Below are 72,089 nucleotides of genomic sequence, written 5' to 3'. Positions count from 1 at the left end.
GCGAAAAATCCAATTTCGATTTTCTTTGGAGAAAGAATTTCGCATTTTTGAGATATAAGGAATACGAAAAATAGTATTCATTTAAATATATATATATATATATATATATATATATATAGGCCTATGTATACAATTTTGTGTCTCGAAAATCTCCAAAACTACTACTATAATTTCATTGAGATTTAGATATGCTCTAGTAATGTATTTGAGTTGAGGTTGTGCACGTGAAAATCTAATGAAGAGTCGTTGAGTTGTTCTTGTGTTACGCTCAATATAAGGTCCAAAAGATTTGAGGTTATGTTGACTGTGTAGCGGTGTATTCTTCATACGCGGTTATGCAGTGAGTCACTGAGATGAGTAAATTGACACTTGATGCTTGCGTGTAGGATGTACTGGTATGCGTTGTACTGGAGATGTCGTAGGTATGCGTTGTAATCAGAAAATCAGTGCGTTTCTCGCTGCGAAATAATGAGGGCTTCGGAAACGTAAAGTCGTACTTCTTGCGAACAACTGCGCAAGCGTTTTTTGAGGCGTTAGATAGAATTTGTTAGTTTAACCTACGTATGAATATTTTTAGAAAACGTTTCCTCAAAATTTATTTCCCATCTCTAAAAAATATATATTCTGTTATTTGGTTTTAACATTTTTCAGTTTTATTACGAATAACGAAAGAAGTCATCTAACACTTGGCAGCTTTTTTTACTATTATTAAAATTGATGGGATTTTTCCAGATTTATTTTAACAAGAAAGATGAAATGAATAAAATTACTTAAGTTATAAACGTTATTTTTAAAATTAACTTTATTAAATTTTTTTTTCAATTTTTACTCTTTGAAGTCGGTGGAAAAATCTATTATAGGTAACACTTTTAAAGTACTGATTTTAATTAATCAAGATTAAATGAAATAAAAGAGTTTTATATACATTTTTTTGTTCAAAAACGTTTTTAAAGTTTTTATTACTATTAAAATTACTATCAAGAAATGGCTACAATTTTTAAAATTATAGACCCAGGACCTAAAATGCAGAAAAGTGTTTTTGGAAAAAAGTTACAGACTTTTCGAAAAAAGTTCGGTATTATTTTCTGTCGCATGGTGGAAGGGGTGGGGTGAAAATGAATTTTCTTTACGTTTTGAGGTAAGAGGATACGAAAATAATATTCACTTAAATTGGGATAATATTTAGAGCAGTTTTTTTTTTATTATGGTTTCATTTATTTTTATTCTTTTATGTAACTTTATTTAAAATTTAGTCCTTTTTTTATTTAACATATTATAAGTCTATAAAAATGGTATCCATATTTAAAATAAACTCTTTTGTAAGAAAGGAAAAAAACAACGGATTTATAAAAATAAAAATGGTTTAGTGAAGCTGCTCGTCAGCGTAATCCTAAGATTTGTGGAATTAGGAAATATATATTATTTTAAACCTTAAGTTTATAACTACTTGTATTTTTTTTAAATTTGTAGTAAAATATATATCTGAAAATCAGAACGTCATTCCTATTCGGTACCAAGCGCTATTGATGAAGAAAAGTACAAAATATTTTTGGATTATTTATGACCAAAAAGGACTCGATTAAAGCTATCTAAAATATCGTCCACCGAGTGATTTTACGGGTGTACAATTAAAACAGGATGTAGATACCGTAAGGAATGATTCTTAATGTACTGCAGTATTTACAAGTAGGAAAACGTAAATAGAAATTTACCTGATGTGTAGTATACTTATTAAATTTTCAACTATTCTATTTTAAGGTGAATGAAATTTTCTCACGAGATAATATTACCATTGAAATATACAATACATTTTTGGCTTTCTAAGAAAGCTATAACTTGTGTTTACTAATTCATTTACCCCATCTATAGGAATACTAAATCGTACGCAATAAAATCATTATCTTGCCAAAAGTATAATTGAATAGAGTTCTTAATTATTATTTTATGGGAATTTCCGGACTATAGCTTTCTCACGAATTACAATTTTTTTTTAAATCCAAATTTAACAACAAAGTTTTAGGTTCGTTCAGTGTAAAAAAATAAAAAGATAATTATAAAAAAAATGCCTTTAAAAAATGAAAGAGATATTGTTAAGAGTCTTTTGAATTATATTTCATTTAAACTAGTTCGTTATCGACTGAAATTTATTTGTATGTATCATAATATGTAATGAAATATTTTTCATATAAAGTATGCCGATTGAAAAGAGATTCCGTAAAAGAATATTATTACTTTCCAAAATAATTATCAATAAAAACGAAGTTATCAATAAAACTTCTAGGACCACCGTTAGTTAGCTTTTACTTCAGAGGATGAAATTAATGACAATTTTTGTAGCGTGTGAAAATGCCATGTCTGACCGGGATAAAAAAGGTTGCTTGATTTCCATTATTTGAAGCCGGCATTAAATAATTAAAAACTAAAATACAAACTTAAAAATTAATTCTTAACTGGAACTGATAATAAATATTCGAAGAGAAATGTAGTACAATTCTTTTTTTTTAAATTTTAAGTATAACTTCATAAATAGGTTTTCTAAAATAAAATTAGATTTATTTTAAGTGCGGAAAGGGGTATACCAAAACCCGTTCGTTGCTCGTATGAAAATATTTACAAATTTAAAACATATTCATATACAGCAAAATGAAAAAAGGTGTATGAAAATAAGGTACAGAAAAATAGGCAGAGGAACCGCATAAGTAACTACTACCGAACGTGAAATAAGGTTTAGGGAATGCGGGAATATGTAATGTTTTTTAACCTCAATTTCTCCAAATGATTTTCTTAAAGATTTGTTGGAAAATACTTTGAATATTACAGTAACTTTTGGCACATATGTACGTATTACAATAGCCCAATAACGATATCGATAAACAATAAATATTTTCAAACCGTCTATGCGACTGTGTAATTTTTCCTTAAAAGTTCTTCCTATATGGAAAAACTTACAGGTGAATGAAATCGACCTTACAGGTCAATATTACAAATATGACAGATGGAAAAACAATATTTTTCCATTATATTTTTTCATAGTTCATTTTAGATGTCGTATAATTTACTCGTAACTCAAAAAGTTGCCCGAAGAAATTTATTTATCATATTTAAAAAAATCTTCATTACGCTTTTATAGAAGAAAGATTTCAAATTTAGAAGAATTAATTTACCATTATCATTAATTGCCTAGTTAAAATTATTTCTTTACAACTCTACAGATGTAATCTTCAGCCATCTTTTTTTTCTTTTTTTTATAATAAACATAACGGTTAAGAAAAAAGTTCATTTTTTGAAGACAGCACAAGGAGCTGGTCTAATAGTAAACTAGTCGTCGCAAATCAGTTGCCTAACAGCTGGTTTTCGAAATTGAAGGTTCCTAAATTAGTTAGTTGCTGTTATATGGATTTGAATTTTAAGAAAATGTACATCAGTGTACGTTGGTGGTTGGGGTTCAATTAACCACACGTCTCAGGAATCGTCGGGCTGAGTCTGTACAAGACTACAACTCACTTATATGTCGTACATATCAGCCTCGTCTGATTGGAACGGGGAGACAAACTGCATCGTATACATTAGGGAAAAAATTATTTCAGGATAAAATAATAATAAAAAAAACGTCTTAAGTAATTAAATTGTTTAATTTCTATAATAATTACGTAGACATTTAAAGAAATTATAATAGAAAAATGCAACTTTACCTATTCAGAGGAAAAGTAAAGAATTTTACACTTTTGTAGGTGCAGAGAATACCAAGAATGTTTAGTTTGAAAACTTCAACAATAAAAAAATTCAGAAAGTTTAATAAAATTTAATATTTTAAAAACTATTCACAATTTTTTTTTGTGAAAACAAAAGAATAAACAATTAAAATACATAAAAATTTCCTTACATAAGCGATAACTTTTATTCTGACTTCTGAAATATTTATAACTTAAGAATCAGTACAAGCAATAGAAGTTCAAACAACATGCTTCAATAGTAGTTATAAAAATTATACGAACTCTTTTATTTACTGAGCATTTTTATTTATTTTACAATTTTTTAACGCATAAGTAATATTTTCATTCACTGAATAGATACTGTATATGCCAATGGGATTATCAAACTGCATAACACTTCAGTAAACAGAAATTATCATCTACTACATTTTCCGTAGTTAATTATTTCGGGGCAAATTTTTTATTTAGATTTCGGATGTTTATAAATTAACTGGTATGACAAATATACAGTATATAAAAAAGAATTTCTAAATAGATGTTGAGAACTAAAAATCTGACATGGACATCATATGACTCCCATGTACGCATATTAAATCACATTTACATATTTTTTGCTGCACTTCATTTAAAGTTATTTCATTTAAAAGTGAGGTACGATCTTCCAATCCTTTAATAAAGTGGATAGTTATACAATTGCTGAAATATTGATTTTTATTAACATCAAATATTTATGCAATTATTAATTAACAACCTTACATAAAATATTAGGGTAGAGTAAAAATCCATTTATTACTCGTATTACTAGATCAGTATTATTCGTATCTTCGTGAGTTGCTGATTAACAAAAGTTTCAGGTTTCTGGTGTGTCATATAAATAAAAGTTAACAATAATTAAACTATTCCGTTTAGTGAACTGTATACCGGTTACAAATGTTAATTTCGAACTTACGGTGTAAAATATCCAGTTTTTATTATTGGATTACTTGGTGAATAATCAAAAATCAAAAAGATACAATCAAACAGGAAAAAAAAGATGATGAAATATATCTCAAAAAAACGACAAGAAGATGATTATGAAGAGAAACAAAATGCTAAAAACAAGGTAAGAATAAAAAAGAAAGAGAAAATGATAAACATAAAGAAAAATAAAATGTTAAAACCGAAGAAAGAATAAAAAGATTAAGAGAAGATGATAAACATAAAGAAGAAGAAAATTTTAAAACCAAGGAAAAATAAAAAAGATTAAGAAAGGATGATGAATATAAAGAGAGAGAAAATTTGAAAACTAGAGAAAGTGTACAGAGATTACGATCAGAAGAAGTATATCAAACCAAAGAGCGATTAAATGATTGGCAATATAAAACAAATAAACGAAATGATGATCAACTCCGACTTAGGGAGAAAATTGTCCGACAATATGAGAGGAGTAATGAACTAAAAGATAAGAATTTTATGAATTTATTAAAGATCGGGCATGTAGGCCTCAGTGTATATGTTGTTCTTGGCAGAGTCTGTTTTTCAGTCACTCTGTAGTTAACTTTAATGTAAATAAAATTGAACAGAAATTAAACTATAAAATCCAAAAATAATACGATTCTAAATTATAATTTTGAATTAATATTAAATAATCAGATGTTTCAATAAATCTATTACATATAAACATATTAAATTACAAAGACACATTGTTAAAGTCCATAATATTTTATTTCAATAAAACCTTTTGATTTTTTCATATTTTTTTATTGCTTTATTGAATTATTAATTATTATAGAATTTTTTTACAATCACGGGTTAATAATTAATAATAAATCAATATAATTAAATTAAAAACGAAGTTTAAAAAGATAAATTTTAAAAAACTTATAAAAAAGAAGATGAAGTCTGATTTGAACCGATGTGCCTTCCCTGGTAATATGATTAATTAATTAAACTTTTATTTGGCTATAACTCTGGAACCAATGAAAATAAGTACCACTTATGATATACCGTTGAAAAGCTCTCAATAAGGGCTTATTACTGCAGTGAAGAAAAAGTCCAAAATCCAAATTTTCTTTGTGTTTTTTGGACACCTTTGTTTCAGTCGATTGCAATCAAAAGGAGAGGTGAGAACTAGATGTTACAACAGTCCTAAATCCAAACTTTCAACATTTTACGGCTAATCGTTTTTTAGTTATGCGACATACATAAGTACGTACGTACGTATGTACAGATCTCACGCCGAAACTAGTCAAAATGTATTCAGGGATGGTCAAAACGGATATTTCCGTTGAAATCTGAAAACCAAACTTTTCTGCGATCACAATACTTCTTTTACTTCATACAAGGAAGTAGAAATGTTATATTAGTGTAAATTTCTTTTATAAAATCAGCGTTTATTTTACCATCATTTGTTGCAAATGTGTAGTTTATGTTTTAAATAATTACGAGGGATATCTCTAAAGTAAAGACCGCTTGAAAATTTCTCTCCTTAACCTGTGTCGTTCTAGACGCTAGTAATGTACATAATGTTGCATTGTTTTCCGTAAGTTGTCGCACTGTAGTATCTTCGATTACGTGTGAGTTATTACGTTATAAAATTTATAGGAAAATTGTTATTTTCCTTCTATACAACTCAGTAGAAACTTATTTAATAAACGAGTATAATTTATATCAACGTAATATTTATCCCTAAATATTAATAAACTAATATAAGAAGATTTTGTATGCGTATCGAAGCGGCGCAGAGGATTAACTACTTTCAGCGTAGATTATTAACTACTAGCGTGAAGTAGTAAATTTAGGATCGAGCCTGATCAGTTATATTTTAACGCTAATTCTTTCATATTTCATCTCATCGTTCTGATATCGGGTTCGAATTTACAATACATTTTGTTTACATCCCAGGTTCAATAACTACTGGAAGAGAGACACAGCGGCCTACGGTTCCGAAATCTGAAAAGTGCACTAAATATCAGATGAATACGGAAGTTATTGTGCAAATTAATCATTGATAAAATTATTATAAAACTGCTCGCCAAAAACTGAATGTAATCAGACAGAATAAATTAATATAATTGATAAAAATGTAATGATAGTTATAATTGGGTTCAGATACAGAGTTCAAATACAAAGATAGAAGAACGATTGTTTACCTTTTACAGGAACCAACCAGCAACAGTAATAATTGAAGAACATAAGAAAGAAGCCGTAATAAGAAAGGGAGTCCAACAAGGATGTTCCCTATCCCCGTTACTTTTTAATCTTTACATAGTTATCTTTACTATCAGTTAATGATGGTAAAGAACAATGTAGATCCGGAGTAAGAGTACAAGGTGAAAACATAAAGATGCTACGATTTGCTGATGATATAGTAATTCTAGCCGAGAGTAAAAAGGATTTAGAAGAAACAATGAACAGCATGGATGAAGTCCTACGCACGAACTATCGCATGAAAATAAACAAGAACAAAACGAAAGTAATGAAATGTAGTAGAAATAATGAAGATGGATCACTGAATGTAAAAATAGGAAGAGATAAGATTATGGAGGTAGAAGAATTTTGTTATTTATGAAATAGAGTTACTAAAGATGGACGAAGCTGGAGCGATATAAAATGCCGAATAGCACAGGCGAAACGAGCCTTCAGTCAGAAATATAATTTGTTTACATCAAAAATTAATTTAAACGCCAGGAAAAGATTTTTGAAAGTATATGTTTGGAGTGTCGCTTTATATGGAAGTAAAACTTGGACGATCGGAGTATCTGAGAAGAAAAGATTAGAAGCTTTTGAAATGCGGTGCTGTAGGAGAATTTAAAAAATGAGATGGGTGGATAAAGTGACAAATGAAGAGGTATTGCGGCAAATAGATGAAGAAAGAAGCATTTGGAAAAATGTAATTAAAAGAAGAGACAGAGTTATATTGCACATATTAAGCCATCCTGGAATAGTTGCTTTAAAATTGGAGGGACGGGTAAAATGGAAAAGTTATGTTAAGTGCGAAATTTCGTTCAAAATATAATCTTTCTCTGACGTTTTATTCTAAACTTGCAGTTATTTTTTTCACCAGTTACTCGACTGGTTTGAAGCTATTTTTATATTCTCTTCTATTCTTCTCTAAAAGTTTTAATGTTCAGAAATATTTTAACTACATCCTACCTCCCCAATTATCTGTTTTGTCAAATGCAATTTTATCTTCCTTTTTTTTAATCTCCTCCCACGGGCTGGATCAACGTGAAGCATAAACACAGCACGAGGGAGTGTCCATTACTCTGACGAGCCTACCCGCCTATCGGCATGACAAGCAGGCCTGCCGGTAGGATCTTAATTTCCTTGCCCTGCCTCTAACCCCCAGTGCAAAGCCACCAGGTCCGACAAAGTCGTGCCCAGCAACCACACCGTGGAAGCCGGGACTCGGTCTTGCATTGCCTGCCTCAAACGCACGCAAACCCGAAGGTCACCTCCGCCAGGACTCGGTCTTTCAAGTGCCTGCCTCTAAAAAGCGCGGCCTTCCGGTCGCACCTGCCGGGAATCGATCTTTTCAACTCCGGGGCACCAGAGTCCCTATGTTTCATCAACAACAGCCACCCACCCAAGCGTGGACAGGCGTCGACTCCACAAGGGGCTGTCCAGCACCCCATTGTTACCCCAACATTCACAATACTGCAATAAACCGGAACGCCCCCACGTATGAGAAACTGAAAAGCCAGACACTGGGCAACAGTCACCTTCCACAAAGCCTCCACCAGAACACCAGGACACGTCTTTCGACCCGGTGCGCACTCCTGACCCCCGGGCACCTGAGTACGAAACTCATCTCCCGCATTGGGCCAAGAGCATTACACCCCATCCAGCGAACGCCACTACCAATTCGCCGGTCATGCCTCATCAAAGTTTAGCCGTCGTCTCAAGCAAAATGCAAGCTAAACTTGCCACAACAAAACTAAATGAATTTACATTTACTCGGCCGGCTAGGAAAGGTAGCCGGCCTTCTCACACAAACCAAAGACAGTCCCTATCCTTACGTTAAGAAGAGAAACGCCGTTGCCCAGCGGAGACCACGTGGAGGTACCTCTCAGCATGACCAGAGACTTGGAAAAACTTCCCCAGGGGCTCCTAACTAGCCGGGCCCGCTCGAGAGCGAGCACGTATAGCTTCGGAGTCCCAGACAGGAAGAAAGAGAAACGAAAGAGAGGATAGAAAAGATGTGTGTTATGTTACCAGGCCAGTTAGTGTTATAGTGTTCAGGGTATTTTTGAGATTTTATATTTATTTTTATAATTTTTATTGGATTTTTCTTTTTTAGTTTTTGTGTGTTGTTCTGGCCTGGGGAAGAGTGTAGTGTTGTCCAGGCGGACTAGAGTTCTACCGGACTAGCAGACCAGTCCGATATGTGTTGTTATATGTGTTCGTATACATGGTGGTGTAGTCCGCTCGGGTATGTAATACCACCTCAGCCATCAGGCCCAGAAGTCTTCTAAAGCGTGGCAACCCGACCTGTCGTCCACAGCGATTTATCCTGTCCTGCATGCCTCAGCGGTAGTGCTAAAACTAAAAACTTATATTATATTATTATAGATTAAAAGTCCTTAACCTAACTTAAAACTAGAGAAGACAGGCCATGGTTAACCCCCTTCAACTGCGGAGAATTCCCAATTCGCGGACGAACTCAGTGAAAATCCGACACGCTGCCTTACTGCCCACCATATCGCGGGCCTGCCCAAAATTTACTCCGATATTTCTATATTTCTCGCGCGCTGATGCACGAACAACATCATACTTCCCGCAGTCAAACAGTACATGAAAGCACGTCTCATTAACCCCACACTCGCCGCAGAGCGGACTCTGCTTAAGCCCAAGGTCGAACAACTTCTTGTTGAAGTTCCCGTGGCCTGACAGGAATTGGGATGTAAAATGGTCCCAGTCCTGCCATTCCAAGCTCATTCGGTCGGCAACATTTGGAAAAAACTCGAACGTGACCCGGCCCGTGGTCTCGTTCTCCCACCGTCGCTGCCAATTTCTTAGCGTAGCTTCTCTTAGTTCTCTTCGAACTACACTCTTACGCTCACCGTTCTTAACACGCCGATAAATTTCCGAACGCTCAGTTATGAGGAGATCCATCGGGATCACCCCCGACAACACAGGCAAAGCCGCAGTAGATGTAGTCTTGTATGACTTACACACTGTGATAAGCGCAAGGCGCTGGGTGCGCAATACTTTTTCGCGAGCCATTTTCCTCGACATTAGTCCATCCCAGCTATTTGACGCGTATGTCAAAATAGCCTCAAACACCGCCCGATATATTATTTTACTCGCACGGACGCCCAGACCCCACTCCCTGTTACAAACACTCTTCAGGTTAACTAGGGAGCACAACGCATTATCAGCCAAGTACCCCACATTATGGAAGAAATTACATTCTTCGCCGATCCAAACGCCTAAATACTTAATTTTTTCCGCGTAGGGGATAGGGACCCCGTCCATTTTCACATTTCTCCGTACCGAGAGTGACTTCGTATTCCGGAGGCTGATAATCCTACTTTTGTCAGGCGAAAAACAGAAACTCTCGCGAGCAGCACACTCATCTGTCCGGTGATCCGTCTTTCCACAAGTAACGCATATTCGCGGGTTCCCACAAGTGACCCGCTGATGATCTGGTTGCCCGCAATTATAACACAACGCCAAGCGAAACCAAATTAAGTAAACCTGAATGTTAAAAATCTAAATACATGGATGGTCCAGTTCGCCTCTTTAACAAAATTCCTGTTCAACTTTTTGCTCTTACACTTCACTTATATGAAATTTAAAAAAATATTATAACAGGTACATTACGTATTAGACATTCTGTATTACAAAATCATCTCTTATTGTAAAATATAAATCTATCGTTATAAAAATTTCACGTTTTATTATTTTGTCGTAGAGCTTAAATTTTGCTTTACAGGATATAAATTCTTTTTTAATTGTACATTTTTTTCAACTGATATGCTTATTCCGTTTTATTTTTTTTTGTTTTTAGACTCAATTTTTCCATAGCTTTAATTCGTAATATTTCTTCTACGTATTTACATTTTTTAACTACTTTGATTTTACCATGTCTGTTACCAAATTTCTAAACCTGTTGTTGGTCATGTATTCAATTTTTTCATAGGATATTTAAAAACCTACGTTTTCTGACGTTTCCTTTTAAAAGGGTTTCTTTGTATTTTTCTTACATTAAATCATTTAAAACCATAGAAAAATCATCAGCAAAGACAAAACAATTTAGTTAATTAATATTTTTAATTAATTAAATATTTTTATTTATTAGTTAATACTTTTTTCTGTAACATGGAAAACTGGTAAACAACGGGCAACTTTAAAAACATGCATTCATTCGAATGCTTTTTTTAAAGAAATTATCCATTTTAAAAATGAATGTCTTTAAATTTTTAATAAATGTAATACACATACTTAAAAGTGCGTTAAACGAATGTTTCTGGACCTTATAATTACATATTTATTTACTTTTTATATTTAATTACCAAGATAAACAAACAATACTTTATAATTACACGTGTTTATGCTCGCGAACATATGTTTATAAAAGGGATGATTGAAATATATAATAAGAATATAATAAACAGAGGTAGAGAGAAAAATACAGAAAGACTAAGGTATTTCAATGTCCAGACACATACAGGGTTGTTTGTTTATGTCTGACCTTCATTCTAGCATTGCTTGGTTTCACACGAGGAGGTTGAAATAACTTTCACTTTATAAAAATTGATAATAAGGCCTCATACAGAAAGAAAACATAATAAGTCGATGCTTGCCAGCAGCTAATTTGCTACTAGAAATCTGGTAATCCACTAATACGCCGTTGGAAAAAAAAGTGAAGATAAAAATTCGGTTTTGATTGACATTTTATGTAAATATATCAGTGGATAGTCTATTTTTATTCACTAATATAACTTAATATTTTTGTCAAGGTTAAATATAGTGTAGGGAGGGGATAAAGGGAAATAACGTGAATCTTAACAATTACTTTTCTTCTTCAGTTACATCGTGTTAACTACCGGATGCTATTATTATGTCCAGTGATTTCTTGTTAATTTATCATAAAATTAATATTTATTAGTGATTTTGTTTGTGTGTTCAGCAGCAGTGCATTTTCTTATTGATGTGCAACATATATTACCATTACACATTGCTAGTCACGTAATTTATAATTTTTATATAGAGTGATATTAAAGTATCAAAACGGCTTCAATTTCACAATTAAGGTATAGTAGGAGGTAGAAACAAGTTCGGTTCTACATAGTTAAAAAACTACCACTTTACAGTATGACATTTTTGTCCGTCATCTTGTATCCGCCAAATTGAATCAATATTATTTTTAAAATAGCAAGGTGGCTGTATGATACGTGATTTTAATGTAACGTTTTACGAAAACCCGTTACTCAATAAAGCCGTTTTCGAAAAGTAACAATTTTACCAAAACGGGAAAATCGCGGTAGTAATTAAACGATGTAAAACGCCCCTTAGTAACTTTTTTATTTCATATTACCTTCAGAATTACATCCAATAACAAACTTTAAACAGTTAATGTTTAAATTACTGTTTCAACAACAGCCTTCACAGTAATAAATAACACTAATAAAAAGGTATAAATATTATTATAATAGAACAAAAATTAATGGTCGACTCAGTATGTCGGATTCAAGATGGCGGATAAAGATTTAAAACACACCATACAGTAGTAATTTTGTAACTACGTAGACCCTACTTTTGTTTCTACTCGTGCCTCCTAGTATTCCACAGTTTTGAAATACGAAGCCGTTTCCAAACTTTAGGATCTCTGTGTACAATATTTTATTATATATTATAATATGCTAGTATAATATTTTATTTCCAATTTTTTTTTTTATTTCATGACGAATAGCTGGTATTTTTTAACATTCCACCGCATTTCTGAAAAGTTCGATGCAATATTTAGCTAAATATTAAAAGACAAAAGCGTATGTAAATTTGCACACTTTATTTTATGTAAAGATAGTTATCGGATATTTATTTATTTGTGAAACAGAAAATGCGAACTATATTTAACTTCATTACGATTATCATATGACAGGCCATTCATATCAAATTGATTGAATAAGTGAACCAAATGATATTCGATGAACATCATTATGTTTAGCTGGAGCATTTCAAAACTTGATCGAAGTATCCCTGAATAATGCTAACGATTACTCGACATTGTAACCAACCACCATTTTGTAGCCGAGTTAAAAACATATCCTGATAAATACAAGTACATTTAATCGAGGGAAAAAGGACGCGGTTGCCTATCAGTTTGATATTAGAAAGCTGCTAGATATCCGGAAAATTCTAAAGTAACATACAATTCGATCGATTATTTTGATTAAGTATTAAAATTATTAAATTTGTTCTGATATTCGAAAGTTTTTGATGGTCCTGCAAGCATTTTTATTGTTTTCCAAAATTTGGTACAGGAATATGCAGATATACTTATTTAAGAAATATCTTTTTTTCTAATCTAAGTAATAAAAAATATTTAAGTTATGGCTGGTTTTCTCATGCGGTCTTAAATTACTTTTTTTATATTTCTTCAACTTTCGAGTAGATTTTTTTCATTTCTTAGAAATTTATAACAAAAAACTACTTGCTATTCCTGTTCTATTGATAGCTTTATGATTATACGTACACAACCTGAAATTCAGAAGAATGTCAATGAATTATTTTACTTTTTAATTTTTTTTTGTGATTAATTCACCATATAAGTTCGAAATTGGTGCCATTGAAATACGAAATAAAAAGTTTTGTAGCTATGAAAAATGCTATGCTTGATCGTAATTCGAATCAGGGACCTTCGAATGAAAGGCAGACATGCTACAATTCCACCACTGATATCGTAGCTAATAATTAAAATACACGTTTTAATATGTTCATAAGAGTATACATTCAAAAAGAAAATATTCAGCACCAAGGAAATAGTAAAAAAAAAATAATTTTTTATAACGATCGATCAAACGGATTCATAAGCTATAACGATCTTACATATCCTTCACTAAAATGGCTTGCATTGTTTGCAATAGTTGTACCACAATTCTTTATGGTAATGGAGAAATAATTTCTGATAGAAAATAAAGCTGGACGAAATATAATTGGTTATCGGGAAATGGGTGTGCGAATGACAGCCTTACTTTATTCGGTTCTGCTCTTCTTATTTTTGAGCAATGGATTTCAGGTGTATATTTTATTACGGTTACAGAGATCTTTCTATAATCAACCTTCGTGGCTTAAAATTGTAACGAAAAGGGTGATCCAAGAAGAAAGAAGACTGCTATTACGTCAGTACTGTTTTGAGAGGTTGGGGTACGTCTAAAGTTGTTCTTATAGTGAATATTTCTCTCACTGTAAAAATCATAGTTCAAAATCAGAAAATAACGTAATTTCTTACATATCTTTTTCTCCTATTTTTATTTAAAAAAGGTGTTGCGTTGATTTCATCAAATTCAGAACGTACGGAGATTTAAAATCTTTTAAAAACAATAACTATTGAGAAAATATGAAATTTGTAAATCACATGATTTACGAGAGTAAAAACCAAAAACCGTTAAAAGTGACCTATTTCACTGAATTTTATTGAAATATCATCGTCATATTGATCACATTACTGTCGGTTATGGTCATAACCGATATTATCTGATTATTCTACAATCCTCTGATTGATCAATCTTACTAGGTCTTATGTAACAGCCGTACGGAAAACCTAAAATATAGTTTATAAAATATTTCTTACGAAATTTGTTAAAATGTTATTCGTTTTAATTATTTTCTCCTAAAAATATTAGTAAAAAACTCCCTCTAGTAAATTTAAACAAAAGAACACACAGGGGTTTCCTTTGAATGAAATGGAGCTTTTCTTGAATTGGATGATCGCAATTAAATTTAAATAATTTTATTAAACAATCGTTTTTTTTTAATTTTTATTTGTTATTTAATTTTGTTCTAAAATATATTTTAATATTGAAATGATTATGTTCACTTAAGATTATAATATAATATTTTTCTGCTAAATCTTACTTCATCATGCTCTTCGTCGTATAACAGCTACAGTATCCAGACGTTTGCCTCATTCATTAAATTTTCTTTACAAACTTCAACTGGCCATAAAAAAATGTCAGAAAGTCGATTGTTTTTAACTTTAAAAAAAAATATTTTATTTTTTGGAATTTAAACCAAAAGGTTACTCTGAAAATGTTGATAATAACATGGTTATTTGAAATCATATAATTGCTTTCGAACAAATTTTGTTCAATTGTTGTTATTAAAACAAATGTGAGTTATTATGTTCACAATAAGATGCTGAAATTTTAAATAGAAAAAAAATTTAAGAAAACCGAGTAATTACCAACATATATTTGATTTAAAAGTCGTTTTTCATGATTTTGACATTTTAATAAAATCGTTTTCATTATAATCACTATTATAATTTAGTTATTTTCAATTTTTTAAAGTATTTTATTAAATTGTGACCGTATTTCTAAAAAAATATATTATATCTGCTTTGCATTTAATAATTTATTAGCATTTTTATAATTAAATATATTATAATAAAAGGTAATCTCCGTGGTGGAGTGGTGGTATCTCGACCGTTCATCTGGAGGTCTCGGGTTCGAATTCCAGTCAAGCACACTGTTTTTCTTACGCTACAAATATTCCCATACACAAGCTTCTTTGTAAGTTTATGTAGCTAAACTAATTCATAAGTCAAAAAACAGCGTACTTTATATATGCATTTATTGAGCGTCAATAACCAATTGTAAATTTATTTATTTATTTTTTTGTAGAAACGGGCATTTCTAAATTTATGCAAACTAAAGCTATTTTTTACGTAAGGATTCCACTCCGTTTGGTGTTTCATCTATTTTTAGAAGGATTCTCTTTACGTTTGAAGAAATTAAAATAAGTCTACAAAAAATCAATAAAATTACGTTCGATCGGTTCGTAAATCAATTTTGCAACTATTTATCACTACTTTTTCTAAAAATAACAATAAAAATATTCAACCCAGAAAAATGTAATTTTCCGAGGTTGACACCCGCAAAAAGTGGATCAATTATGATGAGAAAAAAGTTAACTTTTTTTACCATTAACATTCCGAATACATAACCGTAACTTTCCTGCTTTCAACACGTTAGAGAGTACAGAATTTTGAATAATATGTTTTTTTTAAGTTCGGAAAATCAAGAGATGAAAGCAGTTTGAGCCTGGTTCACTTAACGGAAAACTGATTTTAAACTGGAAACTAAAGGACGGTTAAATAACTAAACGACACAAATACTTAGCGAGTAAACTTTCTACTCTTACTTTTTAGCGAGGAAAATCGGATAAATAATTGTACTGCACTGAAATTAAACCCGCAAAACATTAATTTTTGTAGAAAATTGGAAATGTGATAGAATTAAAGCTATCAGAATATTTTGGGAAATATTCTAATGTGTCACAATTTAACAGTAATAATTAAAACAAATGCCCAAATATATACCAGTTTTGACAAATTTTTATGTTTATATTGTTTGAATCTAAAAAAAATTAATAAATTTTCTAAAAAGTATAAAAGGTAACTACAGAAAGACGTTGTCTGTTTTAAACAAAATAACGATTAATAATTAAACATGAGACTATTTAAAGTAATGATTATATATATTTTGTAGAAAAATATTTATTCAGTATTTGCTTGATTTTCAAAATAATTTTTCTGCCGTAATACAGGAAATAGTTTTTTATTTTTAACATACTACTTAGATATTTCAGGTAATTTCTTCCCTCCACCAAAGGGATACGTGGTACTATTATTATTATTAGATTTGGGTTGGTCAGTCCAGTGGCATGAGAATGTCCTATTTCAGAAACTCAGGTATAGTCGAGTTCTCACGGTTGCCAATTTTTTTTTTATATAATCTTTTCCAGAAATCTGAAGGATATGAAAATATACAGTTCTTCATAATTTAGGCTGATAAATGATTCTACATAAACAACTTCCTGAATTTACTCCTTAAGTTGAATATCGATTACAAGTTTGAGTATTTATTTTTATACGTAAAATAAATAGTGATTCAATATACACACCGATTTGCAAATATTTATTCATAATCTCATCGATGCTTAATCGAAAAGTGTAAGGTATTTCGTGACGTATTTTTATTCATAATCTTAAAATTATTTTTTTAAACTTCGATTACCCCTTTAAAAAACTCTGCGAAGTGGTATCGTCTTAGTCTTTCATCCAAAGATCCTGGGTTCGTAGCTCGTGGTCAAATGTGGCATCATTTTAATTTGCTACAAATTAAAAATTTCATTCTCACGTGCAAGCTTCTGCGGTGAATTAATTCATAAGGAAAAATAAATAGAATCAAGAATTCACTAAAATTAACATTAAACGTAATTTTTTATCCTTTATCCCGTAAAAAAAATTAAAAAATTATTTTAATTTATAGTTTTTGAGTTGACTTAAAAGGAAATTTTAACCCGAATAAATTCTCTAATCATAAATTCTTCATTCTGTGAACTGTCAGCCTCTAGCTTTATCTGTTTAATCTAAAAAAGTAACTGCGGCTATTTCATTCGGCCTGTCGAATTTCAAGCCGAATGAAAATTTCAACACTAACGTCTTTTCGATACCATCATCCATCCATAATTCGATTGTTGGATTCTTATTAACAATACATCCTCGAATGGTGATCAAAATATATAGCTAATTACCCAAACTTTACTTGCAAAAGACCCAGATGCCTACGGGAGCAGAAATAACAAATTGCATCCGATATTTAGAGAATTCCTGTGTACTGTATTAATCAGTCTACTCCAAGAAGAGATTATAACCAATAATTTTTTATACTTAGAAATCAGCACTTAATATATGGTCTCTTTTTCAATAAAAATATCAAAATTAAGTGCCGTATAATTTTTCTCGTAAGGAGGAAATACATTTAATCTTGTTCTTTTTTATTCGTTTTCAGTTCAATTGCTCGTACACTGTCGCGTGTTTGCTGCTCGATTAGAATGTTGTGAGATTAACAATGAAAATTTTTATATAATTACAGTTTATTGGTTTAAAAACAGAAGTAAAACAAGACAAAATATTAATAGTAATAATGACAATGACAATAATAACAATAGTAAACGACAATAATAAAATAAATAATAAAAAAAGTATAGTAGTAATCAGAATAATAATAACAGACAATAAAAACTTCTCCCAATAATAATTAGAATAATGACAACAGTAAACAATAATAATATTAAATGTCAATAAAAAACAAATAATCATAAATGTCAGTTATAATAATAAAGAGATATTACATAAAAAACAGAATTTAACGAAATTGTCAGGATTTATACACAGATAAATAAATAGAATGGAAAAGTTGATTTCAGTCCCACTGACAAAAGACATTAGCATGATCGCTAGTCTTAACACTTAAGCAGCAGTCTTACATTAACAACAATCGTACAATAGGTAAAAGACTATAAAGTTCTTTCACTCACTACAAATACCTTCGCTGTTCACAAATAAAACTACCCTAACAATTTATGAATGAAATTTAGTACATTATCTCTTTCACTTACAATCTTACAGTAACTCACCGAACCATTTCTTGTTTTCGTGTCTGAAGTTACTCGTGGCGTCAGCTTAGTTGCATCGAACCTGCACTCAAAATTCGTTCCTTCACTGACCTCCTTGCAGAATGCTCTTGCGGCCTGATTCACAGAACTCACATTTGTATTTTCATCTCGCGGAATTGATTTTTAACTGGTCTTCCCCGGAGTATTTATACTTCTAGCATCTTTACCTGCCGGACCAGACCCAACTCGAAGCGAGAGAACCCTTTCGTTCCCATGCATTCCTAACCTTGGTCCGGTAACTCTTCTCACGGAACGAACATTTGTTTATTGTGTCAATGGGCAATATTACAAAAGAATTATAATTGTTAAACGGACCTGTTGCTTGTACTAAAAGGATTTCTTTTAGCCTCTTTCTGGATTTCTTCCATTATAATATTTTCAACTACTTTCTTAACCGGTAGGAATCCGTTACTAAGATCCGTTATACCGGTCTTGTTACAATATCATATTAGAAAGCCAAATGGCAGAGTACGGTATATTAAGCCTAAAATTATGAAGATTTCGACTAGTTTATTTGGAATTTTGAAGTACACACTACTTGATTTCACTTATTTTTGTTTAGAATTGTTTTTATTTTTCTTGCTGCCTGTTTATAACTCTGGGCTAGAAAACAATTAAAATAATTTTAATGTATGTTTCACTTAAGATTAAAATCAATGAAATACAATTTTTCTTATCTTAAGCTGGATTAATATAAATACAGAAATACATCTTGTTTATTTAAAATTGAGGCTCATTAATTTTTCATTCCGAAAGCTTGACGTTTTGAAAAAAATTATTTTTTTTACTTTTAACGTATATTCTCAATCAAAGGGAATTATAACAATTAGTGGTTGTTTAGTTACACGAGCAAAAATAAAAAAAACTGAATTCTCAAATTTGTAAATAGTTCATATTTAATACGTTTAGTGAAATATTTATTTGCAGTAGGACATCATTGAAGAAAAAAGTTCCCCCGCAAAATATAGATGTTAGAAAAGTACTAAAAAAAAATTAAAAATCATTTTTTATTTTTTTTTCAAACAAATAACGGATTTTTTTTCATCGTATGTTGTTACGAAATAATTTAAATAAAAACTTAAAAAGAAAATGATAGAACGCATAAAATTTGTTTAAACATTTTATAGTCGCTAATTTTCTTTAATAATATCATTTTTTACACTTTTATAGAAAAACGTTCATTAATTTGAAAATAAAATTTTATTTATTTTTTATTATGATCTCAGATATACTACGCATGCATTTCAGGAGGGAAGATCAGTTGAGTGAAATAATAGAAGATACAAAGATCAGACCCTTATTGAGAATTTAACCCAATACTAGTTAGTTGATTTAAAAGATAACTTACTAAGCATACCAACAGACTGGTCGAATCCTAGATAGATCCTTAAAAGATCCTACTTTAATTGTGGGAAATTTTGATTACCGCACAACTTTCTGATGATTGATGAGAAAAATAAATGTATATAAATTTTTAAGTTTTAAGACGAGTAAATTTTAAAAATGATTCACGAAAAACTTAACAAACTTCCACGTTTTGATAAGTTCTTTTTTAATAAACTTCAACATTCTTACATTTGTGTTCAGTTTCTGTGGGATTTATTCTCTTTACCATGGTACTTAGAATCAGATTCTTTAAGATAATTTGATTCTGTATAATCAGAGTACAATAGTTTTTTTTTTAAATCTTTTTGTGTTTGTTACTCATTTAACAAAGTTATTTTATGCCGAATATAAAATTTTGTGTTTTTTGACTTCCAATTTTTTGTCGTTTATCTCATATTTCTTTGTCAAAGATTACAGTTTCAGACCTGTATTTTTTCAAGTCAGATCTCGTATAAAACAACTAAATTTATCCCTTAATTTGGGTCCCAAGAATTACAGTCATGCTTCATTTTACCGAAAGTACAGAAATCAGGGCGAAATCATTAGCCAGACGATACCGCTAACGAAGCATTCTGGAATCTATGATTTTACGAACTTTCTTTTCATTTTCACCATTAGAAAATGTTAAGAAATTTTGTTACATTCTTCGTAAATTCTATATATATTTCTATTAAATATATATATATATATCAACCAAGTAGGCGCCCTTTGCTTTTTAGAACATCCTCGACAATGAATGTTAATAATTAATTTCGATATAAATTTAAAAAAACTGTGGGTAAACTTCTTTTTGTTTTGCTTGTCAATCATGTTGTACTTTTATAGTACCGTAATTTTCACTTTAAAGATTTACTATTACATAGATTTTTTTTTAAATAGTACGTATTAAAATAATAAATTTTTTATTTACGAATAATTTCCTTTCCATAAAATATTTAGAATGAAATATAGTTAATTTGTATTAATGTTTTACTGGTTTTTATTAAAATCTTTATAAAATGTGAAGAATACAGAACAATTAGTTTAACTAGTCATGCATCAAAAATCTTAACTAGAATTCTATACAGAAGAATTGAGAGGAGAGTGGAGGAAGTGTTAGGAGAAGACCAATTTGGTTTCAGGAAAAGTATAGGGACAAGGGAAGCAATTTTAGGCCTCAGATTAATAGTAGAAGGAAGATTAAAGAAAAACAAACCAACATACTTGGCGTTTATAGACCTAGAAAAGGCATTCGATAACGTAGACTGGAATAAAATGTTCAGCATTTTAAAAAAATTAGGGTTCAAATACAGAGATAGAAGAACAATTGCTAACATTTACAGGAACCAAACAGCAACAGTAACAATTGAAGAACATAAGAAAGAAGCCGTAATAAGAAAGAGAGTCCGACAAGGATGTTCGCTGTCTCCGTTACATTTTAATCTTTACATGGAACTAGCAGTTTATGATGTTAAAGAACAATTTAGATTCGGAGTAACAGTACAAGGTGAAAAGATAAAGAAGCTACGATTTGCTGATGATATAGTAATTCTAGCCGAGAGTAAAAAGGATTTAGAAGAAACAATGAACGGCATAGATGAAGTCCTACGCAAGAACTATCGCATGAAAATAAACAAGAACAAAACAAAAGTAATGAAATGTAGTAGAAATAACAAAGATGGACCACTGAATGTGAAAATAGGAGGAGAAATGATTATGGAGGTAGAAGAATTTTGTTATTTGGGAAGTAGAATTACTAAAGATGGACGAAGCAGGAGCGATATAAAATGCCGAATAGCACAAGCTAAACGAGCCTTCAGTAAGAAATATAATTTGTTTACATCAAAAATTAATTTAAATGTCAGGAAAAGATTTTTGAAAGTGTATGTTTGGAGTGTCGCTTTATATGGAAGTGAAACTTGGACGATCGGAGTATCTGAGAAGAAAAGATTAGAAGCTTTTGAAATGTGGTGCTATAGGAGAATGTTAAAAATCAGATGGGTGGATAAAGTGACAAATGAAGAGGTATTGCGGCAAATAGATGAAGAAAGAAGCATTTGGAAAAATATAGTTAAAAGAAGAGACAGACTTATAGGCACATACTAAGGCATCCTGGAATAGTCGCTTTAATATTGGAGGGACAGGTAGAAGGGAAGAATTGTGTAGGCAGGCCACGTTTGGAATATGTAAAACAAATTGTTGGGGATGTAGGATGTAGAGGGTATACTGAAATGAAACGACTAGCACTAGATAGGGAATCTTGGAGAGCTGCATCAAACCAGTCAAATGAATGAAGACAAAAAAAAAATTAAAATCTTGTGAGTTTTGACATTTTTTTAAGTTAACTCCTTATTTAATTAATTTAAATATTAACTCCCATATTAAATTAGTTAACACCGTAACTAATTCCTTATGAAAGACTCTTAAAATTTACCATCTTTTTGTCATACTAAGCATTAAATTTTGATGATACTTATATCTTATGAAACACTTAATAGTTAATTTTGATTATATTATTTTAATTTGCGTAATTTGAATTTAATAAAATTAATTATTTAGAATTTAAAAATTATTTATTATTTAGCAAAAGAAAAATTATCTGATTATATAATTATTTAAAACTAACAATTATTAATTCATGTAGATAATTCACTGTGCTTAGAAGCTGTTTTGTCCAATATGTTTTACATAATCACATTTCTTCGTTCAATTAGAATTCTTATCATATTATCCTTATAAAGTATGTGTCCGAGTGTGCGCGCGCGTTTAAATTATGTAATAATTACATGATGTAATTTATATTTCAACTAATATTTTAAGTAAAATCTAACTAGAAACGGAACTCCTAAATTAAGAATTTGATTTTTTTTTATATTAGTTGATATAATAAATAAAATAAACTTTAAAAACACAAAAAAAATCTTTTTATTTATTATTATTTTTTTACTAAAGTAATTATCAAAAGAAGAAATATTATACATTTAGATTAACAAAGTGTAGTTAGTATATCGTAAAATTAAGACGGTATGGTCAGGAATTAATTTAATTAATTAATAATCGTAATAATAATAAACAATAAATTCGGACCAGAAATTATTTGAAATATTTTAGTTTGTTTGATATGATATCAATTACTGTTACAGTGTTTGTTGTTATTTCAAGTAACGTGAAGGGAGGGAGTTGAAGATAAAAGAGAAATTACCTGATTGGTTGAAAAGGAAGGGGTTGTGGTGGTGGAATGTCGGGTACAGATAGTTTAATAACTGTGGAGCATGACGAGCATGTCAAAGAGACTATTTGCACACCGGTCGTGTTTCAATCGAGTTGTAGTACTATAAGCGGTAATAGTAGTGTTTGTAGTTCAAGTGCGATTATTGGAAAGGAAGAGGAAAAGTTATTATTGGATTTAGATAGAGGCAAAATCGTCGACAAAACTCAGAAACAAAACGTAAGTAATTCTTCGGCGAGTACGATAACTTCTACATCGCCAGGAATGACATTGAAACGTTTTAGGAATGAAGATAGAATGTACCACGATATGTCACCGAAAACTTATTACAATAATTTAGATACGCAAATGGATGTAACAAATAATAATAACGAAATCATAACAACAACGACTGCAATAACGGCGCAGAATCAACAAAATCAATGGGAAAGATATTATACTAAACCGCTGTCATCATCTGCATCATCTTCATCGTCATCGTCACCGTTAGCAAGAATACCGGTACCTACAATCGATCATCACATGCCATCATCATCAAATATTGGATCGCCAAATCAACAATTGCCTGATAACATGATTAAATATCAAGTTATCGATTATAATCAAGGATGGAGACCGTACCAGACGCAACCGAACTATCAAACAGATCATTTACCGTCAAGAATTCATTCGACATCGATGATTCATCATAGTCAACCGCCATCAGATAACACAAAAAAAGGTAAGATAATTTTTTTTTTCGTGTCGTTCATACACATTTACAAATATAATAATAAGTTAATTAAAAATAAAAGAAAATGTGTTTAGTAATTGTCAAATACTATGTAACCCCTGACATGACAGATGTAGCATACGTCTTGGGGGGAGCATTTAGTGGTAAAGTACATATTTACCAGACCTTTATTTTTCTGCGCTATTAAAATTAATAATAATATTATTTATATTAGGTATTAAGCCCGTTGACTTGTTGCAGCTTCAAATTTGATCTAACATCTGTTCCTCGGCCTGCCCACATCTCTGGTACCACGGTGCATATGACAGGATCCTTTTAGTAATTCGTTCATTATCCATAGTTTCTGCATGCTCGAACCGAATTCGTTGATGTTCTTTAATAGTTAAATTCAAACTACAGACCCAAATTGTGTCTATTTTCATTCCTCAGACGGTCGGTCTTCTCTAGTGACCCCAAACGTTCTTTTCAGAAATATAACAGCAGCTTGCAAACGGCTTACATCTATTGCTGTTAGAATCCGTGTTTCACAACCAGAAATCCAGCAGAATCTGGCATCGTTTAATTTTAATACTGTCTTTCGTTGATTTGTTTTAAAAGGGTTTAGATACGGTACCACACATCCAGTTAAATATCGTTGCTTATATATACTTCTCCAATATATGATATTAAACATCCTAATAATTTTCTTAAAAATCCTAAAAGCTATTTTTAATTTATTGTAATTTTTGTATTAAGAAAAAATCCATATTATTAATAAATACATCAAGTATGATTTATTATAAATATATTTATTGGTTATATTTCTTTATTATTATTACCAAACAATTTACTTGCCAATAAATAGTCATAAAAGTAAAAATTTCAATAATTAATTTACTGTCAAGGAATCTGTTAGTTTTTTCTTTTTTTAAACGTTAACTTAAATAGGAAAAAAGTCTTGAATTGCATGAGATTTTTTTTCTGCCTTGGAGATATCACCATGTAAGCTTGAAGTTTGTGCGTGGTATGTAGAAATGGAATTTTTTAGCGTATAAAAAATGCCATGCCTGACCGGGATGCGAACCCGGCACCTCCGTATGAATGGTCGAGACGCTACCACTCCGCCATCGAAATCGGCTTATTCACTAAATAAACACTTTTTATTAACAGAAAATAATTTCTTATGACTCGTATCGAATAAGGTACAGGTTTTTATATTTAATATATTATACACTCGGCCGAAAGTCCCTTAAATAAACGCCTTATTCAATGTTTTCCCGATCAAACTTAAGGGAAATTTAAATCATGTAGATTACCGATAATAGACGGAACAGGAAAAATTCGAGTACAGTGATTTTATTTTAATTAACCAGAATTTTAATTTTACTTATCAAAATATAAGGATATGTTTGTTCTTTAAATAATTGCAATTTAATTAAACTTTAACTTAAATTTTTTGTGTATAACAACCGCTTGTAGTAAAGAAATATAATCGCAAACTTTTTGTTACGTTAAAATAACAATATAACATTTCATTAAATTACTAAACTTCTATTATCTTAAATAGGAGGGAAGTGAAATATTATTGTTGTTTTCACTGTAGTCATTAGATGTTTTGAATATAATAATTATACGTAGGTAGAAACAGCCTAACAAAACCGGTTTTTGGAAAAAATTTCCATTTGTTCAATAAATCTAAAAAAACTCATCTTTATTCTTATCAAAATTTCACATTATGATTTGTTAAATCTATATACAGTATTGTAAAAATTTGTCTGTCTATGCATTTTCTCTCTCTCTCTCTCTCTCTCACACACTCACACAAATTACATCTGTGTGGGACCCCATGTCAATAATTTTCCTGCTTAAATCCAAGCTGTGCATTGGAACTAATCAATTGTTACAAAAACATCAGATTTAATTTAAAAAAATAAATAAATAATATGATTAAATATTATTTTTATAAATGACAATATTTTATATTTTTATAAATTCTAATATAATTTTTTTTCTTAATAAATAAATGACACAAGTCATTTATTTATGAAGAAGTGTTTTATTAATTATTTATTTATTAAATGGACTGCGTACATTTAGTAAGCAGTCGAAATCGTGCTTCCTAAATTGAAATATTAGAAGAGATATCGTCAAAACTGTTTGTAATGATAGAAGAATTCTCAGCTACCACCAGGACTTTGGAGCTTTGTTTTATCCTATATAAGTCCTTATATTTATTTGTATACTTTTACATACGATAATATACAATAGCCAATATTTGAATTTGCCTTTGGAAATTCCAGAAAGAGGTTTTGGAGGAACATATTTTTTTTATTAAAAATATTTTATTTTCTGTTGATAAAAATGACAAAAACAACTTCTTTTATTTAAGTGTTGACACACCTACTTTCTTACTTAAGGATATGGTGTGATCAGTTCAATTTACCAAACTCGGTTACGGTCTTGGTCCAACTTGTTAAAATTTTTCGATCTTGATTAACAGACAATTAATCTATGGGTTATAAATACTAATCTTTCCTGAAATTTGAGAATATATGTTAAATTAATGACTATTCTGATCGGTACAGATGATATAAATGTATTTTGAATATCTCAAGTGATAACAATGATAAACAAAAATATAAAACCAAGTATGTTGTTCAAATTTTCACGTAGTATTGTTTAACGTAAATGAATTTAAAGGTAATAGGAAATTAACCAATCATAGTCAGATCTTGTTTATAATTCTACTTCTGGCTGTTCAAGTCCTTTTGGCACAGTTACTTCCAAATGTGTTTTACAATTTTAATAATAATATGCGGCTTGGTTTCTTCCTATCAGACGAAGTGACTTACGCTTAGCTTTTTCAAAAGATTCTTCAACTCAAAATTATATTTAATAGAGATATTGAGAAGAACGTCAATTTTCAATCCTCACTAACAGAGTCACCAACTGGTGACTATGTTGTAGTTTACTAATTTTTTCATTTATTTATTCCACATTACTACAGTTAAAACAAACTTTTAATACAAGAAATGGCTAAAAAAAAAATAAATCACGTGGAAATGTAGGAAGCACCTCCTTGATAGGCTCATGAGTCACAGATTTCCGGTGTTACAGGAAATAGCGATTAAGATATTGCTATTATATTTAGACTATTTTTAGCACTGATTATATCTTTCACTAAATAATAGTACCTGATGACAGAAAATTTTATTTATTACAGTTTAATATGCAGAATACTGTGCTCCAAATTCAATTTTTACGTATAAATATTAATTTTTCGTTCTGAAAGTATTTTTTAATATAAAATTGTAAACGAAAAATTATTCATATATATGTGTGCTAATCGCTAAATAAAAACATACTTTTATATTAAAAAATGTTTATTTTTGAAAATATTTCATCTTGGAATACTCATTCAAATATTTCAGGATTTTTTTTTAATTAGCTGTATTTTAAAGATCCTTTTTGAGAAAAGAAAACATTATTTGAAAATCTGCTACCTGTCTTTACGTCAACGAGGAAGTATTCCTACTTTTCCGGGAAATATAGCTAGAATATATTAAAGAGGAAAGTATGGCGATCAAATCAAAACTGGGGTATCGGATTTTTGCAAATTTTTACTTTTTGGATCCAGCTTTTTGTCTCTACAAAAGAACATACGTGTGTATATATGTAAGTGCATAGGTACGGGTATATACATTTGTGTATCTCATATGCTTTTAGGCCTACATCTCAGGATTGACCAAATCGATTTTTTTCAAATTTGGTTAAAATATTTCTACACACAAGGGAAATTGATCGTATTAGTTTTTTTCAAAATTCGTTAAGAGATATCGTGAAAAAACCAATTTCGATTTTTTGGGATGCATTTTAGTGAAAACTTTATAAAAAAAATTTATTATCTGCATTGCACGTATAAGTAGTCCAAACAAAAATTAAAAAAAAATCAACCTCCACCTCAAAAATTGAAATATGTATTTTTTTTTGCATTATCTTCCTTTCGGTTTAAATATTTTGCAAAACCTTTTTTAAAGTTTATATCATGTGTAGAGCTATCAAAAAATCTCTAAAACATTTTAAAATTATAGACCCCGGATCTAAGATGCAGTAAAGTCTTCTTTGAAAATTTTATTTTTCTTATTTTAGCGTTTATTGAAGGAGATGCAAGATTTAGAGGAGACTTTACTTAAGAAAATTCATTAATTTGAACCTGTATAACGTCTTTCATAAAATTTATTCCTCACAAAATATACAATCCGTTTTTTGTTTTTTGCTGTAACTCTTAATTTCTTTTGTTAATACCCGGGGAAGTCATGTAATACTCTGCCAGACTTTTTTAAAATTACATTCAGTGAAAATAGTAATAATATACCTCATAAAATGTCAAAGGAGTGATAAAACAATTTTTAACGCAAAAAATATTTGTAATTTGTATAAAATAAATACATAACATATTTTACATTGAATATAATAGATAAATTAATTGTACACCTGCACAATTAGATGTATAATTTTACATGATTATTAAATAATTGAGTTGTTTTCCCATTGATTAATCTAAGCACTCATAGCTTCAGTGTATATGCAATTACTTTTTCCAACTTATGAGTCACTAGTTATATGTATGATAGATTTAGGTCAAATATTAATTAAAGGTAAGAAGTAAAAATATGTATTTTAAATATAGTAAGAGAAATTTAGTTCGAACGTAAATTCCGTATTTCAGTTAAATTTTCCTTAGTATGTCGTAAACTTTAAATACTAAAAATAAACATTCTCATCTAATTTACTTATTTATATACTTTTTGTGAAAATTTATATACATATTCTTTCTTTTTAGGAAAGAAAATTTTGGTATTAATAATTTTTATATTAAATATTCATTACCTTTGCGTTCAATTAGTAATATGCCAAATTAATGAATTAACACACATCGTTCCTGAAAATGAAACAACCTTTTTCGAGAATAACAAAGATTCTACGCTACGCTTATTAGAGAGTATAAAATATTGATCACTGCCTTCTTCAGTGAAACTAAATATACGTTCCTCATATCAGTCCTATAAAAATATAGACGCTATTCAGCTTTAAAACAACTTATTAGTTAATTCACATTGTAGTCTGCATTACGAATATTATTTATTATTCATGGATAAATCAGGGCTGTTTAGTTATTTTTGCTTCAGTTATTATACCATCCGTAACAACTATATAAAAAGATCAGGAGGATAGTGAGAAGTAAGAGATTAATATTTTCCTTACTACATGGAACAATACAATGTATAAAACTATCTCAGATGAATTTTTCAACGTATTTCAATAACATAACCTAACTTTTGAAAATTACTAAAATTATAAATATATGTTGAAAAAAATCACCAGGAAGATATATGTATTAGATGAATTATTAAGGCTAATATGCCGGATAATAAGAACCCCTGCGGGGTGTAATTCAGTTCACTAATAGAAGAAACTCAAAGTATTGAAAATCTTTGATAATTATATATATAGGGTGTAACATGCAGACTAGAAAGGAATGGAAAATTATCAAATCAATAATTTTAGGGATAAGGAAAAAATAAATTAAAACGAGTGCGTCGGTGCGTGGACACACTACGGAAGCGGGGCTTCTTACGTAATATTATATAAATTATTAAAGGTGAAAAATAATGTGTACGCGACATACACCAATGATAAAAGTTTTTATTAATAAGAAATATGATCTAATAATGAAATCCAATCTGTTAAATATGCCAACGGTTAAATTCAACCTGTCATTGAAATATTTAAATACGAGCGAGACCATAAACCGTTCACAAATCAGTTACAGTATTATTCTTTGAACACGATTCTTAAATGAACTGTTTTATCAGCTGACATTTTTTAGTGACGCTGGTTTTTTCTCAGTGACTCCCATCCCGAAATCTGTGTTAAAGCTTCGCTTCAAAAACAAATGAAAATTTTAACTTCTCAAAAACTTTGTACACCATTAAAATATGGATGTTTAAAATTATGTTGTTGCAATACAAAAAAAATTAATAAATTTACTGTTTTAAATATTTAATCGTTAGCTACTACTATTAATGACATTGTACAGTTATTTTTTTCTCAATAACAATTATAATTATCATAAAATCAAACTACAGTACGTACTGTATTAGAAAACCGTATTACATGTTCAAATCATACACGGTAATCACCTTAAAAAGTCAAGAAGCCCAACCACGCTAAAATGTGATTAAACTAAAACGTACGTAAAACGTTTTACGTACACTAAAACCAAAATTACTGCAAAGAAAATTAACAAAACTAACTTACAGTATTTTGGATTGCATTTAGAAAAATTTGTAATTTTTCCTTGTCTCGCTCATGTTTTTAAATCCGTGGTAAGTTCTTTGTATTCTTGCGTGGCATCTTCAATGTTGCGATTAAAGATTAAGCTTCTATTCAAAGATGGATCAGCATCTATAAAAAAACTGGGTAAGATCATGGGATAGTCTAATGCCTTAAACGTTTTGACATTTAACTGTAGGGATTAAATAACCAGGGATCGTATCTTCTACTTCTTCCCCTTCATACTCTACCTGCGCCATTAAATCTTCCAGATCTTGTTCACTATGTTCTTCTTTTGCGTTTATGAGATTTTTCAATATCTGTTTCATCTAGTTCATTGAGCCCATTATTCCCTATTGAACGAGCTATTGTTTTCAAGCTTTCGGCGATATTTCCTGGTGTCTCGATGTCACCAGTACTTTCCAGCGTATATGTTTGAAGCTGCTTCTTCCAGCAAGACATCAGAATCGACTATTTCAGTTCACCTAATGAAGACTTGATACACGTAATGCAGTCAGCAATATTAAATCTCTTCAACGTGAAACATTCAGTTCAGAATTGGAATTCATCGCGTCTAATAAAATTGTAATTGTAGGATAAGAGAGTATTACAAAAGATCCTGGGGCCACATCACGACTTGTAGGTACGATGTGGTTCTGTAAAGGACAAAATAGTGAATAAAAATCTCAAAAGAGATTTTTTATTCACCCGTAGGGCTGACCTGTCATGCCGGTATATAGCCGGTAGGTGGGGAGGGCCTATTAGAGTAACGGACACTCCCCTGGGTGGCGTAATATCACCAAGTCGGTCCGGCCCAGGGAAGTAGAGATAAAAATATATATATATATATATATATATATATATATATATATATATATATATATATATAATTGTAAATGGTCTTCTGATGTAATATAATTTAAACGATTGAATAATTCCCTTGACCATCGGTTCCAATAAAGTGGTTTTATTTTGGGATGAGCAGTTTGGATTTCCTGTGGATGACCGGGAGCATTGTCTAAGACTAAAAAGCCTTAAAATTAAGGTTTTTTTGATTTTAGATATATTTCAACTTCGGGTAAAAACAGTTATTGAACCAGTCCATGAAAAGTGAAGCTGTAATCCAAGCTTTTTTACTGAATCGCCAAAAAACTGCCAACAGCGTCTTATTTTTATATTTCAATGCGTTTGAGTTTTGGGACTTATAAAACATTAGCGGTTTAATTTAACAATCACCGACTGCATTTGAACAAAACAAGATTGTTACTCTATCTTTTGCTATCTTGAAGCCCGGTGCCGATCGTTCATGTTTTGAGATGGAGGTCCTATCGGGCATTCGTTTACAAAACAGGCCTGTCTCAGCCGCTTTAAAAATTTGTTCTGGCTTGCATTTATTATCCTCGACGATTTTAAAAACTTTTGCTGGGTAAGTTTCTGAGATTATTTTAGCTGCTTATGCAGCTTCCCCTACAAGTTATATGTTGTGTAAAAATTGTCTGACTTTATGTTTATTATTCTTTTAATTTCTTTTAAGATTTTTATTTTTTAATGTCACTACCCTAATGTAATGTACGGGAATATGGAAAATTTTAGCCGCGAATACAGAAAAGCATCGCAAAATATTGCACCATGAATTATGAAATTACTAATACGGGAAGAGCGAATAAGGAGATTTCTCTTTATTGTATAAATATATGCTATAAATGTATACTAGATATTTAAAAAAAGAAAACAACGATGAATTCAAAATAGGAGACTGTTAGAGTACTGTTAAAATATAGTTGTATTTCCGCTAGAAATGTGCATTCAAAATTATTACTAACATCTACGTAATTTTTTAACCGAAAAGTTATAAATCAGTTTGAAATAAAATAATAATAAAAAATCATTGTTATATATATATATATATTGCTGATGATATATTCGAATTATATTTTACATTTAGGTAGAAAATAAAAATGTGTTGAGTGACACTACTTATAATATTAATGATTGTAATTTATGTTAAAGAAACGCAAATATTTTTAATTCAAAATTTATATAAATAAAAAACTATCTTTGTTTTATGTGTACCCAATAACTCAAAAGCTACTTAACCGATTTTGCTGAAAATTTCTCAATTTTTATTACTTGTCCCTGAAATGTATACATGTTTCATAATATTTAATAATATAATATTTAAATTAAACAACGTCTCTACGAACGTCAATATTGACATAGACAACGATCGATATACACAATGATAATCGATATAGACAGTTTCTCTTGATATATACAACGAAAATACATTTAGTAAAATAAATTTTAGATTATTTATTTATAAGTTTTTTTTACTTCCTTGTACAAGGAAGTATTGCAATTGCGAAACATTTCGTTTTTCAGATTTCAACGGAAATTTATTTGACCATCATTGAATTCATTTTGACTAGTTTCGGCGTTACGTCTTTACGTACGTACGTATCTCGCCTAGCTCAAAAAAGAAGAGCCGTAGAATGTTGAAATTTTGGATTTAGGACTGTTGTAACATCTAGTTGTGCACCTGTCCTTTTGATTGCAATCGACTGGATCAAAAGCGTCCAAAAAAGCCCAAAATCCAAAAATTGGATTTGGACTTTTTCTTAACTGCAGTATTAAGTCCTGATTGAGAGCTTTTCAACGATGTATCATAAGTGGTATTTTTTTCATTGGTTCCAGAGTTATAACCGATTAAATTTTTAATTAATTAAGTATTTTGATCTTACGAGGGGAAGACACATCGGCGAGAATCCGACTTCATTTCCTTTTTCTTTTTTACTTTTTTTTTTATTTAAATATGTTGATTTATTAATAATTATTAACCTGTGATTGTAAAAAAAAATTACAATAAATAATTATTCAATAATTACAAAAAAAAATGTAATAAAAAACATATGTAATTTAATAGGCGTACAAGGAAGTCATGTGGTATCCACATCAGATATTTTATGATTTATATGGCGGTGAGATTGGTGAGGTTTGAACCGTGGTAAATATTCTGGCAATAGTGAATTGGCGGATCCACTAGTACATTATACGCAAAACAAATTTAATAGAAAAAAGAAACGAAAGATGGTTTTAGAAAAATTTTAAATTGAGTAAAAATAAAAAATTGAATTTATTAAATTGAAAAGAATTGCTTATTTCGGTATTTTATAAAAAAAATTATATTCCTTTTTAAAATATTACGCAGAATTAACGGAAAAACAAATAACAGTGGTAAAAACATAAACTTACTTATCCAGTAACTTCCAAACAGCTTGGTAAATTATCTACTTTTAAAATTATATTTTAATTTAATTGCCCGTTTAGCAGTTAAATACTCCCATCCCTACCGCTTGGTAACAGTAAGTTAACCTTAAAATTAGAGGTTAATTGACTAAATATATATAAGTACTGTACACATTACATAAATTTAATTAGCCTATTAAACAGCCCCGTTATGAATTGCTTTATTCTATTCACCCGTTATAGGGATATAACTCTCAAACACTTCTCCCATCATTAAAACCATTTTAATGACACTTTATGCCGATGTTATTTACAAAACTGCTCTTTACAAGTTTATTCCATAAGGCTGAAATTGTTTGTTTTATGCACTGTTATAATAATAATTTAGTATATAGGTCAAATAACAAGGATTAAACAAATTTCTGACTTTAATAACAATTTTTTTTTTTTCAAAAGATATCCTGCTATTTTATATATATGGGTTATTAAGTTTCAGACTAATCGGAAAATATGTAGTGCAGCTAGTATAAGTTGCTGTAACTCGTATAAATAATTTAACAATTTGAGTCTTTAAATAAAAAATATGGAATATATTGTAGTGAATACTTTAAAATAGTCTTCTAACTCATCGATTATTGCAAACATTCCATACAAGTTATCCTTTAAGTGAAAGTCAGTGTCAGATTATAAGTTATATTAGTTTAATAACATTAAATTTTATATACAATAATACAAACAGAATATTTTAAATTTCTGAATATTTGTCTGTAGTCAGGAGTATTATGGAATGTTTATTAATATTATCATTACATCGACGCCGAAAAATCAGACATAATGCGGTATTTATAATTATTATTATTATTATCAAAGTCAGAACCACGGATATTTAATCTAATCTAAAGTTAGAAAACTTAAACCTAATAATAATAATAATAACTAATATTACAACCAAAAAGAAATATTAAAGTGTAGTCTTTAAGTCTAGACGTGTACAAATTTATAAATACCATATATGTTTCTGAAGTCGCCATAATATGGGAAGTGAGACGACATTTACAAGTTGATCAGTCTTTAAACATTCGTATATAAGTATGTCAGAGAATTACATTAACACATATAATACGTTTTATTAACTGTTCACACGAATGTGTGCACGATATTACACTACTTACGAATATACTTATAAATGTATAAATAATAGCTAAAATTTATTAATTGTATCAGTAGTATAAAATATTTGGTATAAATAGTTAAAAAGTAAAATTGTTTGAAATTTACTTTTAAAATCGGGTGGAAACGGTTCTTTTATAGGCAATCTTTTTGTTATGAAAGCGGGCATCAACAGTTATAGTCTTTACCCCGGTGAAAATCGGTAGCGTATGAAACCGGGATTCGAACCCGTAACATATTTTATAGGGTTCTTAAATGCACATAAAACAACGTATCCTTCACCGATAAAAGATGAAAAATATTTTTACCAAATCTTTCTCTCTGATTTACAGCGGGAAGGTACAAAAAACTATTTTTTTCTTTTTTAATATTATCCTTAAATTTTACATATTCTTTTGGTAAGTAATTTTTTGTAATTATCCACGTGTTTCACGTTACGATTAACTATAATGAAATATTTTGCTTTCAGCACTCAAGGTAATGAAAATGCCCAACATTCAAGTCGTGGTTTCATATGAAAAATTACAGTCTTATTATACAAGACTAACATTTTTAATAAAACTGCATGTTACTTGAGTTATACGTTATCGATTTTAAGCATTTTTATGTTTTCGAAACCTTTCCTCGAGTATATTTTTCAGAAATTTCTCAATTATTGTTTTTTCTCCTCCAAAAATCTGATAAACTTACCTAATTCCTTAACCGTTTAAAATATCGAAACAGGACTTTTTAATTAGTTTACCAACCTAAAAAATCTAGAATATTTATTTTAAAATATAATATTTGTCATAAACTTCGTTAAAAAGAGGCCTGAATTTGTAATTACCTACGCTTTCTAGTTCCTATTTACAAAAATACACTTCGTAAATATCTGCATCTACTACTTCCCACAATGATCAATGTTTAAGCTAAGGTTTATATTTCAGCCGAGCCAATAGTAGATGAGAAGTCAAGTTGTATAATGAATATTTTTTTTTAATTTACTTCCGTTACAAGGTATTATTTTAACTAAAGAAAAAACGTTTAAATACTTTTACAGATAAAAAGATGTTTTATCGCGTATGGTTGTTTTATAAACATTTTAATATAAATTATGATTGTTAGGGAGAAATAAAAATACACTTTATAACTGGAAAATAAAACTATAAATAAAAAAATAGACCCTTTTTGTTGGAGATTATCATTCTGCAAACGCTACTTTTGTTTTAATAAATATTTGCCGACAACAATTCTCTACAACCCATTGAATATTTTCGTTAAACTGATATTATTATTATTTGTGTATAAAAGATAATATATTCCATGACTTTTGTTTTTGTTTGACTTTCTTTCTAAACGAATAATCTTTATTATTTATAGAAATTAAAATAATAATTTTTCCAGGTTTTTATTTACATATTATTATTTCAAAAATTAATTCTGATTAAAAATTAGAGAAATAAATCGAGTTACGGCTAGCGAAAGATTTCGTCCTGATTCCTGGGTAAAGAATAAAATAGAATCATACTGAAATTCTAGGAACCAAATTTAAGGGGTTTCTTATGGTTTTTCATCTGAAAAATTGAATAAAACAGGTTTCAGAACCATACCTTTAGTAGCTTTCATAACATCGACGCAAAAAAATAAAATCTGCTGTTTAATAACACGTTTTTAATACAAAAACTGGGCTATTTTTCATTATTTTTTTCTGATTTAAATTCTCTACAGGTTTTTATAATAAATTTTACGCATCTTTTATTCATTTAACAAAGTTTTTGAACTACAAACGTAAAAAACTGTGCGTTTAGGGAACAAATTTTTCTTTTTTACTTTGGATATTATGAAAAAATTGCTGAAGATATAGTTCTGAAATCTATTTTATTCGATTTATCAGGTGGAAAACCATAAGAATCCATCAAGCTTACTCCTTAGTTTGGGTTCCTGGAATTTCAATACGGTTTTATTTGCCCAGGAATCTGGACAAAATATTCAGCTAGCCGTAACTCGCTAACGGAGCGTTTCTGGACCTATATTTGTATAAACGTTTCCATTATTTTTGCGAGTAAATTAACCTTAGCAAGCGCCGGTGAAACTACGTGGATCGCTTTGTTTAAGTTCATCATTTTTCTTCATTCAACATTTATCTGTATTTAATCACTTACCTATTGAGTGTTAAAAATTCGAATATTCTATGCTGCGGCTGGAACTGATGTGAAATAATCTTTCTTAAAATATTAACTACTTAACGATTTGTTGATAGTTTTCAAGAGATTTTTCCCGTTATTCTAGAATCTAAAAAATGAGATGAAACAATACTTCAAAACGGTTTTGAAATCTTTTCATATCTTTGAATTTGATTTTCTATTTATAGTTTCAAGAAAAATCGATTTTTTCGTTTATTTTATTCATTTATTTGTTTTAGAAAGTTCCACGATTAGTAAATCAAAGAAACTTTTGCAAAATTAAAAAGAATAATTTGTAATTATTTAAAAAAAATTAGTCTAGTCGTTTATGTTGTATCAGAAAATAAAGGGAAATCGTTTATACGCGAGGCGCATTAAGATGGAAGAAATTTTTTTTAGATATTTATAAACACCTATTTTGCTATAGATTCAATGAATTTTTTAAAAATTAATCAAGACGTTACTATAATTTTACCAATGTGTATTACTGAAAAAAATATATCTGGAGAAATAGTTTCAAAATTTTGAATTAATTTACGGTTAAATTTGAACAACCGTAAGAAAGTGTATTTTGTATGAATCGAATACAAATATAAAATAAAAACACAAAACAAAATCGAAAACACCTAATAACATCATGTATATACTATATTTTTCTATTTCATAAAAACAACACTGATAATGAAAAATTTATACAGCTTAAAATACAAGAATTTACTTTTAAATTATAACCTCGAAAGGACGTCTAAGATTAATTTTATAAATAAATAATCTACTCTGTTCTAAAACTAAACATATTTATCTCAAGGACTAGACATTTCAAGACGCGTTAAATACTGTAGACAAGCTATAAATTTCTTATACAAAAACAGAATTAGAAATACAATTCCTTTTATTTTGGGCTAATAATCTAAATAATAATTTTTCTATCAATTTTATCATCTGATAGATAAGATATTTAAACAGATATATCTATACGTATGTAATAAAACGTTTTATTTATTAAATATAAATACCATTACTTACGAAATATATTTATATTTTCTCTTTTAATCAAAAGTTTATTAAATTAAAAATAGTCGAAAACAAACTTATAACTTTATAATTCTTTTAAATCTCTTAATTAGGAGATCAAAATAATCTCTAATTACTGTTATTTTGATATTAACGAAGGAATCGTAATGAGCAAAGAAAATACCGGCCTTTCGTTACCAACACTTACCGAAGGAAAAAATAAAAACCGTTTTGTTACCTGAAAATACCACTACTTACGAAATATAGCTCCCTCCATGAATCATAAGACCTTGCCGATGGTGAAGAGGCTTGAGTGCTCAGTGATACAGAGTAGCTGTACCGAAGGTGCAACCGTATCGGAAAGGTATCTGTTGAGAGCCAGACTAAGAAATGATTCCTGAAAGAAGGCAGCAGCTATTTCAGAAGTTTTTAAGGGCGTAGGTCACAAGGACTTAAACGGCCATACCAACATCAGTCAATCTTCTGAGTACTGCGCAGCTGAAAGCGATGGAAAACTACAGCTGCTTTTTTTTCCAAGAAAATGTAACACTGCATTTTCATAACAAAGATGGAGGCGCCTTTTAAGGTAAAATATTTCGGAGGTAAACTAGTGCCCCGTTCGGATCTTCGGGTGGGGACTACTAAGGATGTCACCAGAAAATTAAAGAATAACATTCTACGAGTCGGAGCGTGGAATGTTAGAAGTTTAAAAAAGGTTGGTAGGTTAGAAAATTTAAAGAGAAAAATGGAAATTTAAAGAGATTAAGTGTAGATGTAGTAGGAATTATCCAGGTTCGGTGGGAAAAGGGAAACGACTTTTGGTCAGGTGATTTTAGAATAATTAGCACAGCTTCAAATAAAGGGCAGGCAGGAATAGGTTTCGTCGTAATGAACAAGCAGATAGGAAAGAGAGTAGAGTACTTCAAAATGCATAGCCACAGAATCATTGTAATAAGGATAAAATGAAAACCTAAGCCGAAAACGATTGTTAGCATCTGTATGCCTACAAGTGCTCATGATGATGATGATGATGAGATAGAGTTGTATACGAAGAAATTGACAAAGCAATTAAACACGTAGAAGGAGATGAAAATTAATAATAGTTGGAGATTAGATTGCAAGCATTGGAAAAGGCAAGGAAGGAAATATTGTGGATGAATATGGGCTGGGCAAAAGGAATGTTAGATGGGACAGACTTACAGAGTTTTGCACAAAGTATAATTTAAGAATTGCCAACGCACAGTTTAAAAATCATAATAGGGGAATATACACATGGAAGAAGCCAGGTGATACTGCAAGGTAACTCCAAAGCGAGATTCCTTTTGTATGCGGATGATACTTCAGTTATTAAAGAGAAATTCAAAAAAGACCTTTCTTTTTCTGTTTAGTCTTCAGAACCACCGTAAGGTATTACTTCAGAGAATGAATGAGGATAATATGTATGAATGTAAATGACTGTCTTGTACAGTCTCAGGTCGACTGTTCCTGTGATGCGTGGTTAATTGAAACCCGACCACCAAAGAATACCGGTATCCACGATCTAGTATTCAAATTCGTATAAAAGTAACTGCCATTACTAAGAATTGAACCTTAGAACTCTCGACTTCGAAATCAGCTGATTTTCGATGACGAGTTCACCACTAGACCAACCCGGTGGGTTTCCAAACAAGACCTAAAAAATTCAAGAAAGAAAGTGATTGTAGAAATGGGGTCGTGGTTTAAGTATAATAATTTCACGCTTAATAAATCTAAAATAGAGCTGATAAAATTTATATCTAATTCTAAACATTTTAATGATTTAGTGTTAAATTTGGATGGTGAGAAGACTGCATCAGAGAAATCGATGAAATTATTGGAGGTTTGCTTTGGGGAAAGGTTGTATTGGAAGGAACTCATACATAAGCTATCTAAGAGATTTAATTATCACGAATGTTTTAATGAAGGTGACAAATTTTGAAACATAAGTGGTAATATACATGGGATATTTTTATCTTTAGTAAAATTTGGAACTATTCTACGGGACATATCTCCTGTCAGTCAAAATATATTTAAACAGAAAAAAATTGACAGGATAATGTTTAAATCAGATTTTAGGACATCAACTTACGAGATACGACGACGACTCATCAAGATTATATCCGAAATAATGACCTATTTTAATAGAGTTAAAGCTTGTGAACTGCATGAAAATAGCAGTTTATTGTTAAGAAAAGCATATTACTCCGTTGATCTGTATTTAAACGATGGCCTACATCATTAAATTTGAAATAATTTCGATGTTTTATGTGTAACATATGTATATTTAGTTATTTACCATATATTTTTTATTGAATGCTCTTTAGGTATTTTACTTACGACACGTCTTCTGTTTAAGCATACATCTGCTAGTATCAAATGTTTTATGTCAATAAATATAATAATTATTATTCATTGGATATTTTTGATTACAATTGAGTCGATTTTTAGAAAAAAACGGTGGTTTACTTTTTTTTAATAATTTTTTATCGGAAGGATCTGAAAAAAATATTTATTTTACTTTAAAAAAAAAACCCCAAAATTCATGGAGAACATAAATATGTATTTTTTAGACATATCCGTGCAAAAAACAATGGAAAAGTATAATCTATTTTAACTTTTCTCCATAAATCTGGAGACAATTATTTAACATTATTATTACTAATTTAAATATCCTGTTCACAATCGTTAGTGAAAAGGTTTGGTAAAATAATAGCGATTCTAGTTATTATTTTGAAAACAAAAAACAAAACGTTAAAGAGCCGTGAGAATATCAATTTAAACGATACAAAAGACGGTTTGAACAGGAATATACCAAAGAATGACAAAGATTTACAACATGTCAGACCCTACTTTACGGTCGAGTCTATTCAAGCAACGACATAAATCGTCTATCAGCCAGTAAAATGTGTCAATCGCTACCGGCGAAAAAATCTTTATTTTTAACCCGGATGTATTAAAATAACATGTTTATGATTCCAGAAATAAAACCACGTAAAATTTGAAAATTTTAGTACATATATTGGTTAAATATAATTTTATAAACTACTGTCAAATCGATTAACGATATTTCAGTTTTCCTTGTTACCTATCAGGAAGTTAACATAATATTTCTATGAATATTATATTTTTAGTACTTTGAATATAGTTTAAATAAGGAAAAACCCATAACTCCCATACCACTAGTTTAAATTCTGTAATATATAAAATTTTAATAAATAGTAAGAACCCACTGTAATGCAGCTATCCGAGAGAACTTTAATCCCGCGTTAGGCTAACCGCTTTATTTCAAGACAAATTGAATACGAAAAAAACAGTACCGAATGAGCTAATATTGTAATACAATTAAAATACTAAGTGTTCCTATTAATAATTAGAATGGGATTAAATAAAATCTGAAATAATAAAAATACAGTACTGAATATGTATTGTGCAGAACTTACGTTTTTGTAGCTGGATTTCATTTTTTAATTTTTTTTGAAACTGTAAACTACGGTAATTGTAGAGTTTCTTAAGCACTTTTTCCCTTGCAGTCACATAATTGAAAATACAGTATCGTGGTAACTAATTTGAATTCAAAATCCTGTAAAATAAATAAACATTAATCCTTTATTAGAACACATTACTATATTAACAAAAGAGATCTTCTTAATTTTCTTGGTTAGCCTCTGGGAATTACCGTTCAGATATGACTTCAGAGGATGAAGGAGGATGATATGTATGAAAGTAAATAAAGTATAGTCTTGTACAGTCTCAGTTCGACCATTCCTGAGATGTGTGGTTAATTGAAACCCAACCACCAAAGAACACCGGTATCCACGATCTAGTATACAAATCCGTATAAAATTAACTGCCTTTACTAGGATTTCAACGTTGGAAATCTCGACTGTGAAATAAGCTGATTTGCGAAAACGTGTTCACCACTAGACCAACCCGGTGGGTTTAACAAAACAGATCTAAATGTATATAACTTAATATTTAGATTTAAGTCAGTTATTTAAAAAAGTAGAAAATTAAATTTATTTGCTTGGAGTTAATTTATTTTTTACAATTATGTGTAATTTCACAGAGATGATTAGGGTATTTATTTATTCAGTTCAATTTATTATTCAATACGTACAAATAGTTAAAATGCGTTTCTACCTACCTACTAAAATGTAGAATTTTTTTTTGTATCTGATAACAGTTCTTTTTTTGCAGGACATCTTTCCAACTGCGTTATTTTGAACCGCGTTATTGCGGGGTCGAACTGTATTTAAAAATTATGTTTGATGAAAATGGACGAAAAAATATATTTTATTTTATTCTTGAACTCCTTATTAAACTTAAATTTTAAAACGATTATTAATTAATAAAAATAATGCGCGAAATAAATTAACGAATAAAATTCACGCGATGAATTCTACTAATTAATTTATTTGTTTATTTTATATAATACGGAAATAAAATAAATAAATATTCTACTTGTAAAAATAATTTAAGTCTTATTTTTTTAATAAAAATATTATAGCGAGCAACAGTAAACTGAATTTATTTTATTTTCTTGTGAGTATTGCGCAAATCTCCAGACATCCCGTGCAGCTTTCTGGAATCGAGGCCATAGGCATCCGTTCCCTTGTTCGTGATGTAAGAGTGAGATGTAGTTGCGTACAATCTCTTTTTTTTCTGTTTAGCTTCCGGGAATTATAGGTGAGGTATTACTTCAGAAGGATGATATGTATAAGTGTAGTGTTGTACAGTCTCAGTGCGACCATTCCTAAGATGTGTGGTTAATTGAAACCCAACCATCAAAGAACACCGACCGGTATCCACGATCTACAATTCAAATCCGTAAAAAAGTAACTGCCTTTACTAGGACATGAACGCTGGAACTCTCGACTTCCAAATCAGCAGATTTGGGAAAACGCGTTCACCACAAGACTAACCCGATGGGTTTGTGCACAATCTTAAGCCGACAATACCTAAGACGTGTGATTCATTAAAACCCAACCACCTAAAAACGATTTAATATTCCAATCCGAATAAAAGCAACTACCTTTATTAGGATTCGAACCTGAGAACTCTGGACTATGAAATCAGCTGATATATGACGACTAGTTTTACCACTATACCGACCCAGCGTGTTAATAAAATAAATAAATAAGATATACAATAATACCGGATTAAATTATAAATTTTGCGTAAATAATATTAGTTTATTTTATTTTATTTATTTACAATAACAGGATTTTTATAGCGTTTTCTCTTTTATTTTGAATGTAAATTCATTATTACCATAGGAATCGTATAAACAAAAAGGGAAGAAAAGGAAGAACTAAAGTTCATAGTATAATATTTTTCTATTATTGAGGTACGATTGACAGAATGAACATAAAAAGTATAGGAAGGAATAGAGTGAATAAGAAGGGAGTAAAAGGGATTTATGAGGAGATATATGAAGGGGGCATTTTATGGGTGACAGGGGTAGGACGGATATGGAAGAGGCGTGATGGGGCGAAGAGTGCGACTAAAAAGAATAAGGGGGTATATGACAGAAAGAAAGCGGAAGTTTATGAATAAAACAAAAGTCCTAATATAGTCAAAAAAATCGAATAGGAATAGAAAAATAGAATCAAGCTGCTAACGGATTGATTTCTTCACTGTTGTTTTAAAAGGAAGATTTTCGTTGAAGATTTACGGCTTAAGATTTTTTATATATATATATAAAGAAAGTAAGACTAGGACTGAAGATAACACCGTATAAGCTTCAAGTTTTTATTTCAAGCGATAGAATACTTTGTAAAAAAAAATAGATAGAAGAAGCACAATGAAAGTACAAAAATTACTAAATGATGCAAAGAAATTTGTGCTCATAAATAATCATATTTTTACTATTGAAAATACACCATAATAACAAAATGAAAGGAATACTGGGAATTCACTCACGCATTATCACCCTTCCATTCTCATACACAATTGGTCTCACAGATCAAATGATCCCACTATGTCGTTCTCAAGATCTTGTATAGTATTTCATTGTGCCTTCTGGAATATCCATTGGACAATTACAACAAGGAATGGTTTTTACTATCTCTTAAATGATACTACAACGGGTACTTTAAGAAAATTTAGTTAGGTGTTCATCTGGAAAATAAATAAAAATCTTTGTGTAGCCAAACGAACAAAAAAAATAACATAGCCTACCACGGATTAATTTTACCGTGATATTTTTTATTTGTACGATTAACCATAATATTTTTTTATACAAAAAATTTAAAACTATAAAAAATTAGTTTTATCAGGCGATTAATATTGTCAAGATAAACACTAGAAAATGAATATCATGATTTCATAAAAAAGAAAAACTCATTAAAATCAATTCACAAATTACGCTTGATTTTAAATCTTACCTTAAAAACAAAGAAGATATAATTTAGGTTATGTTTTCCTTGATCCAGATTGTTTAAGGCTAACCCACCGGGTTGGTCTAGTGGTGAACGCGTCTTCCCAAATCAGCTGATTTGGAAGTCGAGAGTTCCAGCGTTCAAGTCCTAGTAAAGCCAGTTATTTTTACACGGATTTGAATACTAGATCGTGGATACCGGTGTTCTTTGGTGGTTGGGTTTTTAAATTAACCACACATCTCATGAATGGTCGAACTGAGACTCTACAAGACTACACTTCATTTACACTCATACATATCATCCTCATTCATCCTGTGAAGTATTTTCTGAACGGTAGTTACCGGAGGTTAAACAGGAAAAAGAAAGAATGAAAGATTATTTAAGGCTGCCCATCTTCCTTACATCCTGAATCTGAAAATAAAAAATTTTCTGCATTATAACACAACAATAATTGTATATTAAGTAATAATTAGTAATTAATTTAAATAGTAAATTTACCACAATTTAATACTTATGTAATTTTTAATGATACTATTAATAGTTATAATTGAAATTTTAGAAAAATGGGAGATCCTTATTAAAATTTGTTATAATGACAAATATTTATTACGATTAAAAGTTTTTCATTAACTTAATAATATTTTCAACTGAAAATGCCGTTAAATTTACGGTCAAAAATTTTAAATGCTATTTGTAAATTTTTTATCTATTATTAGATTACATAGGTTTTAATGCACTAATGCTGGTAATTTAGAGATACATTTTCTGAGATATGCTAAAATAAGACATAACTGGGTTCAAATATGCAATGTTTGGATTAGAAATCTTTTCTTTCTGAATTACATTACCTAATAAGACGATAACCCCACCCTGAATACATGCAGAACTGTCAAATGACTCTTATTTTATCTATGAGATTTAGATTTACCCTTACTGGGTAAATCTAAATCTCATAATCGTTTATCAAATCAATCAATCGCCCCATCAAAATAATCTGCATTTGTGAAGTGTAAACATAATTTTTTAATGGTTTTCGGTCCATCAAGGAAGACTATATTGTAAATTCAAGTCCAAGTAGCGGATAGAGTGTAGAAGTAAGAAATAATTAAGCTTTAAAATTTAACCGATCAATTTGGACATCCGCTGTTGATTTTATATATAAAAGGCAACCTTTTCTACAGAAGATATCTGCATCTAATGTAGAACTAAAACTTGTGTTCCACGATGAAGACTGATAATCACTCCCATTCTCAGTAGAATAATTCTTAATCAATCCCATTGATAGGATCTCATCAGTGGGGTAATAATGTAATCCTTTTTAATATTTAAATTAAACGCTTAATTTACAATTTTTCTAAAAATTTATACAGATAAAAATGTACAATATTTTCTACTGATAATTTGGTTTCTCTGTTTTTATAGAATGCAGTGGAGGAGAAAATCCAAAAATAGCAGGAACAGGAAGTAAAAGAGCAAGAACAGCGTACACTAATACACAGTTAGTAGAATTAGAGAAAGAATTTCATTTTAATCGTTATTTATGTAGACCAAGAAGAATTGAGATGGCAAGTCTTTTAAATTTGACTGAACGTCAAATTAAAATATGGTTTCAAAATCGTAGAATGAAATTTAAGAAAGAGACACGTACAAAAGGATTACTTGTAGGTAAGAGAGAATGTTAGTTCTTTTATTCATTAGCAATTACAAATTGTTGAAGGAATATTTCTTCTGTTACTGATTTCAATCACAAACAATTTGATTAATTCAACCTTTTTCATAGTGAAAAACAAAGATTAGAACTACATAACATATTTAGATTACAGCACAGTTACTACTATAGCTGAGTTATTAAATTTTGAACAATCTATGTTTAGGGTTGGGTTACGTTAATTTTTGTTTTAGGATTTTTTATTTTGAATTTGGATTTAATTACAATTGTTTTAAATTAATTTTTTGAATATAGCTCTTAATTATGTACATGTACTTTTATTATAATTACTATTTTTGGTCTCCTTTTTTATTTCAATTTCTCAATATAAATTAATTGTACAGTTGTTGAAATGTATTTAGTGTGTCTGTGCGCGCGCGATAACAGTAGTAGAGTTTAATACCATATGATCTTTTTTTTTCTTTTCTTTTTTTTTACCTCCGGAACCACAATCTGATATTGCTTCAGAGGATGAGATGAATGAAATTTTTTCAGCATGCAAAAATGCCACGCCTGACCGGGATTCGAACTCGGGACCTCCGGATGAAAGGCTGAGATGTTAACACTCGCGCCACGGAGGCCGGCAGTACTATATGCTCTTGTGGAATCTTTAATTATTTTTTATGAAAAACAATTTAATGATTTAAATAGACTACATCAATCTATAAAGAATTATAATAAATAAATTATAATTTATATATTACCACCACCGGTATGTATTACCGGTTAGATGAAAAGCAAATTACACTTCTAAATTTTTTTTTAATTAAGAAAGATTGCGGATTATGTCATTCGTTCATGTATCTAAGGGCTACGTCAACGAACATATATTACACTGTTTTTTTATTTTTGAGCGGCGGGTGTTGGTGAGGGGCAACTCAAAAATTTAAAATGAGACTAATGGTCGTTTGATATATCATTTTAAAGTGCTTGATAAGACGAGAAAATTGATATAGTTAAAATTAATTATGATCACCCAATGCAAAATGGTAGCCAATAATATTGTTTTAGATAGCTAAAACTATGGTTGTATGTTTCCCCTTTTAATTTCCTTGTTATTTGATGTCCCTCGGCTCTATTTTTGGAAATTTTTACGATAAGAGAAGCTAACTCGGTAAGCTCCTGTTTAGAGTATTCAGAGTTCAGAGGGTGTTGGAGACAGGGTGGCTCAAAACCTTTAATGGGATATCTGATAATGTGAATCCTAGTTTTATTTTTGCAAGACAAGCAAAACAGTACCAAAAAATAAGATTCCGACTGTTTAAACCAAAATGCCGACCAAATTTTCATTAAATTAATTAAAAGTTAAAAATATTAAATATTTAAATTTCTCAAATAATTCAATCAATTAAATTTACAATCTGGAAGAATTTTATTTAATTTAAATAAATAAAAGTTTGTAATTTAGCTACTTCTTCATGTGAATGTAAGATGGCTCCATCGGCATCTGGAACTGGTTCTTCGTAGGAACATCATCGTGTCTTTGAGGGACAGACCCATCCGGGAGGTGATGGGAGGCCTCGGTCTCCCGCTTATGATGATCGGGTGGGGACTCCTTTGCAGTACCGTTGGAGGGAAAGTAAGAACCGGTTCCGGTGAGGGATTTTTTTTGGGGTTCCCCATTAGAGACACGGCATAAAAACCGAGTCCCGGTGGGAGGATCCTCTTGGGTCCCCTCATTAGAGACATGACGCCTAAAATACCAAATCCCGGGTATCTGGCGGGGACTTTGTTCCCGAAGAGGTAGTTAGAGGCTATGGCCTCAAGGGAGGCCATAAATAGTCAGAATTTATTTTTTTGATACCATTTTGCCTGTCTCAGAGAGACTAAAATAAGGTATTACATGACCATATGTCCCATTAACGTTTTAAGCTGCCCCTCACCCTTGAAGGCCGAATAATCTAAACTGGGGCTTACTGATTTAGCCTCTCTTATCAGAGAAGGTTTACAAAGAGAGAATCGGGATACCTTAAAAAACAAAAAAAAAAATAAAAGGTGAACAGCATACAACTGCAGTTCTAGCTATCAGAAACAAACATACTCGCCACCATTTTTGATCGTGAATCAGAATTTAGTTTTAACTGTATCATTTCTCATGACTCATCGAGCTCTTTATAATAACATATCAAATGACAAATAGTCCTTACCAATAGACCCATGCACAAAAGTATGAAAATACCATTACGTTAAATAATATCAGTACTGCATGGTAATTTTAAAATCATTCATATTTTTTCCTTGCGTGCAGACTATTATGTTAAGAATTAGATCTTAGTTAATAAATTAACATAACACTTCACACAAGAATAATAATGAAGTAATTTAATTACTTTCTTTTCAACAATATATATATACGAGTATATATTGTAACAAGACTGGTATAACGAGCCTGAGTAACGGATTCCTGCCAATTAAGAAGAAAGTAGTAGAAAATATAATTCAAATTAATGGCGGGAATCCAGAAAGGGGCTAAAAGAAACCCTTTTTTTAGTAAAGGTAACAGGTCCGTTTAACAGTCGTCTTTTATAATATTGTTCACTGACACACTAAACAGATGTTGTTACGTGAGGAGAGTTATCGGACCAAGGTTTGGAATTTCGTGGGAAAATGTGAGGGCGTCGATCATTCTTACTCATCGAGTTGGGTCCGGTCTCGCAGGTAAAGAAAATAAGAGTATAAATACTCCGGTGAAGAGCAGTTTAAATTAGTTGTGCCAAATCAGTCTAAGCGTGACGTTATGAAATCAGTTTCCCGAGGAGAGTCTGCGAGATGAAATTTACGAATCAGTCAGCGAGATTATTCTGCGAGGAGGTCAGTGAAAGAAGGACTTTCGGGTGCAGGTTCGATGCAACTAAGGTGACGTCACAAGTAATTCCAGTACACGAAAACAAGAAATGTTACTGTTAGATGAGTTACTGTTAGATGAGTTACTGTAAAACTATAAGTGAAAGAGATAATGTACTAAATTTCATTCATAAATTGTTAAGGTAGTTTTATTTGTGAACAGCAAAGGTATTTGTAGCGAGTGAAAGAACTTTATACTCATCTTACCTATTGTACGATTGTTGTTAATGCAATACTGCTGCTTAAAAGTGTTAAGACTAGCGATCATGCTAATGTCTTTTGTAAATGGGACTGAATTCTACGTCTCATTGGTTATCTACCTACGAATAGACACTGACAATTATTTTAAATTCTGTATTGTATATAATCTCTGTTTATTATTATTGTTGTTGTTGTGATTACTATAATTAATATATTTGTCTATTATTGAAATTTATTATTATTGTTTACTACTGCCATTTTTGTGATTCAAATTATTATTGCGAGTTGTTTTTTTGGATTTGATATTATTATTATTAATTCGTTTTTTTTTTACTTATGTCCTTTAACTAATAAATTGTAATTATATAAACATTTTAAATTGTCAGTCGCTTAATATCCAGTTCGAGCCGCGAACACTCGACAATATATATATATCGAATGATAAGTATTTTTTATGCTGTTATAAAAATAATAGGTTGATTACACTGTAAAATATAATGGCGGATATATCGTTAATAGTCATAGCATAATGTAATACTAAAACTGAATGTAACTATCCTGTTGAGGTACCTTTTTTTCACTCTCCTGTTGAGGTACCTAGGAAGAAAAACTACACTGAATGATTATATACAAATGTGATGTAGTCCCTTTATGAATTATTTTCAAAATTCAGTTATTGGTGTTTACAAAAATGAGTAATAAAGAATTAAGTATTTAAATTATTAAAAATTCTATAATATTTTACCAATAAAAAAACTTACCATAGAAAAAAGTATATATATATATATATATATATATATATATATATATATATATATATATAATAATAATAATAATATAGAATTTTATATAGATTAATTAATTTTAATCAGAAAATTATTATTATTTAACACTTATTTGTATGGACAGTATGTTTTATTCACTACTTCTCACAGAATGGGTTTTATTAATTTATCCCTTTATCTTTATTCTTTTATCTGGAAGTCTTTCTTACAATTAATGTATGCAATATATCTGAGGTTTATGTGGCACTAATCAGACCTACTTTCTCATAGAATAATGGCATTCATTACATTACTAGTCTCTTTGTGAAAAGAGTGAAAGTGCCATGATATTCGTGGACTGAATATCACTTATATTTAATGGGTTTGACATGTTGATTTACAAAAGAAAACTACTTACTCCTCAATTTCCTTATTAAGCCTGATAGGGATTCATATGATCCTTCAGATTGGCTATATAATTATAAGTGACTTCATTTATAAGAGGCTTTTTTATAGAATTATAAGTGACTTAATGGCTAAAGTGACTTTGTTGTGTCATGTCACTTATGTACAGTTATGGAGCATAAAATGCATGCTAGTTAATGTAACATATGTTATACAGTATTCTGGGTACTTATGTACTCTACATACATATAAAATCATAATGGATATGTTGACTAAATTATATTAGCTAAAAACGGTTTTAGTGATTTTTAATCGTAAGCTGTTATAAATACTACAAGTTTTAATGTGTTCAACAATGATTTATTTTATCAGCTTCAATAAAAAATATTTCATTCAAAAATTAAATTGTAAATTGTTATTTAAAAACAAAAAAAAAAAATAGGCAAATCTTTCTAAAGTACCTTCACAGAAATGTTTGTTTAAATATTTTTTTTGATAAAATTGATTGCAAAACAACGTTAAGAAACGATTTTTTTCAAAATTAAGAAATAATTTTAAAATTAATTTAAAAATTAAGGTATTAATTAAAAAAAAAAAAAAATATTTAACTTTATCGTTTGGAGTAAAATAAACAATTAGATTAATGGGAATTTTATTTAATGTTTAAATGAGATCCTATAAATATTTTTGTTAAATAATTTTTTTCAAATGTTTGGAAAAATAGCATTTTCCTCTCATAACCCTGTGTTACCTCGTAACTTTTATGGACTAGGACTCTCCAGCATCTTAAAAACTGAGTAAAAAGTAAACAAATTAAACAACTTCAATGATCCTTAATTATTTCCTACTTTAATGTTTTCTTTTTTTTATACTATTAACTGATAAATTGGTAACCTGGACTCTATAAAACCTAGTTGATTCAAATGATCTATATTAATGTATTTGATTAAAGCAAAAAGGATCTTTCTGTTACTAAATGCACCTTTTCATGTGGCTTTATACTATTGTGGATCTTAAAACCAACCTGGAATTATGTTTAAAAAGCACATTACAAATGAAAAATAAAATAGATCTGTTAATTAAGTTGAGAATTATTAACGGTCTACTAGTTACTAAAATTCATGAACTAGAAATTTAATTTAGTTCATATTGCAACGATTTCACAAGACAAATATAATCTGTAATACACACCTATCAGCATTTCAGTTCAGAACAACCTTTATTATTTTCATATTATTATTATTAACTCACATTGTGAATGAAAGTGTTATCATGCCCTTTACTTATTTTGTATGTATTAATTTAGTAGTCTAGAATAGAAAACTAAATTGTAAAAAACAATGATTAGTGAAATTTTAAATCTGACATTCTTAATGAATTTATATGTTATGAAAAATACTAAGAATTTTTTGATATTGTGTTGAAAAAGATTGTTTGTACAAAGTTGACAACGCACATCAAATATACTGAAGTCCAAAATTTGTTAACTTTGATGTACTTTGTACAGTGTTGCTTATAGAATGTAAAAATCATTCAAAATTGTATAAAGATTTTTTCTGTAAAGTTGTACTTGTGTGTGATTACAAAGGAACACTGACAAATTAGTAAGGGCTTTTGCTAAAACTTAAGAATATACTACTTAACAACGTAACAAAACATAATAACATTTCAAAAACAGTGCTTATGTCATTATACAGTTATATTATAACTGACAATGGGCAAACCTTAAATATTTGATATCAATAAAAAATTCACTATTTTATTTTATTTAATTTTTATGTTATTAATATAATTTCATTGTAGACTTCAGTTTATTAAAGTTCAATAAAACATTAGCAAAATCTACTGCTTACAGAATTACTACAAATAGTTCCCATTTGCTAACTAATATATCACAATGTAATATTCAGAGCATTATCCATTATTTGGATGAGTTAAAGCATGAATTTCATAAATGATTTCCAAGTAGTTATAAAAAGTACAACAAATTCTGTGTTTCAATCAATTAATGTTGTTCCTATTAACAATATATAAATATATATATAAATTCATCGTTTATTTTTATTTTTTTTCTATAAAACCTCTTTCTATTTTTGTTATAGGTCATCAAGAAATATCATCATCCAGCATGGGGGATAAAACACCAACACCTATGTCGGCAAATAGTCCACCATTGTCATCAGAAACACCTTCACCGCCGATTCAAACTCCAGTAACTTCATCACCATCAGCAACTATACATCACCAACCTTTACCTAATGAACAAATTACAAGAGATATGAAGATGAATTTAGATACGTTAGCAAATCAGAAATTGACAGTCCCTTATGATTCAGCATCGTGCATTATGCAATGGAGAGACGAACAAAAAATATTAAACAATCAATACTCAACATTATATCAGCATCATAATTATCAACAAGAATCATCCAAATATATTCAACAGTTACATCACCAGCAACAACACTACCCAATACAACCGAACGCATATGCTGAACAGCAGTCATACCAAATACCTTTGACATCATCAAATTCATCCAATGAAATTTTATACAATCCATCATCGCAGATTACATCAAATCAAAATAATAGTAATAATAATGGCAATAACGATGATAATTTTACAGTATCATCATCGGCATATAATGCTCATAATGAAGATTTATTTCCTCCAATTAATTCGTATTTGATAAATCATCCTCAGCAACCATATAAAATTGTCAATAAACAACAATCATCACATAATAGTACAACAAGATGGAGAAATGAACATCCAGTAGATGACAATGGTACAGCAATTTTAAATAGTACAAATTATTATGTGATAAAACAACAAATTCAATCTCAAGAACAACATCAACAACAACCGCAACAAGGATTAAAATTAAATAACAGTAACAATAATTTAGTAAAAGAAGAGATGCCAAGTTTTGAAGAAACCGAGCAGATGCAAGAAAATTATCTTTGGACAGCTGCATCCAATCAAGATTTTGAACATAATGATGTTTTAGGTGGCGGTCATGAACATTTCTCAACTAATCTTACACAACTTTGATGTAATTTGTTTTGTCTTGTACATATATTTATATATTTATTTATTCACAGAATTTATTTTTTATATTAAACTATAATTTTTTATTAGTAAAGTATTTTATATATATATATTACAATGCATGTATATTTTTTATGTATGTATTTTATTTTTCATTTGTTTTTAATGTACATATTTTTTTCCTCTAATCAAAAAAATTTTACTGACAATGCCATTTTATTTCTCATTTACTGATTATCTTAAAATTTTGAAAAGTTTTGCTATTATCAGAGGTAGATAGGATATAACTTAAATAGAGAAGCAGTAAATAAATTTTACACACATATTTATAAACAAATAAAATTAAAGTTAACAATTTTCTGAGTTACAGTGTTTTGTTGTTTTCATTATTTAAAAACAGTATAAGAAAAAATGATTCAATATTTTAATTAAATCTTAAATTGTGTGTACTTCTTATGGTGAAGGATATATTGAAAAATTTTCATATAATATAAAAGTTTTAATAAAATAATTATTAAAAAAGGATAAATAAAACAGCGGTTTTATTTATTCTATTTTATCTATTGATTTTTATCTATTCCTTATTTACTCACTCTAACAAACTTCCTACAGAACAGAGCTTTCAGTTTAGAGCTTAATTTTAATTAACTTAACAAATTAATAAAAATCTGACTTGAAAAATCAATGAGGTTTGTAAAACAAAATATTAGTAATTAGTAGTAGTAATATATATACATATGTACATATAATGATATTAATATAATATATATATAATATAATAACATATATGTAATAATATAATAAGTAATAAAATAAAATATTAGTAATTAAATTGATGTTGTATTTATAATCTTTACCTTGTACTTTGAATAAAGTAATAATACATATCGTAGTACACAAATAAATCAAACACAGGGAATCTTTTGTTCCTATGTTGTACATAGGACCACATGTTGTACAATGTTGTACTATAGGACAATGTTGTACATTGCTGGACCACATCCATTTTTTAGCTTCTAAAGTTGTATGTATAATGTGAGGTTACTGTTATTTGATTATTTAACAGTTTTCATGTTATAAATAGTGTTTTGTGAAAGATTATTTCATTTTTTAATACAAAATCATATTAATATTTTTTGTTCTGTCCTGAATCGATATAATAATGGACATAACTCCAAGAAAGCATTCAAAAGTTATTTTCTTTCTGAACAAATCAATATGATAGAATGACAAATAACTTTCGAGTGTGGTGTTGGTCTAGGGATAGATAATGAATGCTATTTTAAAACAATTTAAAGAAACAGGTTCCTTTACACCTCAAAGGAAAGGAAAATGTGGCTGAAAAAACTACTCCAATATAAAATTGGTTATTATTAGAGAGAAAAAGTAAACTTAATTCAAAATTATCTGCTGCGGACTTAAGTTTAGAATTAGCAGCCAATGGAACAGATTTACACTGACAATTTTATTGTTAGATGCTTATTTCTTTCAGCTGGATAGAAAGCTCATCAGCCAGCTAAAAAGCAAGATTTTAACACCAGCAATGTGGAAAAAAAGACTTATTTACCAAAGCTAACTGGACCAAAGAACACCAGAAAAATGTTACGTTTTCCAACAAGTTACATTTTCATGTTCAAGGGCTAAGGATTCCATACATCAGAAAAGCATCAGGTGGAAATACATCATCGATTCGTATCCCACAATCAGTTAAAAATCTCCAGAAAAAAGTGTTTTGGAGGTATTCCATGTTTGAAGGCCCTTCTTGTTCACTACTTCTGAAAGATGGTATGTGGAAAACTGATGGATACATAAAGAATCTGAAAGAAAAGGCTGTGACATAACTTCAAAACAAATTTCCACAAACAACAGGAAGATTTGGGTCCATGCCATATTCCTAAAAAAGTGGACAAATTTTTCAAAGAACTAAACATTAAGTGCTCCCGTGTCCAGGCAATTCCCTAGATTTAAACCCAATTGAAAATTTTTGATAATAATAAAAAAATGGTTCTCAAAAATGAACTGTGCTTCAGAATTTGACCACAATAAAACAATAATATTGGTATGGTTTCACAAGGAAGAAATAAAAAAAATGTGTAGTAAACTTGTTGAATTGATGACAAATCATATACGTGAAGTGACTAAGAGTAAAAAAAGGGCATATGAAATACTAGATATTCACAAATTGTACAGGTATGATTTTTTTTCTATATAAAGTTGCATTTTATTAAATAACATCTGTGTTTGGATTAATTTGTATGCTATTAAGTAACATGCCAATTAATATAGAATGAAAATATGTGCAAATTAGAATAGATGAATATGTAGTTTATTACAATATATTACATATTTGCTACTAGTCTGTAAGGACACATACCGCATATTTTTGAAGAAGTTGAGAATTTTATTTTCTATTTTAGATTACGTTTTTTATTTGAATTTTACATTATAATGCCGTTCTATAGATTAATAGGATTTATTAAAGATAAGTAAAATAGTAATTTCTTAAATAACAAACCAAATCAAATTTGTAAAATATATTTAAAAAATTCACCCTGTAATATTTTTTTTTGCTTCTGTGGCATCTTCAACAGTAATAATTAAAATTTTAGAATATCTTAAATGGGGCAGGAAAACAGGATATGTCTCATAGTCCTGGCAGATAATCAAAAGGAATATGGAGTATTTGGAGGCTTTGGAAATTGATTTTTTCCATAAAGCGTGTTGACTTTCAATTCTGAGCCAAATAAGGAATGAGGTAAATAGAGATAGGGTAAAAATGACAACTTCCATAACTAAAGAATCGAAGAAAGACAATTAGTTTGGTATGGACGTGTTCAACGGATAATTGCAGAGAGATGCACAAAAAGAGTGTTAGATTGTTGTCCTGAAACAAAAAGGAAGACTAAGAAATATATGGAAAGAAGGGGTGCAGAGGGTGATAGGTGAGAGGGTTGAGGGAGGGTGAGTGGATGGACAGAAAAGTATGCAGATTGAGAACCAGGATGCGGAAAAATCTAGGAACCCTGCTTAAAGTAAAGTTAAAGTATATAATCGATCAGCACTCAGGCATCTAAATCATGAGCAATTTTTTTTAGCTAAACCCTAATAATCCATATTTCCAACATCCCAAAATATTACTTAACTAATTTTAGGAATTTTGCCTTGATTGTACCAATAACATATTTTATTTTATCTGTATTTTTTGTTATCACATTTTTTCTCACAAACCCAGAGATAGTGGACGAAGTATCATGTGTTTTCATACTCTACTATTCATAAATAATAGACAGTATTTTCTTTTTTAAATGAATTTTATTGGCGTTTGAAAAGATAATTTACTGTATTTATTTACACTACTTTTTATCAGTTGAAATATTGCACAGAACTGATCTTTTTATCATTACTGGCATATTTTTTTAATCATTATTAGTAGAAAAAAGTTTTATTGATCATTTTTGGCAGAAGATTTTGGTTTAGTCAAAATTGCTTTAAAGAATAGGTTCTGTTTCAACAGATTTTTATTCAACAGGTTTATTTATTCTCAAAAAACATGATAATACTTTAAAGTAATTAAATTACTTGTTTTAAAATACTGGACTGTTTTAAAGCGAGTCAGTTACATTTCCTCAGGACCTTCTGGGGGCTAATTAGCAATACCTTTTTCAATGTAGTTTTTATAGTTAGAACTGATATTAAAAGCATTTACCTTAAATTGGTTAGGAATAATACATTTGGTATATTTTATACTTAAGGTTAATTGCTACCCACACATCTGATAGACAATGTGTTAGATATAGAGATTAAAACATTAGCAGAAAAACAGCTATTGACAGAAAGCTTATATGTACATATAATCAACCACCAGTCATGTAAAATTACTAATATTTTCAGTATAATTTTCAAAAGATCACAGAGAAAATTAAAAGGACAAATACAGAAAAACCAAGATTATACAAATTAAACTGCAGCAATTGCTCTTTACATTGTATTGGGCGAGCTGGATACTTATTTACCAATCGCTGCGAGGAACACATTATGAGCACAACATTAAAAATGTATAAAAACTTTCTTATTATATCATAAAAATAGGACACCCAGATAAAGAAATTAATTGCAGCATGGAAATTTTACACAGTATATAAATAAATAGAAATATTTAAACATTATGTATTTAAAAATGTACAAAATATATTAAATTACTAGATTTTATATAACAGTAATGAATTTTCTTAACCACTTCATTTTATTAAATTTTCTGACCTTCATGCTGGAGGGGTAATGGTTCTATCTTTCATCTGGTATCTGGTTCTGAATTTAAATCGCAATCAGGTTTGGCATATTTACACAGTACAAAATTCATTTCTTATTTGACAAGACAAAAAGAGGAGTTAGGTAGCTGGAATTAGGATTTAAGTAAATTATTGGGGTGTGATATAGATAATTCTAGCCATTAGTTGCTTTGATTTTTTTATAAATATATAAGTTTTACTCTTTGAATTACAACTGCATTAATTTGTTTAGTTTTGTGCTGTGTTTATGGACGGTAATGTAATTAATGTTCTGTCAGAACATCTGCTGTTTGCTTCTACCCAGACTTCTTATGGAAAATCCCTTTATTCCATTAAAATTATTGAGGCAGAGATTATAATTGAGCAGGATTTTTTTTGGAAAATAATATTCTCTATCTTCTTCTATTCACTCATATTCTTTGATTTCTATATTTTGATATTCTCTTTGCTATTCCTTTCACAGTGAATCAATACATTCTAAAACCCTGTTTTCCTAATGTGTACATTGCAATCTGTTTAACTAGTGAACAATAAGCAACCCTTTCCCATGGCCCAATGAGATGAAGATGATACATGGTGGTGCACATGATCCAGCATTTGGTTTTGTTAAAAAATATTTATTTAAATTGCAATATAGAAAAGTAAAATACAATTTGTTCACTATATACCTGGAGGTTATTTTCTGCTTAATACATGTTTAATATGACCACCATGTTTAGGAACCTAAATCTAAACCATCATGTTTAGGAACTTCTTCAACAAGAAATCATATCTTGCTCGCTACGAACAAGATTCATAATCTTGACCGCTACGCTGATTTTTGGTATCTTGCCACGAGGAATTTTTTTTTAATGCAGGTAGTTAAAATCTCCTAATAGTTACATTTTATTCAATTATTATTGTTTTATATAAAAAAAATAAGTGAGTACCAAATTAGTACTCTTGGCCTCTTCATACAGCAACAAATCAAACTGCTTTTTTACATTGTACAATAAATTATTATTTACATTTACATTTACATATAATTATTAATATACTTGTATACCTTGAGGTTAGGAATATAGTCATATTTCAAGAAAAATATTTATACTGAAGCTATATGTATAAAAAGACAAAAATATTTTCAAATTGGCTCTAAAGCATACATAGGTCATTTATTTTGCTTTGGATGGATGCTGAATGTAAAAACATTCTACACATTGGTATGATTCACACCAGAAACATTTAGTACACATCTTTTTTTTTTTTTTAGCTAATTCTCTTCCCCCATCCTTGCAGTTGATCATGTAGCATCACAAGCAAGATTGTTAATTTTATGTTAAAACATAACAAGCAAAATTTATTTTGCTTGTTATGTTTTACCAAAGAGTGCTGCTGCTGCTGCTGTTGAGGCTCTCTTGTTATAGAAATCTTTTTCTTAAGTTCTCTAAAGAGGCTTTCTTTGAATTCAATAATTTTTATTGACTTTCCAGTAACACTTTTAAATAGAAATAAAGCATCTATTACTGAAGTTGTTAGCAGAAGGTCTACAGTGTGATTTTCCTATACTATATCATTGATCTTCTAAGTGGTGTTCCATAAGAGCTCACTTGATCAGTGTAATCAATGTATGATTTGGTTCTGTTGTAGTCAATAGTTGTGACAGATTTCATTTTCTTTTTTTCACCCCATACATCAACCTCCTGCTTTTGATCACCTTGTTTTATTGAGAGCATTAAAATGACTTGTTTGTCTCTCCATTTCAAGACAACTATATTTTCATCATTCTTTTTTGGCAAAATCTCACCTTTTTTTTTCAATTTGGCTTTAACAATGTCTTTTGGGATATCTTTCTATTTTATCGTAAAGTTCCAACTAGATTAGTTTTATTTTCACCAAGAAATCTTTCGCAGATTGACACTAGTGTACCAATTGTCAGTATACACTGTGTGGCCAAATTTAGGTAAGGTTGCATTAGTTTATAACTACTTTAGCTGAAACGTTTTTTGTTGACTCTTTCTTTTTTCTGGAATATATTTTATATGTCAGAGTGTAACTTCCTTCAACACACAGTTTGAAAATGTTAACACCATAATATGACGTTTATTTTCTAAATATTGTAGAAATCCAAGCAGCCCTAAAAATGAAACCTCAGATTCCACTAACCTTCAATGCCAACCTTATCTTTAGGCACTATGTACATTTTAAACTTTTTGTTCATAACAGTTACCAAATTCTATATTTTATGTAGCCTATCTCCTGGCTGAATTAATTCATTGTTTGCACAATGAAACGTTCTTAAAATGAGCTCGAATCTGTTCCTTAACATGATCTCAGTCACATGAGTGATACAGTCATCATGTCGCCAATAGTGGATTAGGCTAGGAAGTTGTTTTAGACCCATCAAAATTAAAATAGCTAAAAAGTTTTTAACTTCTTCCATTGTACTATCTGTCCATTTTGCCAATCTGGAATGAGGTCTATAAACCACTTGCAAACATTGCTGGTGTGTCTCTTTGTTTCTTTTAGTAGAACAGATAAGAATTCCTTAACCAAAAATAACAAATAGAAATCTATAGGGGAACAGTCACCCATTGTCTCAATAATATCTGGATTGATTCCTACCACTGCATTGTCTGAATTTTAGGGATAAACATTAAAAATTAAAACTACAGGTTTCTATTGATTAGACATTGTCAGCAGAGCATCAAAAGGAGATACGTTGATTCCTGAGATGTGCAGTTAATTGATACCCAACAGTCGAAAGACACCGGTACCCATGATCTAGTATGCAAATCAGTAAAAAAATAAAGACAGTTGTCTTTTCTAGGACTTGAACACCAGAACTCTTGACTTCCAAATCAGCTGATTTGGGAAGACACATCACCACTAGACCAACCTGGTGTGTTTCACTACGTAGAACTAATGTGATCAAGTACAACCACTGTCAAAAGTTAGATTAATACTATCATAGCCAAAAATCATTGCCAACTTAACAGTTTTACCAGCCAAAAATTCCCATGCTAAGATAAAATACTGTTATAGCTAATTTACTCGACCAAAAAATACTATTTCAAGTAAACAATTTTAAAATTAAAAACCAGAAATAAATCTCAAAATTAGCAATAGTTTTCAATTACCTGAGTAGAAGATTGGTACTCATGACCCATGCCAAATCAGTGAGTATCATATTGGTACTCATGGTGATCAACCTGTTAAACTTGACTAGATATCTTTGGTTATCTTGTTGCGTGGCTCAATGGTCAGCATTCTCAGTTCCATCACTGTATGAGGATGTTTAAGGAATATCTATTCCTTTAGAAATCCCCAAAGAAAATAATCACACGGATTCAAATCAGGACTGTTTGGGGCCAATTACGTCCACACGCAAAATGATTAGGAAATTGGTTTGAAATGACATTTATGTTAAAAGTTTCATGTAGAACGTCTAAAATAATATTAGCTGTGTGTGGTCTGGTTCCATACTACATGAATTACTCATTTTCTAACTGAAACCTTTTTGAAAGAAACTGAAGAAAACAATTATTACACAACATGTTTAGATAATGTTCCCTGTTCACGGTCTGTTCATAAAAGATTAGCCCTATTACTCCATGACTTGAGATAAGGGCCCCTATTTCAAGTCATGTTGGAGCGTGATACATCTTTTCATGAAGCACTTGCGGATTTTCAGAAGCTCAAATATGCACATTTTGTTTATGAACAACCTCGTCTAGGGAAAATGTGTCTCATCTGAAAACCAAACATTGTTCAACAGTACGTCTTGGTTCACAGCCCTTTCAGCGAATGCCATTCTTTGATGTTTGTTGTCACTGTTAATTTAGGCAACACTGTTATTTTGTACTGATAAAAAAGTAAATCATTTTTCAAAATTCACTGTACAGATCACTTAGAAATCCTACGTTGTGCTGCTGCTTTTGCTATTGATTTGCCCGGTCTCCTCAGCAATGCTGCTCTGACAGCTTTGACATTCAGTGGAGAACAAACATTGGCAGGCCGTTTGCACTTACTCTCAAATACTGAACCATCACTATTAAATTTGTGTTGTTTTAAATGAGGGCGACCACCAAGTTTGAAAATGTGCATGAAACCGTCTTTATGTAAGCACTACACTTTTTGTTTCATTAAAAAACAAAACAGCCTTTACACACTGTTCAACAGTCAGTCTTCCTTTGTCAGCCATCTGGGAATGATTCACAAACAGTGCAATTGGAAAGAGAAGAAACTAATATTCATAAATTCCTGTCACTTCTGCCAACATGAAACACATTAATAATTTTTAACCTAAACAATTATTGCCAAAATAAATGGATTATTTCATGCCCCAACCTGTATGACATGTAAGTGAGGTATTGTATTGTACAGACTCAAGCCGACATTACTGAGACATGAAGTTAATTGAATCCCAACCACCAAAGTACATCAGTATCCAATATTTATACTCGAATCTATACAAAAGCAAGCAACTTTTACTAACATTTGAGCCTCAGAATCTTCAACTTCGAAAATAAGCTGTGAAACAACTGATCTGCGATGACAAGTTAACCACTAGATCAGCCTGACAAAATGATAATGACAATCCTAAATTATCATTAATATTTTCTAATTCTATCCATTATATGACTACTGTTTTTTATCATTAAAAGAAAAACTTATATTCTTTATCAGATTTCTCTATTCACATTTATTATGTTTGTCTCTTGATATTTTATTTGTCTAGTAACCTACTGCCAATTAATCTTTTGCACTATCAAGAGGAACACATGTGAAAAGGCTCAGACTAATGAATTAAAGAATATCATTAATAGATAAAAACCAATCCAACAATTTCAATGGTAAATCTAGTTCTAAAATAAAAATTCAAAAGTTTATACAATTTTCGAAAAAAATATTAAATGATGTAAATAACAAAATTTTGTGTTTTTTACATTGGAGCATGATTAATATTTTGTATTTGGTATATTAATGATTTTAAATAAGTGATCTAAATATCACTGCAATTTTATTTTAATGGCCTTCTCTCATCAGTTTTCATTGCAGTAGAATGCAATGTTGTAGAATGTAATATAGCAGAATTGCCTTCTTACTCATTATGATTTGGAACTAGTTTCAAAAGAATAAGTGATCTTTCATTCTAGAGTTGGATTCATAGCAAAACAAAAATTCTTTAGAGGTGTAACCATTAATCCAGTGTTAATATTGGACAAAAGATGAAATATAGTTTTGATTTAGTTGTATTTTTCTCTTAATCTACACATTTTCAAATCCTACTGTTTGAGATGTGTTGAACAGTTACAAGCAACTGTTTGAAAATTTTATCTTTTAACTATAATTTTTTTTTTTGTAGCATAAACAAAATGCATAAGTGTTTTACTTAAGGAATGATTCTTTTAAATGTAACTTAAACTTGGCTAGGGTATATCATTCATTACTTATCTTCTTTTTGAGTTTGAAAAACATGTCATAAAATCCTATTAAAAAAATTCAGCAGTTTGTCTTATAAGTTGTTTCCTGTTCATAATTATCTTCCACATTTGAACAATGAAGTAAATCGTCAAAAGTTTGGATTTCTCCTGTCACATGTCTCATCTACATTTCACATACCGCTTCTAAATTTGGAAACACCTGTTCTTAAATATTTAAATGTTCTCCAGGTATTACAGTATATGGTAATTGATACCCACTTTGGGGTTCCTCCTGTGATCAAGGGTCCACAAATTGCACTTTGTCAATCTTCCTATAACAGTCTTAGTTAGCCAAAAAGGATTCTAGAACTTCATTTATTGGCCTCAAAACAATCTAAAACTCTATCAAATGAATTTGAGGAAGTATGTAAATGATAAAAACCTAATCTTCAACTAAAGTAGTTATTTTATGGGAAGATTGTTGTAAATACTTCACTACATTGCTTCTTAGACTTCACAGACAACTTTTAGGAAAGTGATCTGTTTCCTCGCTGGACATAAAATAATATGTTACTGAATCATTCAGAAACTATACATCTTTTTTTTTTTATTGTGAAATCACAATCCATTATTTCAACGATCTTATAAGACTGGAAGATATTCACACTTGAAGTTTGAGATGCTACAGAATCAAACACACTAGTTTCAGCAGTAACTTTTCTCTTAGATGTAGGTACTGATTTGATGTACCAGGTAAAAAGAATAAAAGTAGATAATTAGAATTAAAAGATCAGAAGTATACCAAACGATTTTAAGAGAAATGTCATTAATAAGAGCGGGGAAGCACCATTAATAAGTTTATCCTAACATAAATCTCATACTCTTTAGGTTTGTAATAGTATCCTTAATATCTGGGGGATATTTGTGTGAAGCTCTGTTCGAAAATGTAGATTAAATTAAGTTACATGAGAACTAGGAGACTCGCTTTACTTAACAAATACTTTGAATCTGATTAGGTAAATTTTCTGACAGGAGTAAATATACTTCACCTACTTTGAAGTCCTGGAAGCTAAGATGTAGAACATTACTCCCCCATCACCATAATAATATTAAGAATATTTGTATTTATATTCTATATAGATGTCGAACTGAATATATTATATTAATAAAAATTCAAATGCATGATTTGTCTTGCTTTGACTGACAAAATTGCTGTTATTCCAATAATTCCCTTTGACTTTTTTGTTTGTTTGGCTTTTCTGTGCAAAAATGCTTTCGCGTTAACATCGCCCGGATACGATTTATTTTTTGTAATAAACAAAGATATGTCACATTATATATCTCAATTTTAATAATAAAATTATCTCTGCTTTACAGTAAGTAATTCAAATACTTGAATATAAATGGTCGTCTCTACGGAACCGTAAAACAAAAGATAGCAATCTGTCATTATACCCTAGAATAGTTCACATGTAAGCCCCTAAGTTAACTTGCGACACAATGCCGCACAACAGATACAATCCACAAATAGCTCCCGTGGATCAACAAGTGAAAACTAGCCAACGGTTTCAGTGACGAAAGAGGAAGACTTTCTAAATGACAAAGAGGACTGAAGAGCAGAAATCGAGACATGACTGTTCCCGATTCAGGCGAGGTTTGGTCAGCGTCTGCACCCCATGTTAGGTGGGTGAAAACAGTAGTCCAGGACATTTCCGGAGGAACTTATCTTGCATTCTAATAATGCAATGAAGACAAGGAGAACTAAAATGAATATTCCAGACGGTAGGAGGTCTCAGCCTGTCTCTGTCGGAGCCGTCATTCACTGGCTGCCGTTGATGAAGGTTGAGCGAGTGGCACTATGCGCGTCACAAGGGAGGCTAGTCGGAATCGGATCGATGAGGACGGTCAGTCGTGGGACTACGACCCAACTCCAGGTGTTTGGCCGGGAATCGCGGCAACCAGAGATGATGACCAAGAAGCGTATGCAATGGACAGATGAAATGAATCTCCATGTCATACGTTGTTACTATACAGCAATAAAACAGAGACAGTATCCACAGGTTACAGGGCCCAACTACGTCAACGTTTCATAAAAAAATATCCGCATTTAACACAAATAGATACAGAACAAAGATTAATAGATCAGAAAGGATCTTAGTCAGGAAAAATAGGCACACAAATCATGAACTCCAAAGACTTAAGGAGAAAATAATCACACAACAAAGAGAAAAACCAGAAGGAAATAACCAAAATTACGGTGAAAATCAAGAAGTCAATGCAGGAATATCAGTAGAAACTGAAAAAACGCACCTTCAGCAGAAATACAAACGGCCGCAATAGGAAATCAAACACAGAATTCCATAATAAACCGTCTAACAAGCAATCTAGTGGAAACCATTGCCAAACGGGCTGGTAATAATCCTTTAAATAGACGAAAAATACAAAAATTAATTTTCAATAGATTAACTCAGATACAAATCGAAACAATGAATAAAATCCTCTTAAAATATATGGACGAAAAGTTCAATAACATGAATCCACACTCTTATGTACTGTGCCGCTTCAGCAGTTATCGAAAATAACGAAAAACCTTCAAACTTCAACCGCAAAAGGAATGATGAAGCTGCGCATAAATCCAGATGGGAGATAAGACTGAAAAATAAAACTACGAAGAGACATTGGAAAACTATCGCAATATATAGATCGGCAATGATATGCAAAACTTTAAATAACCTCATATGCAACAAAGCAGAAACGCCTGCAGAAGCTTTGGAAACATTGAAAGAAAACTTGTTGTCTGCGATGCAGGGCTTCAAAAAGTTAAAGAGATTAATGATCGGAAAACACCAAATAAAATCTTGTACAGAAATAAAAAAATGTTTTATAACAACCTAAATAAAACGGGAAAAATCAACACAGTTCCTCCAACCCAACAAGCAATAGACGATTACTGGAGAAATTTATGGTCAAACCCACTTCAACACAACAGTAATGCTTCACGGGTAAAAAAAGAAGTAAAACAGTCAAACCTATGACATCAAGAATAATGTAAAATATCCCTGGAAGTACTTAGTGATGTGATGTGAAGAACACACAACTTGAAAGCACCAGGTCCGGAAAAGATACACAACTTCTGGATAAAAAAATTCACCTCAATACATCAGTTTTTACTTAACGAAATTAACAGCATTCTACGAAATCCAGAAGCTCTACCGACATTTCTTACGGAAGGTGTAACGTATATAAAGCCAAAGAACGAAAACCCTCAGAACCCATCTAATTGTCGCCCAATAACATGACTACCAACATTCTAAAGAATAATTTCCTCCGCCATAACTGAGAAAATAGAGTAACATCTGATAGCTCATAACTGATCCTAACAGACCAGCGGAAAGTATGCAAGAGGAACAGCCAAGGATATAACGAACAACAAGTGTCAGAAAAATAATCATGAAACAAGTCAGAATGAAGCAGAAACGTTTACAGGCGTGCTACGTAGACTACAAGAAGGCGTTCGATTCCGTTCCTCACAGCCGGTATCAAAAGCTTCTGGAAATATATAAAATCCATCCATACCTATAACATTTTTCATCAGTAGCCATGAAGAACTGGCGTACCACAATCTCCCTATCAACTACAATAATAGACATGCGGACAAGATAATTGATTTACAAAGAGGGATTTTCCAGGGTGATTCGTTAAGTGCTTTCTTGTTATGTCTGTGTCAACCCGCTATCATCAGTACTAAATGACACCCATTACGGCTACGCTTTTAAGAGTAGAGAGCGTAACGATGGCAAAATGAATCACTTGCTATACATGGACGATATAAAAGTGTATGCAGCCACACCAACATTAATTAGAAATCTTCTGCGCATAACCGAAAAATTAACGAAAAATATGGAGATAGAATTCCCCGTTAGTAAATGTAAAATGCTGCACGTCGAGAGAGTCTGTTGAAAAGAAGAAACCAACAGGGGGACTCTTGATGATGAACCCACAGAGAACCTACAGACACACGAGACATAAATACCTAGGTATCCACCAAACGCAAAAATCGATCACAGCCGTATCAAAAATCAACTAAAAAAACATATAAACGCCGTTTTCTCAGTGTATTGAAATTAAAACTGTACTCAAGAAACATGTTCAAGGCAATTAACAACTACGCTATACCGCTGATGGTGACTTCATTTGTAATCATCTATTGAAGTGCGACAGATTATGAGGATCTCAAAATATTTAATCGGCCTGAGTTGACTATACACTGATTCCTCCAACCAAAATCTTGCATAGAAAGATTAATACACAGGAAAGGTGGTGGAAGAGAGCACAGTGACTTCATACTCTACACAACAACCAAATGCATAGGCTTAGAAAATATCTTTTAAATAAAATTAACATATTTTATCAAGCAATAGCCCAAGCCGATAAAGATCTCACCCCACTTAAACCAGACAACCCATACGACGAAATTAGAGATAATACTGGACCAAAAAACCACGCAGAAAAACTACAACAACCCCACACAGATACAGAACTATCCTATAAATGTTTGCAAAGGGAAGAATTGTTTCCTGAAATATAAGGATTTCTACTAGCAATTCAGGACCAAGTCATCTCCAAAAGAAATTACCAGAAGGATTTCACAATCCAGACTGACAACTGTAAGAAATTTCACATAGCCATATAAAAAGTAGAACAACTTAGTTACAACAGAAACTTCACATTAAAAATATACCACAGAATCAATACTAGAGAACGAAACAGGACACTATTTACCGATAAAACTGTTACTGGCAATAGATCAGACATTAATTTAATAGAAAAGAAGAATAAAAACACCTATTTCATAGAATGTTGCTACCCAATGATTCCAATCTGCAGCAAACGGAAGACGAGAAAATATCAAAATGTATAAACTTAAAGGAAGAAATAAAGGAAATCTGGAAACAAAAACAATACTTATCACAACAGGAATCACTACAAGAAACTTTAAAGGCTACCTAAACAAATTGAAAATTCTAGAAAACACTAATACTACAATCCACAAAGCCAGAGTGTTAAAAACATGCAGAATAGTCAGACGATTTCTAAATAATCAGTGAACCAATCAAGGCTTGGGTAGTTCTTTCATGATAGATACCTTTCGGGTATTAGACCGAGAATGGAAATAATAATAATATAATATTAATAATTAAAAGAAAAAAACAAATATATATATATATATATAAAGCATTTCTTTAATTAATAAATTTACGAAAATATTTCATTGGGTAATATGTTAATTAAGATTACAATTTTCATTAAATTTTATGATAATCTTAACAATTTTGTATGGTTTTTAAAACGCTAGTACTAAAATGGTAATTAGTTCAATACATGAAAGACATAAAAGTCCCAGTTAAAGTGTATCCTTTATTTAGTGAAAATATGATGGGAAGAAATTAAAGTTAATTTTACAGGTGTTTAAAAAATAAATAAATAAAACTACCATGATTCATAGCCTGCTGTCTACTTTAAACATCCGGTAATGAAATTTTGAATATGTAATCTGTTTAATCGTATGCTGTATGGGATAACATGATTATTAAAATAATCATTTCCGCAAATTTTTATAATTTGCGGAAATGATTATTAAAATAATCATTTCCGCAAATTTTTATAATTTATAATGTCCAGAGTTATAGATAAAGGATATTAGAATACGTTATAAAATGTGTCCTTAGAAAAAAACTGAAGTAGTCTGCATTATTAAAACAATTTATGGCTATTATAAGTATCTTATATTTGAATAGACTGTTTGTAAGATATTTGTATAATTTTAATTTAAACCGGAAGTAGCCAATTACGATAAAGACATCTTAAGAGGTTAAGCGATATAATAATGAGATATATATAATACGCATAATTTTTAAAGATATACTTAAACTGCGTATTCAAATATAAAAAAATATTTCAGGAATATAAGAATAACAGAGCTAAAATTTTTAAACGTAAAATTTTTCTTTTTTATAATTCAATTTGAATAACTCCAAACATTATATGGAGAATTTGATAACATTTTAGTACGTTTATTTTTACAATAAAATACTCTGTATTTTAGCATCTGAAGCCAATTTCTATTAAATTATTAAAACAAAATTTAAAATAAAAAAAAAAGATAAAAATGATTACATAAAACACTAAAAAAAAACAAATACCATAAATTTGTGAATTATTTAAAAAGTTTTCTACTTTTATAAGCCCGTCTCATTTCCAAAACATTTAATAAAAATTTATCAATTATTAATTTGGCGTCAACTTAAAAAAGTTGAAATTTATTGTCGAATTTAAAGGTTTCTTCGTTTTTTTTTTAAATCAATTTAATATTTTGTAAAAAAAAATTATATTTTTTAGATTTATTGTTTATTTCTTAACCATCATTTAAATTTAGAAAAAAATTAATTCAAACTGAATAGAAGAATATTTTAATAAACTCCTGAATACATTTAAATTTGTAACATATTTATAGATCTACCTCTTTTGAGTGCTGAATTTTTATGAAATGTTTGGTACCGGCAAGTAATTATGAAAAATAAAAAGTATAATAATGTACGAAATTATTGAAACAATCAATTTACTGCTTAAAACGCCTAATTTGTAAACTACTACATATTTATAAACATTTTATCTGTGGTTAATTCTTACTTTGATATTTTAGTCAATGAAACTAAAATGCTATTATTGAAATTTAGTTGAATTACGACAAAACTTTTGTAATATAAAAAACTATCACAATCGATACATAAATATATATCTATATAACATCGCCCTCACACATATACACACGATAAAAAACATTCTTATATACACAAATTTAGAGAATTTTCGTATAATTCTCAAACAGATTTCGGATTACAAAACTATTTTTTGTTTAATTTAATATTTCTAAAACGTTTCATTTTTTAATAATCATTTATTTTTAATCGTATCTAACAATCTAAGATTAAAACTAAAAACAGATACTATAAACCGACTTGAAATTGATTTTCATAAGAAATTCTTATATATTAGAATTATCTATTTAGTATTACTCGTATTTATTTGATACATTATTTGCTTTTAAATATAAAATTTATAAAACTTTTTTTTTTATAAGGCGAATTGTTCACGAAATTATCATACAACCGGTTATTTTTAAACACACATTTAATTTAATTATTGTAACAATAAGCTTTTTAAGGGAACAAACTAAACTAAAAGTCTAGACTTGTACTATATTTTTCAGATAAGCTTGAGATTTGATTATTCGCTTCATAGTGACTTTACGCTAAAGGGTGGCCTTACTTTAGCTCCCGTGAAATAACTTAGCTTTTTGTTTTAAAACTGAGGAGAAACTAATAAAAAGTAGTGTATTTTGAAAACGTTTTAACCTATTTTTAATTTACGCTCATATGAAACGCACAAAAAATAGCAACTACCAAGTAACTATTTTTTCCATAATAGCAGCTACGTAGTTCTCTTACAATCGATAAAAATAGAAAACAAAAGAATTTTTTATTTCAAATACTACTTTGTCCCTATTATATTAATTTTAATAACTTCACATATTTTCTTTTTCAACTTATCGAACATTATACGTATATATACTCGTATGTAAATATATATATATATAAGAAAACGTCACATGTACGTATATATATTTATTTATTTTTAACTAATAAATAAGCTATTCTTATTGAAAATACTGTTAAAATGAGCGATAACTAGAAAAAAACAATGATTCAAAAACTCAAAAATCGGTAAGATTATCGAGAAAAGATTGGTTTTTAGACAGTTAATTGATTATATTCTCACAAATTTTTTCATATTTTTCCACAAGTGTATATACTGAAGTTAAAAAACAGCCAAAAGGATACTTTTCTCGATGACCGATTTGAAAAACAACTAACTAAAATTTTATAGGTAGAAAAAACGGAGGAATAACATAAGACCATTCGTGGTTTATTTATCGTTAATATGAAGCGAATTACTGAGCTTAAAACTAATAGGGAAAGATACGACGGAACTATTGTAGTTCGGAGTATTTCGTTTATACCAGTATTATAATCAGACAGTTTACTTCACGTCAGTTATTATAATAGGAAGACGGGGGTAAAGTTGATTTAGAAAGGCGACAGAGTAAAGAGAGTGGCAAGTCCGTTGAAAGTTGTGTAAGTTCGTCGTAAGTTGTATAAGTGAAGAAGAGGAAATATTGTAGAAGCAGAAGCGAAGGCGACGACGTCTTGTATAACATATGCGCGCAAGAGATTCTGCTCTTGTAGAAAGTAAGCGAGCATCTGGTCCAACTTGTGCAGCTCAACTTTTCCCGGTCACGTGCATATACTTTAGTTCTGCCCTTTGGCGCCACCTGCAACATGCTTTCACCCTCTTCTATCCGTATATATACCATCCATCCCTTACCTCTGGCAGTACTACCGTGCTACCTCCACCGACACCGCCTTAAACGCGGTACTAATTTTTTAACCCCTGATCCTTCTTTCTCCCTTCTTTGCTACTCCCGTCTTTTTTCTCTCGACAAAACCATCCGTTGCTTTATTTTTATATTCTCAACCCTTTGTTTTTTTTTTAAAGGGGGGTAGGTTCTTTTTAGCAATTCTAGAAAGGGAAATGATATAAAAATGGTAATGCGGTACCGTGCGACCACAGCTTAACCCTGTACGTACACAGGTGGAAGAGTCGTACCTAACTCTTCCAGTAGTTTGTTTGTTGCTTCAACTTGTACGCACATTATACATATACATACATTTTTTTTTAGAAACGTGATCAGATTTTCAATAAGAGGAAAAACAGTAATAATATATAAACTAAACTTTTGTCTTTTAGCGATTAAAATATTACATTCTTACGCGTTATTTAATGAGTACGGGTGATGATATTTCGCAAAATTTTAAAGTTTTCCAAGTAGGTTGTTTAAAAATAAAGGGTTTTATTATCTTATAATGAATGTTCTCAAATGAGGATGGTGATTATAAATGAAGTTCAGGAATATAATTCTACATAACCAGGAATTTAAAAAAAATATATATCTTCTTAGAAATTTACTTATAAGTACGAAGAAAAATAATTAAAACTTATCGAATTCCAAATCGATAGAGTCTAAACGGTAAGATTAAAAATTTACAACCCTTAGAAAGTATAATGAATTGCTGTGTATATTTTCTTGAAGTATATATTTAAAGTCGATTAATTAAAAACATAAGCATTACGTATGGAGAAAATTAATTTTCTGCCCTTGCTGCAGTACTTTGCTCTTCGCAGCGATGTAAGTTTATAAAAAAAAAATATTTTGAATTCTCAATTTGTAAAATCAAATGTGAAACAAAAGGGAAAGATTGCAGTCGTCAATAAATTATCCGCCGCA

At 30.1% G+C, this 72,089-nt stretch overlaps 1 protein-coding gene across 1 annotated transcript; it reads left to right on the top strand.

Annotated features, from left to right (window-relative positions):
• Nucleotides 1–22,986: 22,986 nt before the first annotated feature.
• LOC142330722 (uncharacterized) lies at nucleotides 22,987–53,025 on the top strand. Its single transcript, XM_075376168.1, has 4 exons — nucleotides 22,987–23,200; nucleotides 23,240–23,698; nucleotides 45,438–45,680; nucleotides 52,040–53,025. Exons 1-4 carry the CDS (start codon nucleotides 22,987–22,989, stop codon nucleotides 52,990–52,992), a joined length of 1,869 nt encoding a protein of 622 aa, XP_075232283.1. The 3' UTR covers nucleotides 52,993–53,025.
• Nucleotides 53,026–72,089: the final 19,064 nt, after the last annotated feature.

This window comes from Lycorma delicatula, chromosome 9 (genome assembly GCF_047948215.1).
Source record: "Lycorma delicatula isolate Av1 chromosome 9, ASM4794821v1, whole genome shotgun sequence".
Taxonomy (NCBI): Eukaryota; Metazoa; Arthropoda; class Insecta; order Hemiptera; family Fulgoridae; genus Lycorma; species Lycorma delicatula.
This window is presented reverse-complemented; position numbering and strand designations above follow the sequence as displayed.

Bases quoted from the DNA above. Each gene is read 5' to 3' on its own strand.
- LOC142330722 (XM_075376168.1), top strand. From the start codon at position 22,987: ATGTCGGGTACAGATAGTTTAATAACTGTGGAGCATGACGAGCATGTC. The intron at 23,201-23,239 runs GTAATTCTTCGG...CTACATCGCCAG, and splicing joins AACTCAGAAACAAAACGTAA to GAATGACATTGAAACGTTTT. The intron at 45,681-52,039 runs GTAAGAGAGAAT...TTTTTGTTATAG, and splicing joins TACAAAAGGATTACTTGTAG to GTCATCAAGAAATATCATCA.